General features: G+C 37.8%; 2 protein-coding genes across 2 annotated transcripts; both read left to right on the forward strand.

Moving 5' to 3' along the window:
• Positions 1–3,560: 3,560 nt before the first annotated feature.
• On the forward strand, positions 3,561–15,260 carry LOC124161265. The gene is made up of 7 exons (XM_046537553.1): positions 3,561–3,715; positions 8,863–8,964; positions 10,063–10,132; positions 11,060–11,195; positions 12,456–12,605; positions 13,503–13,654; positions 15,028–15,260. The coding sequence occupies exons 2-7, from the start codon at positions 8,883–8,885 to the stop codon at positions 15,218–15,220; spliced, it is 783 nt and encodes a 260-aa protein (XP_046393509.1). The 5' UTR covers positions 3,561–3,715; positions 8,863–8,882; the 3' UTR covers positions 15,221–15,260.
• Positions 15,261–29,353: 14,093 nt separating this feature from the next.
• LOC124161266 (mite allergen Der f 7-like) lies at positions 29,354–52,757 on the forward strand. The gene is made up of 7 exons (XM_046537554.1): positions 29,354–29,439; positions 38,488–38,610; positions 39,435–39,504; positions 40,507–40,642; positions 43,247–43,396; positions 47,090–47,241; positions 52,330–52,757. The coding sequence occupies exons 2-7, from the start codon at positions 38,508–38,510 to the stop codon at positions 52,511–52,513; spliced, it is 795 nt and encodes a 264-aa protein (XP_046393510.1). The 5' UTR covers positions 29,354–29,439; positions 38,488–38,507; the 3' UTR covers positions 52,514–52,757.
• The last annotated feature ends 13,418 nt before the right edge of the window (positions 52,758–66,175 follow it).

The following is a 66,175-nucleotide window of genomic DNA, read 5'->3' on the forward strand; positions in this document are numbered from 1 at the left end:
GGGGCCCGAGGGGGCCCGAGCCCCCCCAATAATCCATTACAGATGTGAGGAAAAAATGTGTCAGGCTATTCAATTTTCCCCAGAGTGTCCAGATATCGATATTCGAGTGATCAGGGTTCTAATATTGATCATATGACTCCTAAAATGCTTAAAAAACTTAAAATTCACTACTTATAAAATTTACCGGGGCAGGTCCCCGGTTTGGGCCCCCCCAATATTTTTTGTAAATCGGCACCCCTGCTAATGAGTAGTGGTCGTAAGGTTAAGACTGAATTAATTATATAAAATTTTAAATGCTCATGCTATTTTTATCTACCTTGCGTCCTTGCGACTCAATTAGTGGTTGTTAGGACTTCCTGAATCATTAGTAATGAATTATTCGCGAATGATGTGCCATCTAGTGTCTGAAGTGAAGTTTTCAATGCATATATTATTCAATCTTGCATATTTATTTAAACATTTATTTATTCGTTACATTAAGCCTAAAAATTAAGTCGCTAGTTACTGTATGGTCAAAGTTTCTTATTTTTCATTGTCTTTTTTACAGCCGATTTTTATAAGTCAGCAGTTAGTCACCATCAAAGGAAAACTTAAACTAAAAGATTTTATGAGATATCCGCAAGCGAGGTTGATCATTGAAAATAGGAGAGAATTGTCATGTGATCTCAAGGATAAAAATCAGCTGAAAATCATAAATACAAATCAATCGTCAAAAGAATTGATGCGATAGCACTGTGCAGAAAAATAGGGTCATATTCCACGACTTTTCTAAACAAAACGCCTAACGATTTTTCTAATTAAGGAAAGAGATGTTTTTTGACACATTCTTAAACCAAGAAAAGCCAAAGTAGTGGATGATTAAAGTTAAGCGCTGAAGAAATGCCAGCTATATTTTCCCAAATTGAAATTAAGGAGGGAAACATGAGAATCTGATCTTTTATCCTAGAGTTATCGCGTTTGGAGTCATCATAAATTTCTATTGTTTTGATGGTGATATATAGTTTTCATAGCTTATAGCTTGCATTTTTGTATGCATGCAGCAGCGTTAGAACTTGCGAATAGGTTAGTTGGCTTGTATGTTAGCCTAATAACTTACCTATTCCTTAATGCATTTTCCTGAATTTTCTTAGTATTTCTAACAGCATGTTTTGAGTGCTCTAGCTTTATTGGAAGATTTTCTTCGTGAGTAGTTGGCAAGTTTTGCCTTTGCATGGGCGTGGAAGTATAATTTGTTAGTACGCGTAATATTTTTATGTGCGTGTGGTGTGCATGTGGGAATCCTCTGGCATGCTACTACATTGCTGCTGCACCCCCTGCCTGTCACCCCTACCGTCAAACCATAGAGGGCACCTCCTGCCAAACCCTAGAGGTGGTTCGCAGGGTATTATGTGGATGCAAATGTGGTATACATTTCCAAATACATCGATAAATCTGGCATTGCATGAAAATTGGCATGGGATAGGGAGAAATGGAGGTCTGCAGTTTACGGATCATCGGATTGCAACACCATGTATTAATGGATGATTCAATTTTTGTCGGTATATTTTTCTTAGCCGATTGGCCTGGTAGTATTATCAGCACACAGATAAATTCGCTTCGGTGCATAAATTATCAATTCCGGTCTTAAATTGCTGAATTTTTGAAAGTACATTGAACTCCTTTTACCATGACTATCAATTCTCTTGATGAGGGTTTTTTTCTCCTTCTTGACACTACCGCTGACTGCTTATGCTGTATAAAACTGTTCCCTATAACTGTTTTACACAGGTCACGAAATTGTGCTTATTCAAATTGTTGGTTTTCTTTGCGTGAAATCCTTTTCTTGTTAGAGCAGGCACTTTGACCACATTGCCTCCATGTAGTTGCATGCATGTTCATTCAATTCAAGGCTCTAAACAATGAGTTTTTAAATGCACACTTGTGCAACTCGTGGTACAATTATGTGCCTAGTGAAAAATTGATCTGCATAAATAGGCCAAGAGACGGTTTTCAATTGAATCAGATGTTAATTATCTGTAAATAATCAGAATTGAGTTTAGCAAAAATAATTTCAATTACATCGCGGTCATGAGGTAATTGTAACCCGATTGCTTCCCAACCATTACCTACGTCCTTTCCCAAAATGTATAAGGATAATATCTAAAAATACTTGGCAGAAGAAAAAGAAGGCAGAAGAAAAAGAAAGGCAGAAGATCAGAGATCCCTTACGATACACAGGTTAAGAAGAGACTGGAAAATTAATGTCATCAAAGGAAAGGGAGAAAAAAAAAGACAGCTCATAAGAAAATGTAGACAAATGATCATAGAGTAAAAATGTCAAGAAAATCAAAGAGTTTCACACTAAACGACTACAAAAAGGGATAGCAAATGGAAAATATAGCTACAATTTTAGAAAAAAGTGACTTAATATACTAAAAAGGATAGTAATCAGAACTTGAGCCATTAAAATAATATAATAGCGATGAAAAATTGTATTCAGTAATTTAAAATTTATAATTACAAGACTCAAAGTTGGTTATATACTCATGTATCTAGAATATAATTACTTATTGATATCCATATTAATATGCTTGCTTGTATGTATATTTCACCTGTTAATGTAAAGAAATGCTTTTGCACCCTCAATTAATTATAATATGTATATAATTGACTGATGCAAGTCCGTCTCACTCTATCCCAGTGGGACACTTTTTAACAAAGAAAAAGTGAAGTATTTCTGCTACTGCATGTTATTTGCATTACTTGAGGAATTTTTTTATGAGTTTTAGAGTATACCCTCCAAGCAATTATACCAATATTTTCCATTTACCAAAATTCTGTTGGAAATAAAATTGATGTTAAAAGGAAACCATGTGCAAATTCAGTGAGTGAAAATATTTTATCTCCAATTTCAATCAAAAACTCTCAATGTCCTGAACTAAATCTACGTCACCTGAATTTGGGATTTTCAATTTTTATAAATATTTTTGAGGTTGTATCTTTTATTTTTAAAGCACATTTTGGATTTCAATCGGCATAGTAAACGTTAATATCAAGCTGTATACAATGCAATAAATATATCTCCTGCATTGGCAATAAATCGATAGGAAAAGTGGCGCCTTTCAAAATATATTTTTATCAAAAAGGGTGTCAATCTTTTCACAGTTACTGGCAGTCCTTTCCGAAGGAGCGCTGTTGCCTCTTCAGTCAATAAACGCTAGTCGTTATTTTTCAAACAAAGGGTCATATGTGAAGAAGTTTCGTTGACTGCATGCATACTACATAGCTCTTGAGTCGGTCAAGAATAACGCCTCTCTTACTTTTATCACCTCAAACTGGCTGCATGCATCGGATGTGTGTGAAGTCAATTTATCCGGTCCACATATGCGTTTTTTCCGATGTTTTGATGAAGAAATCACCAGCTGCTCAACATTTTCTCAGCTGTTCTAAAAGCGTGAGTATTTAAGGTGCGAAATCTTTCGCTTATCTCAATCAGCTATTTTTTTACTCAGATGTTTATTTCCAATTGTTATCGGAAGACTTGACGAATTTGGCAGGCTCAAATCCTTCGGATCATGATTGTTATCACTTGTGAGGTTTCAGATTTTTTCACGGAGGCTGCGTTTATATAAGTTCTTGATAAACTGGGGTAGGTCTCGACAGTGGGAAGACACAGCAGAAGTAGCAAGCAAATGGACTGAACGGTCGAGGGACTTGAATTTTTCATCTCAGTCAGGTATGTAAGAATGGAGGTTAAAGTGATATAAGATGGAAACGGGTAGATATAACCCAAACAGATGCCATTGCTGCATCTCCTGAAATCGCCCTGGAATGTTTTGCCTATAACACTTTTGGTACACACACCGCGAGTATTTTCGGGATTCCTGAAAAAACTAAAATCCCTCAAAGCGGGAGTGAACAGCCAATATCTCAACGGCTGCTATTGACTGCGTCGTGATACTGTTGCTGTAAGCTGCTTGTCTGTATTAACGACTTCACATAGTGACTCAAGGCTTGAATCATGTAGTGCAATCACGTGGTGCCAATTCACTATGATGGGCTCAGCGTCAATGTTGCAAAATTCTTGTTGGAATTATTATCACCAGCAAAAGTGGGATTAAACCTTTTAAGGAAGAAATTTCCTTAAAGGTTTAATTTCTGCTCGGAAAAGGGTAGATATAATCCGAAACAGATATTAATGTTGTATCTTTCGCAATCACCCTGGATGGATTTGCCAATAACATCTTTGGTACAACATGCAAGTGCAAGTACCGCGATTATTTTCGGGACTTTTCGAAATTATAAAATCCTTCAAAGCTGGAATAGACACCCAATTTCTCAATGAATGCTATTGATTGCGTCGCAATAATGTTGGCGTAAAGTGCACGACTCTACTTATGAGTTCACGTTTAGGTTTGATGTGATAATAATTTGTGCGACCAAAATGTGAAATGGCATACCTCCTCCTACGGAGTGGTTTTCCTCAATTACGAGACCAAATTAGAAATTAATTTCTTGATAACCTTACCGTCGGCGGGCGTCGGACCTTCAACTAATGTTTGATGGCAGTGAGAACGGGTTTATTTGAAGTCTTTACTCTTGGGGGAAGAGGGATGATTAATTTCTGATTCAGATTTGCTTCCATGGACGGTTTTGCCAACAACACTTTTTGTACAACTAATTGTGAGTATCGCGATTATTTTGGGACTCCTGCGAAGTCCTTCAAAACCCTTCAAAGCGGGGGTAGATAGCCTATTTCTCAACGGCTACTATTGACTGCGTAGTAATACTATTGCCGTAAACTGTATTACTCTATTAACTAAATCACATTGCGATTCAGTGCATGAATTTTGCCTCCGCCCCGCTACTATATGGTTCCAATTTATCTATGATGACCTCTGCTTCAATTTTTCGGAAATTATTTTTGGAATTAATACCATTGGAAAAAGTGGCATTTAACGCTGAAATGAAGAAATTCCTTTGTAAGATAAAACCAATGAAAGTGGATCAGTTGCATTTCAGCTTCTAACAAATAAACCCCGCCGTCCGGTAGCAACGGCTTTCCTCTCGCTGTTAGCTACCTGATTCCTAGTAGTATTAGTTTAGCCTCGTAGTTTTAAATTTTATTTAACTTTAAATGTTACACCTGACTGCCATGCCACTGATTCTCGAATCCTATATTTCCATATAACTAGTAATCTCATTTCAAGTAAATACTAAAAGAATCGCATGATATTGGATGATTGCGACAATTGCGTCCAAGGCAACATGAATTACAGATGTCTGCCGTTACGAAACCCATGATTTATTCCTATGAAATTGCAAGATTTTGCGAGAACACTTTCAGGTTAGCAACCGAGACAATTTTTTTGCTACAATGAGATTGTTACACGACATGCTGCGGCGACAATGCCATTGATGGCTGCTATTCATTCTGGGAGAGAAATAATTAATTTCTCAGCGTCTTTGAGTAAAATTCCAGTTATTTTGAAGCGATGGGTGGTTCGGAATAGCAACCAACTTTTCTATAAAAGCATTTGACACAGTTGATTATGTTAATGGATCCAATTTCCTCTGCATTAAAAATTTGTGATTTACGAAAAATTATGTGATCTGAATCTAATATTCAGTGAAAGCACGTGAATGATGTTGGAATGGAATAGTTAGGGTGAATGAAGACGCCCAGAATGAAGACGCCCAGAATGAAGACAGCATTTAAATTTCGTAGTTATTTTTGCGAACAGGCTTTTATATCTTAAAATTAATGAACCTATCGTTCTTAACCTGTTTTCTTATTGCACCACTCCTTTTTACTATACTCTTACGTAGGACATTTAATTGTCTCTTAAAAGATTTCCCACTTAAAAAAGTGTAAGGGTGTCAACATGCTGCTTGATTTAATTAATTTAAGCATACCGGGACTAGCGACCGGGACTAGGCGACAATATAGCTTTTGTAAATTCCCGTCAAGCATGTAGTTTGCCGTTTTGTTTACATAAAAATACAGATTTTGGCTAATTTTGGTTATATCATTAATACTTGAGTGAATATTTTACATTTTTAGCGTGACTATCAAAGGAAAATGGAAACATTCTACTCATTAGTAATAGCGCGCCTTCAATTTTTGTTTTCATGTTAATGGGATATAAGTATAAATAGGAATTCAGGTTTGAATTAGCTTCCTCGATGTAACATTAAGTTACATATATCATTTTTGTATGCTGGGCCGGGTAGTTACGGAAGGAGAATTAGGGCTTCATGGATTAAGATAAAGGGGAATAAAACGTATAAAGAGCCGACGACGAAAGCGCGCGAAAAGTTAATGCTTCAACAGCGGTGGAAGTAATTGGTTTTGAGACATTTCAATGAAAGCCTTCCTTCGCCTTTGTACGACTTTGAGTGAGAATTATTTTTCGTTTTGAAGTTTTCAGCTGCGGTAAATATCTGTGAACCCTTGGAAACTATTGCCTTTAGAATTATTCTGTTATTTTTATCTCTTATCTTTCGAAAATTTGTTCGGAATCTTAAATTTACAGCAAGGGATCCATCACTTAAACGTTAGAAGTTACTTGGTTTTCGATTTTCTGAAATTCATTCATTCCTCATTCGTAATGAACTAATGTTTATTGCTCATTATAAAAGTGGCATGCTTACATCCGAACAGTCATTTTTATCTCCAACGTAATCGATACACCCAATTTGAGAATGATGTAGTATGTAGAGCGCCATTGTACGAGTAAGCGATAGTATCTTTTATGGAATGTGCCGAAAATAACATTCAAGCTGTTCAAGCATTTTATTTAAATTTTCGTAAATTTTTTCAATCCTCAGTAAAATTTATGCTTTGAAATAAAATGTCACCGTTTGATTCTTCTTTGACATGTGCTCATTTGTGGTAGAATCAATCAGTTATTTCGTAAATGGAGAATAGCTTAAAATCTTTCTCCCAAAAAAAATTCGTCATGAACTTTGTGTTCCATTGTCATTGTCAAAGGGCTTAAGATAGCGGAATGTGTATACGTGACATTTTTTTTTCTCGACGTTTTTGCGCAGGTGATAGATTTTGTTTTCTTCTTCATAAAGACTTAATCCTTTACAGTCTGATAAAGGGATTAGTTAATCCCTCGGTACGCTGATACGGAATGGTAAGATAGATTACAAAGTGAAAACAACATGGAGAGACACCAAAAGGTGATTAGTATATGTAAGATATCATCTCATTCTGAGTTCTTATTCCGGCAAACTTAGATTATTGATGCTGAATATTGAGCATTAATTCAATTATGACTAGCTGGAGCATTGACTAATAAAGGAATAAATTATGGAACTAAGTTGTTTCCCTTTTAAATGGAAATTCCGATTAATATACATTGCAAATAAATGCTGTATATAAGCGAAATATCGTGCGCTTAAAACGACATCAGCTGTCTTTTTATCAGTCCTCATTTATGGTAGGCATAAAATAGCTGAATAAAGCCACCATTTATTTTTGACCATGAGCTCGCATTTCAAAGCAAATTATGCAAATTTCTGGGGAAATTTATGTTGAAACTTTTTTAATCTAAGACATATTCTTTACTTATTTGAAATGGAAGGCTTCAATTTTTGTTTTCAAGTTAATGGAATACAATTACTGTGTAATATGGATTCAGAATTAGCTTCTTCGATACAACATTAAGTTTTACTAGTTATATTTCATGTTCATGTTGCGCAGGGTAGTTTAGGGAAAAAGGAGAAGTTAAAAGTATACCGGGACTAGCCGCGGTGATAACTTTTACGGGAGTCACCCGCAATGCACAATCGTGCGAAAGATCCACAGAGATCCCGGTCAAGGCGAATGATTTTTTCTCTGTGGATCTTTCGCACGAAAAAGGAGAACTTTGGCTTCCCGGATCGAAAGAGAAATCGAAAGGCATTGAGGTAAAAGGCACGAAGAACTGAAGTACGAAAGCGTGTACGAAGTTGAATTTTTGGACAAAAAGTTGACACTATCCCTTTTGAGCTGAAACAATTGCTTCGTAAATCATTCAAGTTTTCCATTTAACCGTTATATCTGGAAAATTCGTATTATATTTTGAGTTATTAAGGCGGCATCGCCTGAAGTAAAGTGATGTACTCGGGTTACCTATTATGTACGCAAAAGTATCGAAAATAATATAAACCAAAGAAAACATAATTGGAAATGAAATATGACCGCAGTTCTGCACCTCAGCACAATGCAAACGTCAAAAATGATTTTTGATAGATATTTACAGTGGGCTACTTGACTAGTTTCAACACTGCTTCGAAACTTTGCACACTGAACTGTTGACGACATACCTTGACTAAAAATTCACAATATAAGTGGTAAATCCTAAATCTATGTATTTATTTATACACAAAATATATGTAAGACGTATGTATAAGCCAGGAAACTAAATATATTTGGGTAATTTAGGCGAAGTCGGTGTAGTGATTTTGGTTCTGCGGTGTTGGTACCAGAGATCCTGGCGGCCATGTAGTCAGTTTCTGGCGGTTAAAATATCTTTCTGATTTCATCTTATTGTTTCACATGCATGCATAAATTTGTCACAAAATTTTACGCCTAATGAATGCCGTCTCAACAACGCCTTGTTACAAACAGATTCGCTAGCTCAAAAAAACCGTTTTTCTCCATAAGAGCCCATGTTAAACTATCCTAATTTTACCGTCAAATATATCTCAAAAATGGCGCATGGAATCCCTTTTTCCTTTGGATCGTTGAAAGCGCGTCTTTTATAGAATATGTGGCCAAAGTTTCATCAAAGTCATGTTACTTTTACCCAGGCACTCTTAACTTCCTTATGACCTATCGAATGGTGTAGCAATTTTAATGAAGTTTTCGGGCGCATTCATTTCTTTCAGCTCCTCCGTTCCAGCGAAAAATGAGGGTCCTGTTGGTGATGGCTGCCCTATTGGGGGTGGCTCTTGCTGGGACGTACTATGAAGGCCCTTATTCGTTCGAAAGTAAGTGGTGGCACGTAGTTGGAATATGAAGTAAATGATATTATACTTTTATAAACTCCAAAGTGTGAATATTGCTGAATTTTTCGAGGATTCTGAGAATGATTCTTGTAGCGCCCTTTATTTTCCTTAAACGATTAGTGATTATGATATAAAATTAATATATGATTGTGTTCAAAATTTTGTGAGGCTATGGGAAATAATTTTTTGATCCCATTGTGTCATCATATTATTATGTAAATACACAAAAATGTTCAATATGAATTTCTACTATGTTATTTAAAAAAAAATAAGGCTTTCATACTTTTTAGAATCATTTAATGGCTTTTTCCAGTATTCCCAATCCTTGGGAAATTATTGCCTAATGCAATTCATGTAACCTCGTGCAATTAGCTTTTCCTTTGGAGCCAACAAGTTTGTTGATATAGATGTCGGCATAAAATCTTGCTAGCTAAAAATTTTAAATAAGCAGTGAGATTTTCCCACAATGCGTTAACATGACGGGATTAATAGTCTTAAGGCCGTTTAACACGGTACACGGAATTGCGCAGGTTAGAGCTGCATTAATTTCTAAAATGGCGTGGAATTGCGCGAATGCATGAACGAAATTAGAACAGGGGCTATTTTGCCGTCTCGCATCCACGCATTCTCGCATGTGTTCTAGCAATTCACCGCTTTACACGACGCAATTTTGATTGCGCCTTCACACGTACGTCAGACTGCGCAATTCCGTGTACCGTGTAAAACGGCCTTTAGAGATCTACCCTCGCAAATACGTATTTCAAGAACAGGGTATGGTGGGCTACTGTCAAAAGTGCACTTTTAAATGCGCTGCACGTCAGACAATCATTTACCCTGGATAAATTACAAAGAAATTTCAATTTGTGATTTTATGTCAACCTAGAAAATGGCCACTATTGTGGGGCATTGCTGGGCTTACCGTTAGAAATTCTTTTAAATGTTGGAAAGTGGAATTTGAGGTCGTCAGCTACCACTGTATCAAGTATCTGTGATAGGCTAGCATATTATGAGAGTTTTCGTTGCATCATTTCAAGTATGACATGATTAATGAAACTCCGTTGTGTGTCTGCTTTAACGCAGGGGACAACTCACCAATGGCTCGTTTGGCCCGTGATTACATGCCTCACATCAGGACCCGGGAACAGCTTAAGTAAGTGAATGGTTTATTTTTAAATTTGTGTAATATGAGTTAATTCTCTCATAAATAGTGTTACAATTTAAGAACTAGTGGCTACCTAAATGAGTGTCTTTCTCCCTGTCAGTGCAATGAGTACTTCCTTAATTTTTCGGACGTTGATATAATTGGAAACGTAGATTCTGTGACATAACGATCTAAATTTTAAAAGTCATCGAAATATCTTGATCCAAAGCCTGCCTCGTGTCCTTTTGGCTTTATGAGAGCACATACTTTGCAAATAATACATTGCTATATCCCAAAGAAAGAGTTAAAAGGGAACATTTGAAGGATTGTTTGTCATTGATTCCAAAGTTTTGACATTTCTCAGAGTTTCAAAAATTTATCAGAGTAATTTAAATGAATAAAACAAATAGAATTAAAATGTTTCGTGATGGTTAGGGCATGTTTTCTCCCTGCAATTTTCAGCGTATATTTTTACTAAAATTATCATCAACTACCATTACATTTTATAAGAGTTAATTAATAAACTAATTTAATTTATATTAATTATTTCCGATTTTGCACATGCAGACCTTTTAAACTGAGGTTATTGATCGCAAGATTTATTTTTAACCCCAGTTACACAAATAAGGGTATGCAACTGATTACTGCAGTAATTTCACAATTTTATCCCGTATTGTTTGCAGTTTTGATTTATAACATTCAGCTGTATCACCCCATATTTTAATCCATGTCCTATTATTGATTCGACCGACGCAAAGCTTATTAACATCTTGGTATTGGCAGGAACGAGTGCTCTAATTTTGTGAATCTGTTAGCAAACACATTAAAACTAGTAGTTGGGATGTAACATGATTAATTAACTAGGGTTGGTATTCAAGGCTAGTTTCCTCTAAACTTTGCCTTAATTACACAAAGTTTCTTCTTTGCACTTGATAGACAATTGGAAGCGGACATGAAGGCAAACATGAACCAGTATGTCGATCGCTTGTTGGGAAACGCCAAGTCATTCTTCCTCGAAAATGAGATGGACCCGATGCCGCTGCCGGATTACATCCGCACGTTCAGCAAAAAGGTAATTAAGATCCGCATAAATTACCCCCATGACAGTTGATCTACTGATCGCTGATCAGTGACCAGTCTAGTTTTTTTTCGGAAAGCGTTTTCAGCCCCGTTCACTGCAGCTTAATATAATTTAACTTGCCATATTGTGGCCTTGGCCAGAAGCTGAAAATTGCAACCAAGAACAGCCGAGGTTGCGCTTATTACGATTTGATGCTATTTTCCATAGATCTCTTAGATAGATGCTCTTTCCATAGATCATAGAGGCTTTGGGGCTGCGCATTGCGCTTCGCCAAGCGCAATACGCAGGGTAATCGGATTTGCATGTTTTTTTTTAATATCACTAATGAATCTCGCTGCGAAAGCCTACATTTAAAACTTTCCTAAATATTTTAACGCTATAGTTACGCTAAGTTTACGGTTCGAGCAACGTTAGACGGAAAATATAACGCATGTATTGATTCCTTCTCTTCTTCACTCGATGTGCTATATCAAGGCTGCATACCACCTTCCTCTTTCCATTTACAAGCCCTACTTTCTCTCACCGCTTTCTGTGATTTTACCTGATAATTCCTAACTCAGCCTGTGTACGAGTCTTTATTTAATTTTAATTCTGGCTCTCAGTGCAAGGCAAGGGACCACAAACATTAAAGAACGTTAAACAGTGGTTAAACAGTGTAGAACGATTCATAGTCCTTATTTTTTTAATTAGCGATCGTATTTTATGTACCTTCTATCAGCCCTCGTCGCGAGTGCATTCAACTCCTGCTCATTTTGTATTTATGTTTTCGATTTACACCATAGAATTCTGCCTTCCATGGAAGAATCATTTCCATTCGTATACCACTATCTCAATCAACAGTCTTGAACTATAATACTTTAATACTGTGTGGATAATGAAAACATGACCAAATTCCCAATGCTTTCAGTGTATTGTACTATTTTGAAATATACTGTCTTGATATACATATGTTTTCATACACCATCTCAATATATGCATGGCCAATTATTAATTTTTTCACTCGCTTGTCTCATATAAAGACCATTTCGTGTTGGTATCTAGAGCGGGTATTTAATCTTTTACTTTTGTTTAAAGGGGTAGTTTTATAGAGTCATGGGATTTTTAGCATAAAGTGCGAAAAAGCAACCGGGTCAGAATAGTCATTTGGTTCGATGTTTTCGAAATTTACTTGCACTTGCGGTTAAATCTATAAAGGCTAACTGCAGTTGCTTCCTCGAATAATTGCATGCAAAATTTTTTATTTTTTTCCAGATTTTGTGGATCACATGGCACGGTGAACTCGTTGTCAACAATGGACGTCTTCAAGATCTCACCACCATATTCCGCAGTGGAGATGTGACATTGGACTATCAAGATAAAATCCTTCTCTTGGACGCAAGCATAGGATTTAAAGATTTGCAGGTGAATTTCTGGAAATGTCCGAAATCGGTTCGCCAATGGAAACATCCTTTATTATCAACAGAAAATTGTAATTGTTAGTAAAATTAGCTTTAGATGCTCATTGAGTCATTCCATGGTGGTAGTTTTACCTGGCTAAACCTGTTTTTATAATACCGGCAGATTCGTATACAAAAGACAAGAAATCAAGGAAGATAAACGTAGATGTTATCGCTTATGGAATTGGATTCAATACATTTTTGCAAATATTACCTGACATTTTAAGAAAACAAAAAGCCATTAATCGTTCAGAATCCATACAAATTCTCTTTGTTACAGAGAAGTAGAAATGTATGGAAAAATATGTCTATGAGGTGACCTTATTGGCTAAGACGTGTTCGAATGCGTAGAGTATCTTTTACTGAATGTCATGGGATGGGATTAGTTGCTGTTAAAATTGACCCTTCAAACGATAGATATGGATGTATCTACATCTAAATGGTGTAAAAACCTCTCAAAAAAGCAATGCTATGGGGTGGTTGATTAGGAGTGCGTTTTTATCCAATGTTCACTAGGTTCACTATTACGCTGTTTTATAGTGCAACATAATGTGGAGTCATGATTCAATGATAAAGAAATAATTGAGATAGTCATGAATGATGTCCATATATTGCTAGTTACATTATTTGGTTATTTATAGTGACTTGAGGTTGCGATTAACATTAAACATAATGATTTGTTTCTTTTCACTACCCTGTAAAGTGTTTGTTTGTAAGCAACTCTGAAATTTTCTATTTTCAGGGACTGATGATGAGTTTATATTTTTCAAGTTTTTGTGGGGATTGATTGAAAGGAAATTAAATTAAGAAGGAAATGAATATTGCAATCTTACGATCTTAATTTTTTATACTTTTTTTACAGTTTGGTTACGACTTCAGTGCAAAGTTCATGGGCATTGGACCCAAGGGATATATTTCGGGCAGAGGTGATGGCGTCAAGATACGTTTCAAGATCCACGTTGACTTAGATAAGCGGGTTGCAGGTCTTGATCTCTTTGACATTGAAGATATCAAGTAAGTTGGCTACCTGTGTCTTCACCTCTAATGATCCGAGTGTTTTTACCTTATCCTTTATACTATTTACAGAAAATGGTAATTCCTTACAAAATTAGCATTACATGGTCTTAGACTTTTACCAAGGAAATAATTTAATGTCCGGATAATGAATGGATAAACCAATTGTTTTAAATATAATCGGATTGGTTTACAAACGACAGGAAAGTATGGAAGATTGGGGTAGATAATGAATTATCACGTATGGAATCGTATTTAATATATTATTGCAAATATTATCTGATTAAAAATCCAGTTAAAGGAGAGAAATTTCTATTCTTTCTATGAAAAATAGTATTACTATTACGTAGCTAGTGGCTAATTAAATAAATGAGCATCGTTCTCCTAGTTAAAGCAACGACTAATCCTATAATTTTTCGGAAGTTGGTTGCTCTAAAACGTAGATTCAGCAATGTAACCATTTAAATTTTAAATTTCATGTATGTCCAATACCTTATCATTATCCTAATAATTTTAAAGGGACCCACTGTTGACTTGATAGAGTGAAAGTAAATAATCTTTCACTCGCAGAATCAGTTCAAGGCACCACTTTCGTCTATGACCATTCGTTTTGAAATGAAAGCGAAAGTGAAAGACTGAAAAATCCTCACTCAAACTCTGAAATCCAAAATCCTTTCTAGATTTCTATATTTGGATACGATTTAAATATACATCTTGTGATAAATAACTATATTCATGCGTAAGATAGAGATAGAAATTTATATAATTTTTATTAAAACATTTGCGGGTTGTGTAACTGGTGCAAAATAGTTAATTTTAGGGCTTCGATAATAGAACTAGCCTCGTTTTTTTGACAGGAAACCCAAAATAATCTTTTGCAGAAATGTAAAATTTATAATTTTATGTTGGAAGAATATTCGAATATAATTTTGGTCGCACATCAGATAGCGAAATGACGTGTCCCGTGTGAAACGGTCTTAATAACGGCAAATACATGAAGTAACATGACTTTATAGTTAATATTAGATGGAAACAACACTGAATAACATAATGTAACATATAAAACGAAGTACAGACATAATTACATACTCTTTAAATAGCCATGGCATAAAGTAAAAATAAATAATTCGATTAACGATGTAGCCAAAATCTGTTACATTTTTTTCTTAAAAAATTCCACATTCGCACAAGTTTTTATGTAGCTGTGAATTTTATTCCATACTATAGTGGATCTGACAACGAACGAGTAATGGTAAATCGTAGTTCTATGGGACGGTGAGTAAGGGTTAGACGGTTCGCTGCGGGATATCACGGTTCTGGCTGCAATGGGACAATACATGATAGAAATAAGACTTTGTTTCTTTTATTTTCAGCCAACTCACCGCTCACCTGAATGGGCTCGGCGTCGTCTTGGACTGGCTCTTTGACACGTTGGCTGATTTGGTGCTCATCATTTTCAAGGGACCCATTGTTGACTTGATCGAATCGGAGGTCGGGAAAGTTCTTGGCAACGTCATCGCCAAGCTTGACATAGCGTCATTCCTTCCTCAGATCTATTATCTGTAATAAAAATATTTTCATTCAATAAAATTTAAACAATTTTGAATTAGGGTAACTATTCATTATTAAAGAGTATATGTGTGACATGTTTCTTCCATATTTTTTATTTTGTAATTAATTTAATGGAAATTTTACTCTTATCAGCCATTTTACATCATTATATAGCCCGTTATAACCCAATGATGCTTCTGAGCTACATCAAAAATGTATAAATTTTCAGCTCTATTCAGGAAATATTTTAGCTACGCGTTCTTTTGCACCACAAAGTTTTATGTCGAAATACTATGTAGCTGCCACAATAACTATGATTGAGTAGGAAATTAATTTCACATTATTAAAATGTAGCATTGAAATTTTATTTCCCTGAAGCAGTTCTGGGTTAGAAAGGGTTAGAACGTTAAATAATCAAGGCTAAGTGTAATCGGGCATAAATATTATTTTCGATTAGGTTGGATTGGCCTATATTTATAGCAAAATGGAATATTTATGGAAGCCTGTGTTTTTATCCTTGGTGAGAAGATTCATGATAGCTGGAAATTTCAATTCCGTTTTTTTCCTCGTTCTAACGAAATAATGCTGTGAAATCTTCGAGTAAAAGTACAAAAATGCTTAGAGACCGCCAGTGTTCTCCAGACTTGGCGGAAATATTCATGGAGAAACTAGAAGTAATGACCCTGAGAACAGTCCCTGTTCGAAGCTTTTGTATGAATGCATTAAAGACACTTTATCTTGTCTCCAAATGGAGTGAAAGCGATCCACCAGTTTCTGCTCCATTATCTATGTACTACAAAACCCACTTCCGAAAACTGACTTTTACAAATGTTTGGGGTGAACGAGACAAGATAGGTCAAAAAGTCATAGAATCGACCCCCTTTAAACTCGTCTGAAACCCTAGGAGATATTATCGAAGCACTAAATTCTCTATCTGTTAGTGTTTCCAACTGCCCATATACCTCTACCGTTCGGGGGCATTTGGGAGCAAAAAAATCGATGGCAATGAGGAATTTAAACATCGCGGAGAAGATAATCGCACCAAAGTCATTATGGCAACCATTATTTCACACCTTGTGACATTCAGAAAGCCTGTAAGCCAAGAAAATTTTTGGTTTTCCTACTACATATTCAACTTAAGTAGGTTAGATATCACCGAAAAAACGACTCTTAAGGAACAAACAGGAGACAAAAATTGTGAGAACGTGGAAAGTGACCAGACCTTTTCCGGAGGGAGTGGTGGGGGTAGATAGAGCCCCACCAGCGAGGAAAAGAGAGTCCCAGCATAACCTTCACACTGGAAGTGGAAAGTAACCACCGTCTCCCATTCCTTGGAACCCTGTAAACAGGCAGCTGAACGGCAGACTCGGCCACAACCGTGCGAACTAGTAGTCTATTTGACTAGTCGTAGTTTATTAGACTATTAGTAATCTATACTTAGATTTCTGATGCAGTTTTTCGCGGCGTTCAGGTTCGCAGTTGGGTAGATTTCCGGGTTCCTTATGCGATGTCATTTCCTTCCTTCAGTTTGGCTTGAGGACACCTAGGCCCGTATCATAAAAGTCCCCTCGAAGCCGGCCTCCACCTCATTGTCGTCAGGAGGAGGAGATGCGATATCATAAAACCGACCTCAACCTCAAAAACGTCGAATTTTGAAGCCAGCCTCGACTCAAACTTTGAGGTTAGATTGTTGTCGGCTCAAAGCGTTTGAGGTGTCTTCCGCCATTGTGAGAAGATGGATGCTTTCCCGAATGTGAAGGATTAATACGATCTGGAAGAGTTTTTGGGTCATATTGAGGAAGATGCCTTCGTATATGCACCCAGAATCCGTCTAGCGGATGGAGACAATCCACTAGATTGGTACACGAACGAGGAATTCTTCGTCAGGTACAGGTTTCAAAAAGTAAATATAACCGACGTGTTACTTCCGATGCTACGGCCGGGATAACGCCGACTTGAGAGGCGTTCCTGACCCAAGGTTATTATAATTGCTTGCTTTCCTAAGGTTTTATTCCACGGACAGTTTTCAGGTGAGTGATTTAAATACTTTTCCTAACATATTTGTAGTGGTGTAGTAGTGCATTGATATTTTTTGTTACGTACATCATTGCTTTTATTCTTCTCGCGGTCACTGTATAACTAATAATCATGAAACACCAGGCGCAAATTATATTAGTTGACGAAAGCATTTATATATTAACTTATTATAAGCTAAAGGTGTTACATACGTGCAACTCTCTACGAATTTCAGATAAATGTTTACATAGTATATCATTTATATTCTTCGAAACGCCATAGATAATTATCATGTGTTTCTGTCATTGTTGTAGATAGTCTCTGGCGATTTCCACGAACTGGCTCAGTCGACAATGTCGAAGTTAATTAAGGCATGCGGTTTTGTTTATTTAAGCTCAATCATGGGCGTACCCAGCGAGGGGCAGCTTCCCCCCCCCCCCCAGAAGAAAAAATCGCAAGTCTTTAAACAAAATCTATTCTGAATTTAAACGAAAGCATTCAACAAATTTTATTTAAACCGGTGAAAAATTATACGCACAATACATGTAACTAAAGTAAAACTATTTTTTCATGGAAATAATCTCATACACTAATATTACATCTTGGTTCCCCCCCATTTAGACCATGGCTTGCCCCCCTAGTCATTATCCTGGGTACGCCCTTGTGCACAAATCTGAATCATCTCTCTACATTTATCTTTTGCCTTGGTCAAAGAGAACAATAGAGTTGGAAACCTAATTAAATTTAACTTGTGTTACTACGTCGTAAATGTAATGATTAATACTTCTTTAAAAATATACAATACATTGGTTTTTATGATTTGACCCAATTAAATTGCAGGTTATTAGTACAGAAATTACTGGGAAGCTGCCAAAGGTAGTGAAGATTCTTCAATCACACGAGGAATTAGCCACTGCAAGAAGACTTTTGTATCGAGTGGCACACTTTCCTGGGGTTGATTTGATATGATTATTTACCTTAGTATTAGAACAAATACAAGTGATATTTGCTTTGCTCTGCATGTAACAGGTGGTTGCTGGTCCCAGGCTGGAGATTTTGGATATTGTTTGTCGATGGCCTGGGTCTACACACGATGCTGGGATCTTCCACAACAGCTGACTGTGTCTCCGCTTCAACAGAGATGAAGTCAATGGCTTATTGCTGGGAGATAGCATAGCTAAGATACCTTTACACACCAGTGCGCAACCCAGCCACACCAGCTGAGCATAGGTTGGTTAGAGGAAAAAATAAATTGTCTAACTTTTATTGAAAAGGGTGATGTGCAGTGACAAAATGATTTCATGGAAATGATAGCGGTTGTATACATATTATTTATTTTTTTCAGGTACAATGCATCACACATTGCAACCAGATCTGCAGTGGAGAGGGCATTTGGGATATGGAAGAGGCGTTTTCCCTGCCTCTCAATGAAAATGAGAACAGCCACTCAAACATCAGCTAAAATAATACTGGCTTGAGCTGTGCTCCACAACGTGGCCATCAGCCAGAGGGAGCCAGTTCCAGAGCACATACAATTGCAAGATCCCCATGCTGATGTTCCAATACCTGCCGTGCAAAATAGAAATCTCAGTGCCATAGTTGAAAGAAGGGCTTTCACTAATCGCTACTTTACCTTCATCCAAGGATAACTGCATGCTGTAAGGTGAAAGAGGGAGGTGGGGAAACTTCTCACAACATGATTGAAAATAGGAGAATGGGATGTCTGGGCTCTGAATAGGAAATGAAATTGTCAGGAGGGTAATGAAGCAATGCAATGTATGCAAGACATCAAGAGACCGCAAAAGCATAGCATAGAGTGCACAATGTCACGCCATGATCATTTTGTTACATATATACATGAAAACAGAGATAAATCAGGTTTTAAATTATGACAAATAATGGTTGGCTGATGATAGTGGTAAATGATATTTTTGAGGGGTTAAACAATATTAGCATGTCTATATTGTGGTGCATGTAAACTTTTGAGATCCAGTTTCAAATTAAATTGGCTTTTGGTAGCATAATCCCTGATATACTATATCATGTTCCACAAAACCTTATAATAGTCTGACCTAGGTTTCGACTTGGTACAATATGTCATTCTCAAAAGATAAAATACATGTTTTATGTTCTTATACTGTTTTGGAAAGGTGAAGGGGGGTAAAGACAAGTCATTTGAAGGTATAAGATCAAACAGTATAAGGTATAAGAAAACAGTATAAGATCACCAAACATGTATTTTAACTTTTGAGAATGACATATTGTACCAAGTCGAAACCTAGGTCAGATTATTAAAAGGTTTTGTGGAACATGAAATAGTGTATCAGTGATTATGTTTCAGCTGTCACACACCTCCACCACCCACCAATATCACCACCCACCCTTGGATTGGAAATTGGTTTTTACTTAAAATACTCCCAAGTACAGTGTTTGTTTAAATAAATGTTGTGACTAATGACAGCTTTTCTTATTATAACTAGGTGATGCTGCCTTTGACATTAGTGGACATGCTGCACCGTCTGCTCCTTGGCTCATAATAATTATCACTGGATATTAACTGATTAGATTATGCAATTATTTTAACAAAAGAAAATTCTCTAAAATCATATGCTTTCCTACTACCTGTAACTGTGTATTACATCATATTACATTATTTTCTTTTCCAGATAATATGTTATTGTTAACTTGTTATACCTGCTAAAGTATATGATTACTGAGGTTTCTGCCAAAATTTATGTATTTTATCTCTGCTCTTGCAATTATTAAAAAAATATCAAGCAACTGATGCCTTTTTTTTCTAATATATTATTGAATAAAATCTTAGGTGATTACTTTCCAGATAAATTTAAATTCTAACCAAAAAATAATTTTATTACTAACTATATTGTAAAAATCAAAGAGTGCAGATAGTGATGCAAGCAATGATTTAGTTAGATAATGATTCAAAATTTCCCATTTAGCTTTGCATGAAAATGTATATTTTTTCCAAGGTCACTACTTGACAATGTTTACTGTGGTTTTTACCAACTAATGACAAATTAATTGATTGAATGACCCAGAGGAAAATTCTGCAAATTCCATACCCCTGAAATTAATAACTTTCTTAAATAAATACAGTTAAAAGAAGCAACACCAATTGACCAGCATGCATATTAAGGGATAAACAGGCATTGTAAAGAAAACAATTTCATGCCATATCAGATAAATATATTTCAGGCCATGCAGGCAGAAGCAGATTATTTTGTGCAATTTGGTAGTACAAGGACATAATTGAGTGTATGCAGTCCGTCATAAGCAATGCAAGATGTTGGCAGAAATAATCATGGACATGCAGCAATTGAGGAAGGCGTTGGAGTGAGGAAAAGGGTGCTTGGAGCGAAAGCAAGCGACAAGCACCACCCAGAGCTATAGGCACATGGAGTGAATCACAGCAGTGGAGGTAAACCAACAGCACCAACGGCACTCAGGAGAGATGGATGCAAGGTTGTAGCACTCGAGGAATTGCAAGTAGAATATAAGCAGCACCTTTCACTTACTATATTGTTGCTAGAAAGAAAAGAAAATTAACAATTAATCATCTAAAATTCCAAGGCACTCTTCCACTATGCCCCTGCAAGTACAAATTGTCATTATTAAATGTAACTAAAAATACAGCCTGTTATTTATATTATTCAAGTATTATCATGAATTTGTGTAGGTACATGAATGCCATTTTATGAATTATAAGTTACTCAGGAATCAGTCAAATCCACATGGAAGACAGGAGAGATAAAAAACATACTATTATTTAAATGATGCAAGTAAGATATAAAAACAATAAGCATACATTAACATAAGAGTTCCTAAAGTGACTAAGTTATATAAGGATCTACAAACAGAGATACCATACCCGCTTATGTTCTACTTCCATTGCATGCAATGTTCTTTGATGCTCCAATTCCTCGAGTGCTGCCTGAATCCTTATCTGCCGCAGAAGAGCTTCATCCTCTGCGGCAGCCTGCCTCATCTTCGCTTCATCATCTGAGGCAGTATGGATTCTGGCTAACCTTGCATCCAACTCCCTTTGATGAGCTTCAGCTCTTGTAAGAGCCCTTGGTGCTGTGGTGTTTCTGGTTCCCCCCACACAGTCTGTTGGCTGCTGTGGAGAGGGACCAGGTCCCATAGGGGACTGTAGGGTATCCACAGCCTGCCTTGGCTCCGAAGCAGAGCCAGAGACAACAGCTGTGGATCCCACAGCTTCCACTATGGGTGTCTCCTCCAACTGGTGGGGTTCACTCCATGACCCAGCGGCATCTTCATTTTGAAAAATAAAATGGATAAACGAATTTAATTTTTAGTGGTGAATACTTCTGATGAATATTTCTCGGGCTTGCAACCAGGTTAAATCTTGAAATTGGACTTCCATTAAATAACACAGCCTTGAGGATGGGAGACAAATAGTCTTCCGAAACGTTGGCTTGCATAAAAGCTTTAACCTGGTTGCAAACATGAGAAATAATTGTCATAAAATGGATACTTTCAGATATGACTACATGGAATTATTACTTATGAAAGTTATGTTACAAGTTTCATAGTATCATGGAAAATCTTTGAAAATCAATAACTGATTATTTTAAAGGCCATTGCACAGCACAACACCCAAGATCCCCAGCAAAAATATCCGTTGACCTAGGCAGTGGCAGCCTGTGACTTAGCCAGTGATTCTTGATTTTAAAACAAATCACTGGTCATGTTCAAATAAGGCGAGATAAACTATTCTTAAATTGACTGATTTGTTCAATTTTTGACTTAATATATCTATGTTTTAACTTAAAATATCAATTACATATTGATCACTGTCAAGCCCACTGGCCCAATGTCACTGGGCAAATCACGGTCTCACTGAGTAGTCACTGAATTCACTGTGTACATCACTGAAAAGTCACTGTATATTTTTGCCAGGGATAAGAAAAATAGTGCATGGGTATTTAGGTATCCTTGAACATTACTTCCACTCATTAGTGCAATCTAATTATGTCTTGATAAACTTTGAGGTGTACAGTTGACAGAATTTTGTTCGACAAAAATATTAAATAAGTAATCAACATTATTAATGAATACATTTCAATGACCCGTTGAACTTACCTTCTCCTCCGAGGTCTCCATCAATGATAACAAAGTCTTCAGGGCCGCTGGGTGCTTCCATCAATCGATCACTATCCCCAACTGACAACAGATGGTGATCGATCGATGGAATTGCCACTTCCAACTCTGGGATGGTGCTGTCTTTCGACGTGGATGGGCAAGGTCCTCCGCCTGTACCCATCCGACGTCGTGCTTCCTCTGCTAGCACCCTTTTCCTCCTCATTTTTATATTATCCCACGCCTTCCTCAGTTGTCTACAGTTTCGCTAAATAAATGGAAAACAAAGAAACATTTCGTGAAAGATATAACGGCTAAGTAATAACAAATTATAAGTTACACGAATAAAATAAAACCGAAATACATCATAAGATAAGCACAGTTGAACTGATTTACATATATATTCCAGAACCGATCTCGAAAGCGTTATATATCAAAAACTATTTGATTATTAGATCATTCTATATGATGTCGACTTACCTGTCTTACACATCCGTGATTATTAAATTCTTCAGTTAATTTCTGCCAACATCTTGCCTTGCTCAAAACGGACTCCGCATCCGTGCGCTTGCACTCAATTACGTCCTTGTACTTGACCACCAAATTGCACAAAATTTCCTGCTCCTGCCTGGCCATCCGCTCCGACTTAGCCATTTCTGTTTATATTGTTGATATTGGCGGGTATATCCCCGGTCGCATTCGGTGTATCGCTACTGCGCATGTCTGCGAAATTACGATTCGAAAAATTTAACGTGGAACAATACTGGAAGACTGTCAACTCTGAAACCCGAAACATCGTCGACAACAATGCGTCATTTCCGCTGGCTCAAACCCCTCCTCCTATGAACCGAGCTGGAGGAGGGTTTTATGATATGATGCGATCGAGGGATCTCCTCGTCGAGCTAGGCCGGCTTCAAACGAGGCCCTCCTCAGCTCAAACTTCGAGGGGACTTTTATGATACGGGCCCTACACTTGGGAAGAGTTTCCAGGGCGGACTCGCGGGGTTACACTCACGAGGCTTTTCATCTCTGCACCACGAAGGGGGAGGACATGGAAGGAGAGAGGAAGGAGGCGCCGCCGCGATGGGAGCCCGACGACGCCTCCGAGGAGTGGAAGGGAATGGATGAGGAACTCCGCACCGTCACAGAGACGGGCGGACTACTAGCGAAACTCCTCCCTACTACTAGCGAAACCATTACTTACTGTTCCTACAGAAAAGAAAAGATTCCTAATGAAGTAGGAAATTTCTACAATTTTCGGTAGATTGAGGATGCCTACAGCACAGTAGTCGTCGCCATCGAAATGGCAACGCGGACGCAACCCTTAGATCTACCCTACTGCGAATCAATAGTTACGTATTGCCCGCCGAGAATATCTAGAATGCTTAATAGGGGATATGCCGTCCCTACATATTGCCTAATTGACACGACATGTCACGATACTATGACGATCTTGTTGCCACCAAAATGATACGTGCGCGTGCATGGCTTGGATTAGCTTTGGCCAAATATGCAAAAAATGCACCATTCATTCCGCCAGCATAGTATGCAAGCTGTAGTTGACCTTCTGTGGTGGAAGACAGAGGTGATCGCCCTGATTCTGTGTGGGTGTGTTTTAGAGTACTTAATCATCTGGTAACACTATGGTCTTACGGAAAACGCCGCTTCGTTTTGATGCTAGTTGAATTATTTACTGCTCGCCTCTTTTCTAGAGTACTCTTTGTTTCCTTAATTTGATTCACGACCTTCCTCCTTCTTTATTAATAAAATTAATTCTCTTCCTTTGTAACTTTCGTAAGATCCTTCCCTCGGACATCAAGGTCCTTGGTGTCATGGAATGAGTCGAGTGAACTGCTCTTATCTCCCTATGAAATTCGCCCTAAAATTTACTATCCTTCCCATCTTGTCCATGACCACTTTGTTTTTCTCCTGTATATGAAACTCACCTTCCTCGTTCTCTTCAGAAAAGCTTATAGTTCATTTTTATCGTCCTTGCTCTGAAACTAATGAGGTAGTCATAGTTCTGAAGGGAAGTACAAGCGCAGAGAAGAAGATAAAATCGTACTCATAATGAAGGTGATCCTCAATAACAGAAGGGTGATGATACTTAATGTATGGTTGATAATTAAACATTGGCTTGTTGAGTAATACGGTGTGGAGTAATCTATTTTGGGTCCTAAAAAATGAAAAAAAAAACAGGAATTTCTGTTTTGTATTGAGCTTTTGCTAGGGGATATAGAAATTAGTGTGCGCAAAGTGGATGAAGAATTGACAGGAAATAAAGACAAAATTATCACTATTTAGATGGCAGCTTTAAGGGAAACGGTCTGTCATTTCTTTGGCGAAGATAAGAGTCAGTAAGAGGGATTGTGGAAATGTGAGCATATAGAATGTAAAAGATCGCATTTTTAATTCGCTGTTGTGAAATTTACTAGGGATTTAAGTTTATTCCCCGATTTCACCTATTTTCTTAGCCATAATTCATAGTATTCCGGAAAAGTTGCCATTCCGTGCTCGATTGCAGACTTTTATGAAGAGAAGAAATCATGGGCGTACCCAACGAGGAAAGGAGGGGGCAGCTGCCCCCTCTAGAAACAAAAATCGCAAATGTCTTTAAGGAAAATAATATTTTTTCAAGCAAATAATATTCTAAAACTAATGAAGAGCTGTTACAGTTTCCGTAGAATGTTGGTTTCATTCACCTTTTCCATGCTTACACCTTACCTATAACTTGAAAAACCATGGCTTGTACCCCGTGGCCCCCCCTAGTTTTGATCCTGGGTACGCCCTTGGAAGAAATCAAGAATAAAGTAGAAATGGGGAAACAAAGACTGGAAGAACTGATTGAATTCTGCTACATAAGAGGCAGAATATCTTGCGATGGAAGAAGCAATAAAGATATCATCAAAAGAATGGCCTAGACGAGGAGAAAATACCACAGGAAGACAGGACAGGAGAGTTCTATTTACATCGGGAAATTCAAGCATGGAAGAAAGGACACAAATTATAAAAAAATCATATTTAGTACACTTTTCTACGAAAGTGATGTTTGGATAGTGACAGCAGTGGAGAAATCAAGGGTGGAGGCTTTCGAAATGTAGTGCTGCAGGAAATGATGCTGATCAAGTGGATTGACCGATTAAGTAAGAAGGAAGTCCTGAGAAGAGTAGGATAGAAGAGAAGCCTCGCGAAAATCTTGATAAGAAAACGAATTCTTATCGGCCATTTCTTGAGACATGATGGCCTGATGGAGACAATCGTCGAGGTTGTCGACAATAGTTGTTAAGACCAGGGCTGGCAATAAAAACTAAACGATAGTAAATACCAGCAAAATTTCAATTGGTTTGTATCTGGGTGCGAAATATGGAAACTAAACGAAATGGATTTAAACCCAGGGAGCTAAAATCAGGGTCGAAATAAAAAGGAGTCAAAAGTACTGCGGGTCGAAACTAAACTAAAACTCTGAGACGAAATGAAACGCAGAGTATGTTTCGCACCGGAGGGACCACGCGCTTCACCTTCGAACAGTATAATGTCAACCCACTCACCGAGTACGAGGTATGGTTGGATGAAGTAGAGGTTAATACTACCGCCATTAGATGCATGGGGCACTCATATTTTTACCACTAAAAGGAGAACGGTGAACGCAAACTGGCCATTCGATTTTTAAGCTCAATGTTTTAACCCCTCTATATTCTGTCATGAAATGGGTCGAAACTATTCCATCTTATCCCTCTCCACTCAACTTCTGGAGTTTATGAGCAACAAAAACATCAGGAAAGACCTCAAACTATGTCCAGTTCTAACTTATCTAAAATCGCACTTGTCAAAATTCGAAAAATCTTTCGCTGCTACTAAAAATCCATTATTAGAAAATCTCTGGGACTACGAAATACGACTCGTACCTGTTAAACCAAAATACCTTTATCCCAAATCTGCCCTAAACCCTACCCACATTCCCAATCCCTAACTCCCCCAATTAACTATGCCATGACTCATGTAAAAATTTAAAAAGTGATTGTCTTTAGCTGCAAGAAACAGCAAGAAAAGAGAAACACCCAGGAGACAGCCGGATTGGCTGGGAACTGCGGACTAAACAATGAGAGAGATACTTGCGAGGACTCAACTTATGCAATCGAAACTTAACTATGAGCAGCGTAGTTTCCATTAATTTAGTTGGTGATTTTAATTTCGCGTAGGAACGTAACTAAACCTAGGCCTCGTAATTTCATTTCCTGCCGGGTCGCAACGAAACATTTTCGTTTTGTTTCACGTACCATCCCTGGGTAATAACGGAAAAGGAAGACCTCAAAAAAAATAGTGAGCAGGTAAATAAGGATGTGTAAGGGAACTACTACGAAGATCACGTACTACTTTACCCAGGACTAACCTTACGCTGTATTACCATGTTTCTTGATGCACAAAGGTTAAGAAAACACTTAGCTGTTTCACAAAATAAAATATATTGCGACCGGTTTCGATACAGCGTATCATCATCTGGCAATTACAAGTCTCAGTACACAGAATTTATACCCTTGAAGGCGTTAGAGGGGAGGTAGAGTGGAGGTGGAGAAAGGGGGGGAACTTCGGAGTACCCATTATTGGATGCAATTAGTTTGATTGTGTTAAGCTCCTTCATCCTGTTGTAATTCGACAATGGAATCAATCATAATCTGTGAAGCATACAATGTATTGCTGATAGTTTGTGAGAGAAGTGGTGTCTTGAATTGCGGTGTATTATTTGGTGGAGGGGGTAAGGGAAGGGAAGGTAGGTTTGGGAAGTACGTCGCTGATGGGTCACTGCACGGTGTAGCCGAGGGTTGGTGTATGATGACGAAATACCGGGAGGGGTGTTATGGAGTGGTGAGTGTCATCCGTAATGGTTTCTCAGAAAAAACATTGAAAAGTGGTGAATGGTGAGAATACAACTGCTCGTTAACTAATGTTATGTTGGGTGAGGTTTGGCCCACTAAAATTTCCAACTGCTCGAGTGCGTCAAGCCTTGGGCCGTTGTTTTCTTTATGTAGGATTATCGGTTCGAAATCGCTTGTGTGGTCGGAATCCAAGAGGTGTTTGGCAAAGTGTGAGGTTTCTTTGTTGTTAATAAAACATGAACGATGTTCCTTGGCCCGGATGTTGAAATTCCGTCCAGTCTTTCCTATGTAACAGGAATTGCAGTCATTGCAACGGAGTTTATATACTCCGCTGTGTTCTCCGGCACTAATTTTGTCCTTGGCACTGCCCAACAGTTTGCCCAGTGTATTTCTACTGTAGAAGGCAGCCTTCACTTGATCTTTAGGTAGTAATTTTCCAGTTTTGTTGGATATACGACCGAGATAGGGGATTCTACGCCATTTCGTGTCATCATCTTTCCCTCTATCTGTGTAAGTAAGGTTGAGTGCGAGTCGTTTTTGTTTTTGGTGGTACAGTTTGTCAATGAGAACTTCGGAGTACCCATTGTTGGATGCAATTAGTTTGATTGTGTTTAGCTCCTTCATCCTGTTGTAATTCGACAATGGAATCATACATAGTCTGTGAAGCATACAATGTATTGCTGATAATTTGTGAGAGAAGTGGTGTCGTGAATTGCGGTGTATTATTTGGTCAGTGTAACAATTTTTTCTGAAAATCGAGTATTCACATTTTTGGTTTACATTTTGAATGGTTAAATCTAAGTAATTCAACCTTCCTTCACATTCAACTTCACTAGTGATTTTGATGTTTTTGTCCAAAGAATTTAAAACTAACGCCTCAAGGGTATAAATTCTGTGTACTGAGACTTGTAATTGCCAGATGATGATACGCTGTATCGAAACCGGTCGCAATATATTTTATTTTGTGAAACAGCTAAGTGTTTTCTTAACCTTTGTGCATCATGAAGGAGTTTCACCATGTTACGCCAACCACCATCGCATTTACCATGTTTCTTGTTTATAGGGCCAAAAGTGTACAACTTATTACCCGTATCATGTCTGAAAGCAAAAAAATAATAACGTAATTATGAAAAATATTCAGTCTTGGCTGTTTAGAATGCAAAGTGTGGAGGATTTTTTTTCTATGATGTAATACCACGTAATATATGTACTTACTTGTTTCAATTCAAATGTTGTGCTTGCTTCAATTCAAATGTTTTTATGTCAGCATGGCCCTATGCAAATGATGGTAGCCAAAAAACAGGTTGTCCTTAATGGCTACCTAAAGTTACTCCGTTTTATGTCATTAATTCTATTCTGTACTTTAATTTTTTGGAGTAATAAACAATTATTATTATATTACTAATGCGTTGGTCTGAAATGATTAACTGACGGGAGAATTGGGTGGAGAGTTGCGTCAAACCAATCTTAAGGCCGTTTTACATGGGGCACGGAATTGCTCAGGTTAAAGCTGCATTAATTTCTAAAATGGAGTGGAATTGCGCGAATGCATGAACGAAATTAGGACAGGCGCTATTTTGCCGTCTCGCATCCACGCATTCTCACATGTGTTCTAGCAATTCACCGCTTTACACGACGCAATTTTGATTGCGCCTTCGCACGTACATCAGGTCGCGCAATTCCGTGTACCGTGTAAAACGACCTTTAGGATTGTTGACCAGTGAGAATTAGTCCTGTCCTTATCTTGAAATTTAAATGTCCACGAGCTAAATTGGCCTCAAATATCCGAAGTTGTAGACCATTATGTACATTTATAATTAGCTAATGTTGTAACCGTGGAATCCATCAATTCAGCCTTTGATTTTTATGCAAATCATCAACGGAGCCTGTAAGTGAATACATGAGGAAGAAAGAAAGCCATTGATTAATATCTATATATGCGTTCGGTCTTCTTCCGTGCCATGATTGCGGACGAAATGTTGCGTTCATACTATTACTTAGGTAGCATGAAATTTCTCCGACGCAATTATTAGTTTGAAGTGTTATCGTGTGTCGTAAACGTCAGTATCAGATTAAAATCCCTTCTCATAGATAGCTATCAGGTCAAAGGCCTCTTTTTAGTTTCCTCCACGATTATTTCCATAAAGTAATATCTTCGGCTTCGCAATACTAGAAACCTGCTGGCAACCGAAGTGAACGGTCGAGGGACTTGAATTTCGTCAGGTTGGTGGATCAAACCTCTATCTTTTTTTTCCTAAAATCTCTCCTGGATATTTTTGTTTATTGTTTATCTTGCTACTTTTAGCCCAGGAATTTTTGCGTTAAGTTTTTCACATTTTTTATTGACCTCTGGGCCTTTACATTATATCTATCAGGGATGTCGAAAAATGTAATCAGTTTCATTCACACACTGATAAATGCAGTCTGCACACTACAAAAAACTTCTTCACAGAAATGTCGAAAATTGGAATATATTTCGGCCATATAAAATTCCGTTCCGATTTTTTAAGCATTTTTTATTGCTAAAAAAATAAAACTACTATTTACGGACTTTCTTGCCTGGATAATAAAGGGAATACAGGTAAAGAAAAAATAGTTTTAAAAAAACGAGTGAAAAAATGGTGTTTAGATAAGCGATTGCCTGTCAGTTTTTTACAGCTGTATGGGTTTATACCTAAGATTTTATCTAAATAAATAACAGGTGTATTTTAATGCCATACTGGTGTTAAATATAAAGTATTCGTTATGCTTAGTAGTGTAAGATGCAGCGTGCCAAATCATAGAGCTCGTCCAACTCGAAGAAGCTCAATCCAAACGTTTTTGACGAACCCGGATCATCATTTTATCATTAGCGTGCAAACTCATCGGTATGGCTGACATGTCAGGCTTAGAAGTAAACAATGAAAATAGTACCTGTTGAACTCTTTATTACTTGCAATGCAATTGTTTTGGCTTTTCGTTTTCCATTTCGATTACTATGGCGTTTATGAAAAAATGGAATTTTGAGTAAATGTGCCCTGTTCATGAAGGTGCCAAGTCAATATACGAAATTTATCAAGGATTTAAGGCGATGAATAAATAAAACATCGATTTTTTTAAATTAGCAACTATATGGCAGAACATAGTGGAGAGCTGGGTGAGTCTGTCTAATTTTCAAAATAAATTATGTCAATTAAATAATCATTTGCCTATGTTTTTCTTGGAAGGTATTGCTCTGAAGAAATTATATACAATCCCCCCTTTAGCTGAAGCACCAGGGAGATATTTTGGTTTTAAGGTTTCCACAGCGATTGGATGTACTATTACAATCCATTTTCGGGTGTACGTCTGCGTGCTAAGGGCGGAGAATATGTCTTCAAAAATTTTACTAAATTTACATACAAAAATAATTTACATTAGCCTTGAAATTATTATACATAAATAATACAAACCAATCAAGATTTATCAATGCATTTATTATTTTATATGGGTTTCTTAAATTTGGAAAATTTTAATGGGATAGTTATTCAATCCATTGTGCCTGTCAGTTCATCTTGCTTCTATGCCTTTTGAGGCATTTCCGACCTGGGGCCGTATTCTTTATTTCGTCGGTGCCGCACCGGTCGGTTTCTCTTTCAAGCCCACCGACTGGACATCATTCCGTACCGACAACGGTTTCCATACCGACGACGGCACTTTCAGCGATTCTGTAAGGTCGTCGGTTTCAAACCAGTCGGTACGGTTCCCCTTACTTCCCAAACAGGGAAAATCCGAATATATCCGAAGTTAGAAGTCATCTAACGTGTTACCACCAATGAAAGAAGGGTAAAAACAAGTGAAGACTCATTGGCACAGTTTGTTGTCGTCATTCTCAATATTTTTATTTGCGGAAATTACGACTTATTGCTAGATTAAGATAAACGATATTGGATAAGTTGTTAACAATGCTTATATAATGTGTGGTAGTAATGCTGTACCTACAGAATCGAAGGAAACAATATTACAACATCACAATAAAGTTTGTATGTGATGGAGATTGTTGCTGCTGGAATGAATTATTGAAACTATCCTTGAGATCGTAGTTTCTTTTTTTAAATATTAGTTCCGTATATTGCTATTTATTCATGATTTGGTAATATAGTTGTCATTTAGTAAGTTCCGTCTAAATGTTTTCAACGGAAGGTTATGCCATTGGCACCGTAGCAGACGAAAATAACATACCATGGAACGTGAACGTAGGATTCAAAAGCAAATGTAAATGTCATATTAGAGGAACAAGTTAGGAAATTGTTATAAAAATATGGAGCTGGGTGTAATTAAAAGAAGTGTAATGACGAGGAAGTAAAGAAATTGTGATTGGGTGAAATACATATGTTTAAGTTGCGCATTCCAAGTGAGAGAAAATGATAATATTACGGCAAACCTCATACTTATTAACAAATATCTTCTTTTATCGTCAGGGAATCAATTGCTGACGATAAAATGAAATATAGTTGCCTGTTACAAATGAAAGAAACTGATACCATTGTGGCAAACTTCATACTTAAATAAAAAGATCGTATTTCTATGCCGAGAGAAACGCCAAATGATGATTGAGTGACATAATAGTCGCCTATTCAGAGTGAGATGAAGTGATAACATTGCGGCAAAACTCATATTTAATCAAAAATATCTTTTTTATGTCAAAGGAGCAAATAAATGATGATAGAGAGAAATAAAGCCTATTACAAGCGAGTGAAAGTGGTAACATAAATGAGAGAAAGTCATTATATGTTAGCAAACCTCATGTTTATTAACCAATATCTTATATTTCTGTCAAGGTAATCAATATAGATGATGACACAGTGAATTATAGAGGCGTATTCGAAGGGGCAGAAAAAGATAACATTGCAGAAAACCTCATTATTTACTCGGTGATAAGGTAAAAACAAAATAAAACGTACAATGCGCACCGGGGAGTTCATGATACCCACTAGTCGGTGGCCGTGCCGATACCTTTTTGCTGTCGGTACGGCTGCCGACTATCTCTCGTCCTCACGTCGGTGCCGCACCGATCGGGTGCGTACAGAATCGCACCACTGCTTGCCGGGAGTCGGTGTGACGTCGCACCCGACAAATCGGTGCCGCACCGATCGGTTTGGAGTTACAGAATACGGCCCCAGAGCGTTGCTTTCGCGGATGAATTATCATGAAGCGATCAAATTCCTTGGCCGAAATTCGGAACTGGTCCCTTATCCCAGTCATCTGTGAAGCGTTTTCAGATCATCTCCGTTAACGGATTTCCGTGACGGCTTTTACGGTGTTATCTCCTCCTCTTGTTTTCGGCGCTCTTTTATTTACTATCTGCACTCTCAGAGATTCAAATGGATTGGCTGTCTCACTGGTATCTTTATCGTAGGTTTCCTCATTTGATTGTACCTCTTATGTAAAGGAAGTTGTCCTGACTGACTAATTTACTCACTCATCAACGTACAGCCTAAACGACTGAAAGTGGAGCCATGAAGTTTGCAGGGTATAATACTTACGTCGCGTACAGGTTCAACAAATGAGGATTTTCCTGAGTAAATATTTATTTTGGTTGTTTTTAACCGATTAATCTTAACTTAGGGGCTCCCATATGAAAAGTATTGAATTTGGGTGGAGATAATTATTTATTTTTTAATTTTCTTGCACCAAGTTATTGGTTGATTATTTGCATCGCTGTACGGAAAAAGGATTTTTGTAAGTATATTTTTTCCTCAATTATTTAATATTAATTCTTAACTTCGGATAATCCAGGAGTGAATCGAAAATTATCCATTAATCTACGTGTTCACCACTGGTGACCAAATCTCAAGGCTTGATTTAGATATTTATCTCATAAATGTGTCCATTGGAGACAAGTCTACGAGAGGTCTCCGAGACACGAGACTCGGATATTTATCTCTAAAATATGTCCACCGAAGGAAAACTACTGAAATTGACCCCTCTATTAGTATTAAGAGACCAGAGTCCAGTCCTAGAAGATATAAATGGCTTCTAATTCTAAGAATTTGTCTAAAGAGTTGGGAATTGTGCGTGTCCACTGAAAACAATTATTGAAGTTTCCGAGACTTATCGCACGTTGTCTCCGTGAGTGGTCTCAGTCCCATCTCCGCTTGTGACTCGACTCCCGAGACTTTTAGTCGCCAGTGGACGCATAGATTGTCACCAAAATAATCTATTTGCTTCTACCAGGCGTAAGAATGCATTCAAAAGCAGGAATAATTCTCAGATTTTTCTCATGTTTCACTTTTTTGGGTCTCAACCTTTTTGGTTCAAGGTCCCAAACTCTAAATGACTACGTCTGCCATCGTCTTCAGGGGTAGAATATAAGAACTTAAAATCTACATGCACTCAAAACTTGTACAGAAGCGAACATTTTACCTTTAGGTTTAGAAACCAGATGAATATGAAATCAATGCTTCAATGACTGTAAACCCATATTTTAGACCTCACCACCTGTTAAAATTCAACAGATGAAATTTATTTGCCAATGTATACTTAATATTACTTTGCTTCTTAATTTGTGATCATCTTATTTCATGGAGCATTGTAAATTTTCATGCCACTTTTGACGGCAAGCATTTTTGTAATTATGCCGTTACGTTCTAAGAATTGAAGTATCATTTCGTATTTTTAATTACGACGAACACGTTGTTTAGGAAAATCGTGGATAGGTAGTGGGTGGCTCTTACATTATAAGGTTACTGGCGCCTGCGTTTCTTTGATTGTCATTCGCTTTCCTCGCACGCTGCTTGAATATTCATTAATTTTCTTTCGAGATGGAGCAAAAAATTGAGCTACCCTCACTTAAAAAATCTCATTGTTTACCTTGTCATCACAGAAAGGTCATCCCTAATGGTGAATGGGTTCCACATGTTTGATTTGTTGAAATTTCTTGAAGTTTTTGTTGGCATCGAATGCGGGATTGGTACATTAGGAACTCCCCATTACCCTGACCTGAAGAATGAAGGTCGATCATTGTGTCCCCTGAAGAGATCTATCGCCATCGTTGTCTTTGTTAGCGCATTTACAAAATATGCTCTCAAATGCCAAAAAATTAATCAGCAGGTCCGAATTTGTTATTTCTTTTCCCTTGCACTACCAAGATGTTACGCAAAGTCCATATTTTCAATTCGCATTGGCAAAAGAGTTTGTTCCTCTAGTTACCTAGCTAATTTGGTTGGGAAAAACTCCCCTAGGAAAGAGCTAATGATGGACTCGTTATCTGATTCGGCTTAGAGACGGATGATAATGAGACTAATCATGAGTGTAGCGCTGTACGGCGCGTAATCGTGGGCACTAAGGAAGGACGACCGCTGGCGCTCGATGCATGGGCATTGCTAGTCTTCGGGAGTAATCTTTTAACAGCAATCAGAAACGTTTAGGCTTCAAAGTGTCTTTAGGTTTATTTAATCACGTATTACACAAATAGCGTATATGCAACATTCATAACCCATAAAAAGAAGAACCCCTTCCTGTGACAACTAACAATCTACAGAGCGGATATCATCTCGTGTAACAGATATGAAGGAGGTTAGAGCAAGTAGAGTGGATGCAGAGGAGGAGAGACAAAATAGTGCAGGACATGGTGGGCGTGGAAAGGAAAAAGACAAGGGGATTTAAATGTAGTGAAAACTAAATGGGGAGCAATCGTTATGAGCCTTGGTAGAGGGTGCTACGTTATAGAGGAAAGGGGAGGAAGAGAAAAGGATTCATGGGTACACTTACAGGGAAAGGGCTTATGCTTATACAGAATTGGTACTGTCATCAATCGCGAAATTAGTGATCACCCTGACTTTGAAATTATATCATCGGATTTAAGGAACGTTCATGAGTGGAGCCAAGAGTAAGGGTCTCGAACGTAATCTAAGCAAATGCAAGGCGTTAAATTTCTTGCGGTGGTCGTCCAACTATTCCCATGTATAGGCATAGGTACTGTGGGTGGCAGTGGCGTAACTAGGAATGTGCTTTGGGGAGGGGGGGGGGGGAGGATTAGAGGGGATGGGGAAGGGCGACCTCCTTTTAGGAAAAATTTGGAAGAATGAAATGCCTGCAAATACATTTTACATTCTTTAAGCGCTAACAAATTTGGGTTTCATTAAAAGATTACGTTAAAATTTCCTAAAAGACAAAACTAGACAATAGTTTTGAATATTATTTTTATTTCTCTGAGGCTTTGGGGGGGGGGGGGGTACATCCCCCTCATCCCCCCTCATAGTTACGCCACTGGTGGGTGGTGTTAACATAAAGTCGACAGATGAAGTGAAGCATCTGGTAGTTGCGATAACTTCCAACCAATGGTGGGCAACGCATATAAGAAATATTTTTGGCAGAGCTAGAATTCTTCAGGCGTATTGTGGGAAGATTTCCGGATGAAAATGTGAAAGGGAGGTGCTATTTCTCACTCGTCCGACAAACCTTGAATATGCAGTGAGCAAATGGGATGCAGTACAGAATGCTTAAATCCGTGAACTTGATAAAATACAAGGGAAAGCTTTGCGATTCATGAAACCTGCTACGAGCGTACAGAAAGCGTTAAACAGATGTTAAACTAATTAGGGTGGGAGCCGCTAGAAACACGGAGGCTGCGCGCAAGCCTTAGATTTTTTGAGCAATGAAGAATAGATATCTTTCTGAGCGACACGGAGGACATCATATTAGAACCGTACCATATTTCCAGGGGCGACAGAAACGATAAGTTGAGTAAGATATTTTGCCGAAAGAGTAAGTATTGGAATTTTATAAACTGCGGTGGCCTAATGGCTTAAACGTGCTGCTGTGACGGTAAAGGTTGTTAGATCGAGTCCCCGCCCAGGAAAATTTTCTTCGTAAAAATTTGGCCGGCCTTGATGGCGGCGGGTAAAGTTCTCGCCTAACAAACAGGTGGTCGTGGGTTCGAGTCCCGCCTAGGTAAGTTACCCATATCCAGGGCATGGTTGTTTGTGTCCCTTAAATAAAATGTTAATGATCCTGATGCAAGAGGCTGTAGAGAGCTTTTTACGGTGGTATGGAAATAAATAAATATTAATAAAATAAATGAATTCGTTTTCTCCCAAACAATAAAGGGATTTAACATAAATTAGGAAAACTTCGTCAGATCATTTCCTTTTTATTTTCTAACGGCTGGTGTAACCCCTGCCACACGCCTATTGAGACGACTTGCGGAGTCGTATGTAGATGTAGATGAAATGGAGAGTTTTATTTGGGGTGGGATCGTGGGGACCCTCTAGGTGATTCGCGAAATGCCCCATCTAAAAAAATGCTTAACCGTTAAATGCCTTTTCCAACAATGGGGGTCACTCTACACTTTCTTCAAATTTTCCCTTCGGATAAAAAGGTCGCGTGCATCATGATTTCCACACCACACTAAAATGTGCTTTATTGCCACAGGGATCCTCTATCATCCGTCTGAGTGCGGGAATGAGTTTTTACCAGTGAAAAAGAACGATTGTTGGCATATCATATCGCCACAACCTATCCCATCCATACCAAAGCGGTAATCTTATTTTCGCCGATTATCTCTAGCAGAAGGTTTCCATGTTGAAACATCACTCCGCATTTCACTTAGCTCATTCCATTATATGCTAATCCATGTCTTTTTCCTCTTTTTAAGGCCTCTCGTTGTCGCACTGTGGTAATGTTTCTCAGTAAAACGGAGTCTTTTGCAAAATGCAGGTAGTTTGGAGCCTCTTTTGCTACCTTATCTGCTTTTTGTGTTCCAAAACTCCGATTAGGCCTGGGATCCAGACAAAATGGATATACAATCCTTTTCGTATATATGAGATGAGAGAGCTAAGCGGTCTATCCCTAGAAAGGAAGGTATCTTTCCACGACTAGTCCAGTTGTATTCAATTACTCAACGGTGTAAACGTAGGGATACTTAAGTCCTCTGGCACATTTACTGTGTTCAGTCTATTTTGCCTCATTTGGAAGGAGGCAATTTCGCGTCGGCGCGATCCAAAACAAATGATTTCCATGAGTGCAATAACACGTACGGCTTTCTCACACTAGACGACATATGTGAAGGAAAAAAAGGCAAAATAAGATGAAACAAGGAAGAATGTGAATGGGCCAATCCTTATATTTTTAAGATAATGCTTTTCCAGAAATTTCAGCGGGCCATTGCGCCATTTTATGAAGAAAACATGTCTTCTCTTCCATTAATGAATTCATTTGTTAATAACCTATTGATGCTAGTGATGAAACTTTTTTGTATTGATTCATGAGGCATAAAAATATCAAATAAGTTTTTGTCGAAGCGGGGTTTATTTATTAGCGTAAATCAACATTTTCTTTTATTTTTAGACAGACAATGCTATGAGAACGCGTGTACGTTTGTAAAATTTCAACAGGATTTTCCAGAACACATAGCCCATAACCCTAATTGAGTATTTTTCACAATGTATAAATTACGAAATAGTTACTTCTCAATAAGCCCATTCATCTCAGGAAGACACTATGATTCAGATAAAGTTTAGGGTAGTGACAGATTGCCTTCTTATCTCTACCAACCGCACATTTACTACTAACTAACCCTTTATTTCAAATTTCTCGGAGTTTTTTTTCACTTTTCATCGTAGGAAAACAGACAATTTCCGTCTAGTTGGTAGCAGTTCTTATAAAATTGCTAATACTATGATTGTTCCTGTGTTTCTTGCTTATTTGAGTAAGGTGACTCGTGAATGAGACTTGAGAGTGACCAATTGTGTCGATGACGAGCTGGCCTTTTCAGCTTGTATGCGTAATGAGTGCCTATTTTTTTCGTATCATTTCCGTTTCTGCTTCCTCATTTCCTACTGGTCTGCAACGCTCTCTACGTATCTGTATCATCTATCTCTCCTACACAGCGGGTAAAATCTTTGTGGAATGAAATATTTTATATAAGCAAATTTTCACGTGCTAAGATTTTGTTTAGTTATCTCGTTACCGTCTCGGTCATAAATGTTAGGTTAAAAAAAGCATTTCCAAATTTTTGTCGATAAATTGCTCTCGCACACTCCGCAGGTCGACGAAGACAAGGTTATTTTCCTTGAGTTATGAATCCGTGGAACTTTTTAATACCTCTCTGTACCAGATGAAGTTCATAGTGACCAATAATAATTTATAGTACTAGAGGTAAGAGAGAATTTAGTTTCATGGGCACGTAATGGTTATTCACAGCTAATATTTATTCCTTGATTCGTTTCGCTCTATATACTGCTATTTTTGGTAAATATATGTTTATCCCAATTCACAGAACTTCATCGTTTTCCCCTGTTATGATTTCAGCTCCTCCGTTCCAGACTTCAATGAGGGTGATAATATTTCTTGCTGCCCTATTAGGGGTGGCTAGAGGATTTGTGATACATGAAGAAGGCCATGTGATTTATGAAGACAGCTATGTGATTGAAAGTGAGTATCTTTCTGCATTAATTTGGCGCTTTTTAATTGTATGTTACTTTTATTCTTCGAAGTTTTTTAATGACATCTGCTTTGGATGCTATGAGCGAGAAATGTTAATATCAATAAAATGTAGCACCTCTGAAAAACAACTTCTGTGATGTCAATTTTTGTTTTTTCAGGATGTTTTTTTACTTACGCCTTGAGTATTAAAGGTTAATCATGTAATTTATCTTGATACTTTATTCAAACGTTTAGCTGCCGCATAATTATTTATTTGAACCATAGCCTATCGACAAAGCCTACGTATCGGCCAAGTGAACTAAGACGGTTATTTTCGCTCCAGCCGCAAGTTCGCATTAACAGATGATCTGTTTCAGGGTTATCGCATTCAACTCCGTGAGTAAATGATTCAAAGTGTATTTAAGTCTTTTAAGGCGGGATTCGTGCGTTGTTTGAATTGTCCGTACGCCATTTCAATTGTTAACTTATTTCTGATAAAGTTTCTACCATGCACAAAGTAATGGATTAATTGCTTCCTTAATTTACACTCTATTCCAATTCTAAGTTCTAAAAGCTTCAACGGTAGTCATTTAAAGTTATATCCCGATAAAGATTATCTGTGCTTAATTATCGCTGAAGATCCAATTTCCCTAGCCTCACAGAAGCGTGTTTAATCTCGTTACGTAAAGATTGGTATGATACAGTGATGAATATGTGAACTATCATCAATGAATATTTATAAAATGAAAATTTTTCTCGAGGAATTTCCCAGTTTTATGCATTACTTTTACCTATAAATAGCTATAATTTTTAAAACTTTCTTTACATTTCAGATGATAACTGCCCTATGGCTCGTCTGGCTCGTGACTACATGCCTCACATCAAAACGCAGGAGCAGCTGAGGTGAATATAATACCTTTTTCATTGCTTTTAGATGATATAATTTAGAGAATATTTTGAGAGAAAGTGAATATAATCAAAATAATTAAATATTGGGTCTGATCACGTTGCTTCAACTTCTCCCATTTTTTTACATTCTCCCATTTACCTAAACGGATGCAGAATTCATATCGTAGGCTGAGATAGAACAAGAATTAGATTCCGGGAGTTATTTTAATCGCTTAAGGTTACTCTAAAGTTGCTTCCGTTGCTAATGTTGTAATTTGTGATCTATAAATATTTTACCCCTTAAAATTGAACACCAAATTGTACTATATATACATATAGGTTTATCATCTCCGAGGTAAATTCATTGCTTAGATGCTGTATTGCTTAGAAAATATCATGGGTCAGTCAGAAGAATGACACGATCTTTATTGGAAGTAATACTCTTATTTTCAATATCAGAAAAAAACTCAGAAAATACGATTAAGATATGTAAAAGGTATTGTGTGGCTCTCGCAGTAACGTAAAGTGTCCATTTTTTGGAATCTTCTACTATTAAGCTACGGGGTCGACTCCTGAATATATACCACCATTCATAGCACACATGAGTTGTTTGAAGTATATTATTAAGGAGACTAAAAATACAGTCCTACCATATCCGGCCAGATACAGAAATAAACTTCTAATATTAAATCATTTGCGACACTTATATAAACTTAGCAAATCATTAAATAGTCTTAATAACTGAATTGATACTTCCAGTGAATTTCTGTTGCGGAACATACTTACATTTGTGCCAAGCCCCTGAAAACATATTTGACCTCTTTCCTTTAGGCAGTCATGTAAAAACTCATGAATCCATATGGATTTAATGAACATTTTAGCATGTTAATTCCACATTTTTAATTTATGTACACATGGTTTCAGCAACAGGTATCTGGATATTTTAATGGGCAAGGTGCAAATCCAATTTGATTGAAATTTATTAACCTGCAGATGTTGCTTTTAACTCATTCACAGAAATATGGAAATCCAGCTAAGAGCAAATATGAATCAGTATGTGGATCATTTGTTGGTAAATGCAAGAACTTATTTCCTTGAAAGTGGCCTTGATCCAATGACGCTGCCAGATTATATTCGCTCATTTCAGAAAAAGGTAACATTGAAACATATTGCTTTATTTTATAACAACTGTCATCAGTGGCATCATGATTTTTTTGTGTGTGAGCCCAGGTTTGGAAGTGTGAAAATTTTTTTGCATTTCTGTACGAATTTCATTGAAATTATTTTACTGATTTATGAAGCCGTTCAACACATGAGAGGAAAACGGATACAGCAGGAAGGACATCAGGAAGATAATTGAGTAAATAAAGGAGGCATTCATGAACAGGAAGGAGCTTATGAGGGGATCATCACGTAAGAGTTAAAGAAAAGGTTGGTGAAGAGTTAGAACTGGGGTGTAGTGCTCTACGGTGCGGAAACGTGGACAATTAGGAAGGAGGATCAGAGAAGATTGAAGGCTTTCGAGATATGGGTGTGGTGAAGAATGGAGAAGGTGAAGTGGACGAGGAGGGGGAATGATGAAGTGCTGGATATGGTGGGTGAGGAGAGGCAGCTATTAGATGAGATATGGAGGAGACCGAAGGTATGGATGGAAGGAGTACTTAGAGGGGAGGGGATGTTGAAAAATGTGTTAGAGGGTAGAATGTTTGGTAAATGAGGGAGAAGAAGGTCGAGAATAGGATTTTCAGATAAAATGAAGGGGAGTAGGCCTTACTGTGAATTGAAGAGGGGAATATATGACAAAAGGGGAGGCTGCAAGAATGCTTATTGTAACGTCTGATTTTTTGAAGTTGTTATTTTGGTTGTGAAGGGTTTGTTTGGGTGAGGGGATTGTTGAGAGGGATGTGAAAAGGAGAGGGTTTTGTGGAGTATTGTGGAGAGAATTGAAGTAAATAAAAAAGGTTATGAAAATTAATCGTCTTACGTTACATTATGAAGTATTATAGAGTGATAATCAGTAACAATTGAATGACCCATATTGAGCTTCATAGTTTTCTCAAATGGCCCATCTCATGATGCCCCAGTAGGCAGATCAGGTCTTTTATGGCCTTAGGGTTATAAGTACCTCGCAGTTTATGGCCTTTGGTTGAGATAAGAATTGATTGAGGCCATTCACCTGGCTTAAGCCATAATTATGGTCAATTTTGGCATATCACCTGACTATACTGTAATGGGAATATCCCTACTGGAGTGTTGAAAATTAGTTTTTGTTCATTAAGTGGCCTCCTGGTTTTAAACTCTCTAAAGCATTGAGCAGCTGGAGCTAGGTCAATAAATATAGTGCATGCATTTGAACATTTTCATGTCCCTTGACCTCTGGAGATGTTCTTTTAGTAACTGGGGAATTAGAAAATTTTTCTTATGATTTTTGCATATTCATTATGATTGCTTTTTTCAAGTATTTTCCTTATATCTTGACTAGCTCATGGATGAGAAATCTCTCAATGATTGTAACGCATGTGAATTCACTCATGCTTAACAAGAGTATACATATAGTATTATCATTTAGCATTTATGTTTTCACATTCTTTCAACCCTCTTTGTTCCACTAGCTGAAATATTGGCTATGGGGTCGTCAATTGTTTAGAGGTATAATTATGCTGTGGCTAAACTCTAGAAGAAAAAAATTGTATTAATTATGAAGTGAAAAAATAATATAAATAGAGTGAAATGTAAAAAACAGCATGTTGATGTACCAAAGGAATGATATAACAGAAATTTTTTCTTGAGAATGTTACATATAAGTTAAATACCTTTGGCATTTCTCACCAGTGCCATTCCAAGTAGGTGACATCATAGGAGGATTTAGGGGAGCACGTACCTTCCCGGTCCCTTAAAAAAAGGCAATATTGATAGGCAAATGATTTCTTTTACAAATGAAATTCTTTCGAACATGAAAAGTGTTAAAATTAGTTTAAAACCCCCTACTTAGTACCCTGTTTTAAAAAAAATTTCCACTCTGCTTTTGGACCCCCCCCGAAACAAATTCCTAGCTATGCAATTATACTATGCACACATTAATATTCCATCACTACTCTTGCTCTCATTTGAAAGACTAGCCCCTGCTTGAAGAGCAGAAGTGTCTGTACATGATTTATTAGAAAATTCTCTCTCCAGGAATGACAGTACTACATAGTTGATAGTAGAATTTTTTGTTTGTTTTTTTGTTATTTTCTGAAGCATTAATTCATTAAGATAATGGACCTAATGGAATAATTCCACATTAAAGAGTAATGTGAGAGATTCTTTGCCACGCAGACAATTGGTTCATATTGATACATTTTGCTAAACTTCAAATGCCATTGCTCGACAGTCCTCATATGCAGTGCTGCAGTTGGGTACTCATCAAAAATCACTTAAGGAGGCTCCAGATGGACCTGAGTGGAATTCGTTCTGTGGGTCAGATTTTCGACCTGCTGTTTCTTCAGTTGATCTTCTTCCTGATCTGAGTCAAGACTGCGCATAAATTTATGCCAATCACGCACATTAAAAAAAATTTAAAACTGTTAGGCTTATAACGAGTTTGGATTGTAGGGGGTACGCCATACCAGCCCGACTACAGCACTGCTAATATGATATATATGTTTGTCCAAATTAAATCTTTTGGCAACTACATAGCTAGAAATGAGTAGGTACTAGAGTCTGGTGAAATGCTAAATTATTCTGCTTTTTTATAACAAATATGCTGTCCTGGCAGGTTCTTGGAATCACGTGGAATGGACAACTAGGAATCAACAATGGCCACCTTCAAGACCTGGCCACAATATATCGAAGTGGAGATGTAAATTTGGATTATAAGAACAAAATACTGCTTGTAGATGCTAACTTGGGCTTCAAGGATTTGCAGGTAAAGGACTGGCACTCTGGTAATTATTTAGTGTATGTATGGGCTATTGGTAGGTAACTTGATAACAATATCCATCAAGCACATGAATTTTATTGCTAATTGATGCTTATACTTTTAACACTATACTTAATTATTGCTAAGTGATGATTGATGCTGGGAATCAGTGGTCTAGCAAGTATGGGATTTTGGGAGATAAACCCCCCCCTCCCCAGAGCTCACAGAAATTTTTAAGTTTTATCCATTTTGCTTGATTAGAGTCATATTACTTACAGAATAGTGTAAAGATGAATAAAATATCTCTCTGAAAGCCGTAAAACTCACCATTTTTAACCATTTATCATAAAAATTTCCTGGGGAAGGGCCTTAGCCTAGTGGTTATTCAATACTCTCCAGACCTCCCAGTCTAACAAGGGGAGACCACGAAACTTGCTCCGCATTTTTCAATGTCATTTTTTTTATGGCCTTCGGAATGGTGAACACATCCCTGAACTAGTAGCGGTTCCGTTGAATGGGCCTTAGTTTGGGTGTAATTAATTAATTTACATGAGGTACTTTTCACAAGCCGCGTATAGTTTCATAATATCGCACCAGTCAGCAGATGGGTCACGTGGGGTAGTGGTAATGTTTAAGGCTACCACCCAGGGGACCAGGGTTTGGGGCTTTGTGACGACTATATATTTTGTTGTCTTCATTGTGATCATACTGCGTCAACTTTTTCATTAATTTTAATTGCAACAAGCATAGACATGAGACTTTTTTTTTATCATCATAATGGCGTTTAGGTATTTAAGCAGTGCCATTTCCAACGTGGAGAAGTGAAGGCTCCACTTGCTACTCTCCTCAAAAACATACCGAGAGGTTAACGGGGCTTTAACAGTGGCTTTTTTTTTTTTTTTCGAAGAAATGACATTTGTTGGTGAGCCTGGTCCCCTGGGTGGTAGCCTGAAATGCTACCACTATCCTACCTGACCCAGCTACTGACTGTTGCGATATTATGAAACTATACGTGGCTTGTGAAAAGTACCTCATGTTAATTAATTAATTAAAGCCAAACTAAGGCCCATTCAACGGAACCACTACTAGTTCAGGGATGTGTTCACCATTCCGAAGGCCATAAAAAATACGGCATTGAAAAAGGCGGAGCAAGTTTCGTGGTCTCCCCTTATTAGTTGCATCCAAAACCCCCCTAAGCCTTAATTCCTAGCTGCACCCCTGCTGGGAATCAGTGGCGGATCCAGTATGGGGGCAAGGGGAGGGCTAAGTATGGGGTTAACTCCCAGAAGTATTGCGGGTCCAAACAAAAATAAGCATTCTAGGTAGTGTAAATTGGATGTCCAAGGGGGAGGCTATAGCCCTCTTAGCCCCCTCCCCCCCCCCAAAGATCCGCCACTGCTGGGAATCATATGGTAGGCAAAAAAGAAAGTATGTACAATGCAATTCCTATAATTGGTGTGCTCATTCTTTCGCAAAACCCTTGTGTCACTTTTGTGGCTCATCTCTAGACAGCAATGTGCATAATTTTACATTGACTTTTAAACGTAGATTGAGAATTTGGCAGACCCACTAGAGGAATTAAGCTAACAATAAGAAGTGGGAGTGGAAGAATAGGATTCAGTAGAGATTTGAATCCTAAAGTGAAATCTGGTTGCTTCCATTTGGCATGTGGGAAAGTGGCTCCTAAATGTTGATAATTTGACCATGGATTGATTAGTAGTACGTAATAGAGAAGTCTGCATCACGGAGAAGTGCATGGACAAGAAATAATACTCTGACAAGCAGTGGCTGCTGCTGCTTGTGTGCTGTAGCACATAAAATATTTGAAAATTCAGCAAATTGAATCCTTTATGAATGCAACTGGAGTTATTTTTCTGTGCTCATCCGTAGTACTTGTGCCTAGTCTTTAGAATTTCCCCCTGGTGGAGGGGCAGTATGCTGTTTACCGCTGTATTTAAAAGCAAGTTCTCAAGACTATGTAGAGATTCTTATCATCTGGTATAAAAGATTTTGCTCTTAGGCATGCTACCTGAATTCTGTGGTTCAGGCAGTGCTACCTCATAAGCTAGAGGTGTTTCTCACCACTAAAGTGGATTTAGACCTTCCAATACCATGCCACGAGAATGACTGAATGTGCTGGCAATATAATCCATTCAGAAGAAGACTGTGTCCTCTACACAGGGCCTCTATGAGAGAGTGATTGAATAAAGTCAGTGGCAAGAAGTTGTATACTCTTTGTTTTCAGCAATGAGTGAGTAAATTTTATTTAAAAGTTTGATACAACTTGCCGTATTTTAAAATATTTAATAAGCTACAGCACTTCAGTGCACAAGCACCAGCTACCACTGCTGCATATAGTGTCAGGTTATTATTATTTATTATCCATGCCCATCCGCATGATGTAGAAGCCCATATTCTACCAATCATTTCATGCTCAAATGATTAAAATTTAGGAACCACTTAAATGCCGATGAGAAGAAATCATTTGGCCATCAATTTATAAGAACTGCAATGGCAAAATTTAAAAAAAAACATTAACTGAGGTGTGGAGAATGAGAAGGGTACAATTGATCTAGCCATTGGTGTATTCTACCTCCACACTGTTTTGGGCAGTTAATCACTTTCTGTTGTGCCTTCGTGGCATCCAATACACCTCTGCCACAATATGTCTGAGAACTGATGTCTGTGAACTTAAGTGACTTTTAGGTATTCATCTATCCTTTTTAACCCTTCCATGACTGTACCTTGAAAACTTACGCAAACGGCTGTATGGGGTGTCACAAGTAGGTGCCCCATCTATAATTCATAAATTATATGTTGTATTTTAGTCTTTCCTGAAATTCAACACCATGACTGTTTTTTAAAATGATATTATATCTTGTTTTGTATAATCTATAAATACATTGTAGGCTACGTTTAGGATTTTACATTGATTTTGTGCAAAGTGGCAGTAAACTTTCATATTTTGTGTGCACGGACAAACATGCTATGAAAAAACAAGTGCAAAAGGTGCCTTCATGTAGAATGTTGGCATTATTGAAGTTATAATACAATAAAATTTGGAAAGGTTAATCATCTTTTTTTAAGCACATATAGCCCTTTTTTCAATTTTTCCCGAAATTATTGAGGGGCAGCCATATATGGCTTAATCTACCAGTGCTATAACTGTGTCTTTGAGTTACATACTTTGTAATGACTTAATCTCTTATGTCCGAAATCACTTCCTAAATATGTCTACAGCAAACACCTCGTTGATCAAATCCTCTTTTTAGAGTCAGCACAACAGAACACTATGAACAAGCTTGAATACCAATGTTAAAAATCAGCTTCTAGATGGTTCAAAGTCATGCCAGAAAGTTTTAGGTACCACCTGTTAAAGAAATCACCAAATGCTGGTGACTATGTGTGAAAATCTGTGTGTGATTTTCATTACCATGTAATTAAGTTTTAGTGAATTAAGTCAATATTTTATCCTACCAGCCATTAAAAATTAAATTTTTTAGACCATGTCCCATGCAAAGTCATTGAAATATCTGTTTGCTTTAGAATGATCATCAAATATTTATATTAAGTAAAAATATTTCTTCAGAAAAATCATGAAGATTGGTGCTTTTAACTTGTCAATGCGCAATACTTGGTATTAATGAATCCTCTAGTTTATGTACCAGCACAAATTAATGGAGCATAATTTATTCACAGTTCAGTTATGACTTCAAAGCAAAGTTTATGGCCCTAGGACCAAAAGGATATGTCGTTGGCCGAGGAAATGATATCAATATACAGTTCAAAGTACATCTTGACTTAGACAAGGGAGTTGCTGGACTTGATCTCTTTGATATCAAAAGCATAAGGTTAGTGGAATATTTTATAGTTTTCTTCCTGTATTAACTTATTTCATATGATATAGAAACTGGAATTCACATTATTTTCCTAATTCTGAGGAAGCCACATCCTGATGAGGGATTATACTTTCATCGTCATTTTAGTTTCACTGGAAAATAATTGATGGCCCAGTGAAATGATAGGTAGTCCCTTGTAAAATATTGGTAAAAATATTTTTAAATATTTGTGAATTAAAATATTTTATGATCAGAATATTTATTTTTTTTTCATTGGCTTCCCAGTTGGTGAAAGATATTTTCAATCCAGTTTACATCGAGTTTTTTTTTTTCATCGCTGGTATGTCATTGGCCATATGTACCTGTAATGACTTTTGTCCGGCCAACTACGAAAAAAAATTGTGTTAATTGCACAAAATTGGACAAAAATTAACTACTTTTATTTTTTTACGAAAGTTATTCAGAAGTTTGGTATATTTACCTAGAAAACTGTGACACAATTTTGAAGATCCTTACCTACTTTTTTGCGCATATACTTGAATAGAGTTCCAGCAGAGTTTATTTTAGCACTGTACTGCTGGAAATTGCCTTACTCTCCCGTTTAGCTGCCTGCATTTCACAATTTCTCTGCCATCTATCTTTAATTATGCTTGGATATGAGGAATAATTGAGAAGGTGAGATTGGCAGAAAGTAAGAGGAACAGGGAGGTTCTGAGCATTGAAGGTGAAGAAAGGAAGCCGTAAGATTTTATAAGAAAACAGAGCTTAGAACGCAGTAGCAGATACAGAAAAAACTCGAGGTGGGGGGAGCGCAAAAGTTACCTTTACTTTTATCCTAATGAAAAATAATAAAGTCACATGCAGAGTTTAAGAAAATTTTAATTAAATTTATTACACATACATACAAGAAAATTTCATCTTATGATATAAAAGAGTTATAATTGTGGTTCTGCAATGTTTGGCAAGATGGGCGGGCTCGTGAGGAGGGGAGGGGGGGCCTCCCCATCAGTATCCGTTACTGGTAGAATGAGGGAGACCATGAGAGAGGGAAGGATATTGAGTGTTGAGATTGCAATTTCATGTTTCAGCTGTTTCTATAAATAACACGTTCATTGTTGTTGTTTTGCTTCTGAGTTACTTGACTGAATAAAATGGAAAGCTCGATACTTAAATCGGTAGGAAGTTCTTTTTGATCCTGAAGTCCATAAAATCTACGTTGAGTAAGCGATGAAGGAAATAGGGTTTTTTATGAGAATGAAATGTGACTGTCGTAATGCCTGACGGAAGGAGATTTTTGGGCGAAAGGGGACAAAACAGTGTGATTTTTCTGCGCAAACCCAACGAATGCCCTAATCTTCAAGAACCACTCATCTGTGGCTGCGCGATGATGGAGTGCGTGATCACCATCCAATTTGCTTAGAGGGTGCTCCATAAAACTGGCTTCCAAGCACCGCGGACGAAACGGGAAGGCGTATAAACCCTGATTTCCAAAAATCACGTGCGACGCGACGGTGTAATCGAGTGCCGGTTGTGTTAACGGGATCTCCGTGGTGCTGGTTTCTGAGGAGAGAGGGCGGGATCGCGTAGCGTGATCACGTAACCGCGTCCCACAGCAGCTACCTCACGGGCGACATGTGCGCGACGCGACTGCATGGCGTGGTTTTTGGCGCTGTTGTCTCCGTCGTCGCGTACTGGTTTCACACACTTTCAATTCACTTTCCCGGATACTTGATCACGCCGCGGCGAATCAAACGAGTGGTTCTTGAAAAGCAGAGCTGGGAGCTCTGTGCTACTGGTTTCGCGAGCATCGCGGACGGAGCTGAGACGCGGTAACGCAGCGTGATAATCACGAAGTCGCGCACCGCAATCCGTGGCGGATACAGACCGGGGGGGGGGGGGGGGAGGGAGTGGGGGGCCCTTGCGTGTCCGCCCGTTTTGCCGAACATTGCAATGCCACAATTGTAACTTTTTTTATATCATATGATGGCATTGTCTTTTACATGTTTCCAACGATTTGATCGCTAGGTTTTTCTCTTTAATAGGAAAATCTTCCAAAATCGTTGGCACATTAATGAATGGCTGGTGCCGGGTTTCGCTAGTCAGTGGGACCTTTCCGCTTCTATAGCGGTAAGGTGTTTTACCCTGTCCCATCTCTTCCAAACCTATCCCTACCCCTAAGAGGCGTCGACGGGCTCCTATCGCGGCGGCGCCTCTTTCCTTGTTCCTTCCCATCCAAACCCTCCCTGGGAGCGCGGGCGTATAAGTCTCTGACTTGGTTCCCGGCCCCGGTGTGTTGTATCCTTCAGAGGAACCACCTAGGAGTCCTGACCTCTTGTCTTTTACGTGTGTTTCATCACTTTCAGTAAAATTTTCTTATTCTCAGCCTGTGACTTGATCATTTTTTATTTCGACAAAAATAAAGCCAACTCAAGATATACTTCCCCCCCCCCCCCCCCTTGAGTTTTTTCTGTATCCGCTACTGACCGCAATAGGCTCCTTCCGAGCAACGTGTGTGCGACAGAACTGCATGGCGCGGTGTCTGATAATGTACTTCTAGATGCCACGCAATGTTTTTACGTATCATTGCGAATCACTTTCCCTGACCCCTGATCACATCCCTAAGTATTGCGTATCATGCAGCCATGGATACGTTGGTAAACAGCGCTAAAAGCATTAGAAAATACAGCAGAATGGACATAATCTTATCTCTGGTCAAAAACCTAAATTGGTTTGACGCTGCTATCTGCTCAATCCTCCTATTATTTCACTCCTACATATTTCATGCCATGATGTAAAAATGAGCCGCGTAGCTGCGACTCCTCGGGATAATAGGTAATGCGGTGGTTTCCCGTTGCCTTCTACATCGCAGTATTACAACCGTAAAAGTAAAAGTCACCTCGTTCGTAGTGAAATGTTTGCCGCTGTACCGACCCAGATGACCACCGCCTTCACATATATGAAGAATATCTACTCTCCTACACCCCGGGTGATGAGAGGCATAATTGTGGGCGTCCTTTAGTCGCCAAGTCATGACGAGCCTATCTCCCGGCTAACCTCTATATCTAGAGGTCGACCCATCATCCGCAAACCGGTGGACGCACTCGGTGGCTTTAAGCTCAGCCGCGAGAGGAAGGACATGAGGCAGAGAATCTCTTTGGCAAAATATGCGTTCATGAACAGGAAGAAGGTTTTGAGAGATTCGTTTCGTAAAACTGTAAATGAAATGCTAGCGAAAAGTTTGATCTGAAGTGTTGGGCATTATGGTACGGAGAAGTGGACGTTGAGGAAAGAGGACTAGAAGAGACTAGAAACGTTCAAAATGTGGGAGTGGAGAAAAATGGTGAAGAATATGTGGACGGATTGGAAGAGGAATGGCGAGATGCTAGGCATGGCAGGCTAGGAGTGAAATAAGTATTAAAAGAATAAAGAGATGGCACTTTTCCATAGGTTTATTTAAGGTACAACACGTTTCGAACGTTATGTCATTATCAAGAACAATGAAGACTAGTTGGTCACGGAGCTGTATTTATACAAATCGGATGGGTGGCAGGTGGAAGGGTATACGTCATTGGGTTGTGCGCTTTGGGAAAGGTATGGCAAGGAGTGGGGAACGTACAAAAAATATTTGTTCGTTCATAAGATAAATGCCTCCTTTTTGCACAATTTCAAGTTTTTCTGAAGTGTCCAGTCTTAGACCTTTCCTCTCCACGTGGACGATCTTCTCATTGTACTTGATAATGACCTATCGGTCGAAACACATCGTACTCTAAATAAACCTGTGGAAAAGTGCCATCTCTCTTTTCTTTTAATAATTACAGGATGTCATTCCGCTATATTTCGCCTGCTTCTGTTACTTTTTAGGAGAGAAATATTTTACGTCCACGTATAACTCCGCAAGCTACCTCAATAGGCGTGTGGTGGGGGATGTCAGGTCACTACTTATAAAAAGGAAATGCTCCAACGAAATTACGCCTAGTATTTTCTTAAATCCTTTATTGAGCGGGGTTTAAACGAGTTCCGATACCTACCCTTTTAGCATAATATCTCTTAATTTATCGTTTATGTCGGGCCTGGAAAGCAGTGGGGTTCGGAAATGATGTTCTCCGCGTTGCTCTTAAAGATATACGTTCTCATGATATAATTTTTGGTTTGATCTCAGAATTGGCAGTGCCGGAACGCATTTACCTTAACTTTTTTTAAGAAGTGAAATATTACTCTGTGTTGTTTTTCATTACAAGTCACTATTTAAATTTTAGTACTAAATTTTTTGTTTTGTTTACGAAAGTATATATTAGAAATTTTGAGGCAACAAAATCGATAAAAGTGCTATTTGGCTATTATGTCTTTTGTTAACCAGTGCCGGAACGGCGTTAAGGAGAGTTCCGGCACCATGGCAACTCTGTTTGATCCATGGTAGAGTTGATCCATTCTCGATTGTTCAAACAATCTAAGCCTCGCGCGCAGCCTACGAGTCTCGAGATAAGTTAAAGAGGAAAACAAAGGGTTTGGAATAAGCGGATTCCAGCTCGGAGGGAATATTTAAAGCTGTATTAGAGGGAAGAAAGGAAAGAAGAAAGGTGAGGAGAAAAATAGGATTCATCGGTAGAATGAAAGAAGATAGACCTTAATGGGAACTGAAGGCAGTGGCGCCGACTCCATGGGAACTGAAGGGGCCCGAGCCCCCTCAAAAATTTGTTATGAGTGTGTGGAAAAATGTGTCCGGCTTGTCGATTTTCCCCGGAGTGTCCAGATATCGAGATTCGAGTTATCGGGGTTCTAATGTTGATCATATGACTCTTCCAAAATGCTTAAAAAACTTAAAACTCACTACTTATGAAATTTCTCGAGGCAAAATCCGTGGTTTGGGCCCCCCCAATATTTTTTGTATCTCGGCACCCCTGAATGAAGGGGCAGATCCATGATGGAAGGGAGATTTCCAGAGTAATTCTCAAATGCTTCGTGCTAACCTGGATTAATCAGTAGAATACCAAAGTAATGACGAACAGTTTGGAATCTCTTATAGATATTTGGAGTGGTATATGGTAATCTCTTCATTTGCACTATGTCGTGGCATTTATGAGACAATTGTTTGTTTTTCAGGTCGCTCACGGCGAAGCTACAAGGACTTGGTGTCATCGTCGACTGGCTAATTGACTTTTTGGCGAATATGGTGCTGGTGATTTTCAAAGGACCAATTGTTGTCCTCATCGAGCATAAAGTTGGAGACGCTCTATCACATGTGATTGCCAACATTGATATCAGCTCATTTATTCCACGAGGATGAGTTAAGAATTTCGTTTTTAATTAGTTCACTGCGAGGAAATCATAACAACATTGGCATCGTAATGTCGAATTTATTTTCTCCGTGAATGGTCATAGTTCGTAAAATTTCGCCAATACTAAATGCTCACTATATTTATCTGATTCGTGGATTATGAACTCTATAGGTATATATTTTACTCTGTAACAATCCATATAGCCTGTGAATATTTTTCAATTCCAAATAAACCTGATTGGATGATATGAAATTTATCTACTCATTTATAAAACGTCATTATCATTTATGTAACTATTCATATAGTCTGTGATTATTTTTTCTTCAAAATAAACCTGCGTGGGTGACATGAAATTGATTCTCGAAACTTCATTTTCATGCTGGAATCCCTGACCACATTAATGTTTCCCGCATAAATAGTCCGAATAAAGGGGAATCTCGAAAGAAAAATCAATGGAATTAAATTCTTAGACACATGGATTTAGATTGGAGAGGTACTGAACCAATGGTTTGAGCTGCTACCCAACGAAGTGTTTGACCATTCTGAAGTGTATAATCATAATTAAAACCTATGGCGCAATGGGAAGTTACCTAACTGCACTGGTCGTGGTTAAGATTCACCCCTTGTAGATAGCAGGCATGTAGCGAGAAATTCGATTTGGGAGGAGCTTCGGTGGTTAGTGAATTGCCTAACCTGGTATATTACCCAGACAGCACACTGGTAACGGTTTACATATACCGTAAGTATACCAGGTGTATACTGTTTCCTTGAGATTCTGTATACATGTTTTAGATTCTAAGTATACATAAACGGTATCCTGAAGCGTATACGTATACAGTATACGAAAGGTATCTGTATACCTTTCATATACTGTTTCGATATGTAATCTCAGTGGAGGATGCATATGGGAGGCGCGCCCCCCAACCCTTTCCTGGCCGCCCGCATAACCAAACATTGCAGGACTACAATTTTAACTTTTTTATGTCATAAGATGGCTTTGTATTTCATGTGCGTATAATCAGTTCAAATAACACTTTCTTAAACTTTGCATGTGACTTGATTATTTTTTTAGGATAAAAGTAAAGGTTGGTCAAGATATCTTTTGCGCCCCCCTCTAGAGTTTTTTTTTCTGTATCCGCTACTGTGTAGCCATTAGTAAACAATTAGTGTCCTTTAAAGGTTACTCTGTCCGTATACTATTCCCATATGTAGCCTTCAGTATACACAGCGTCCTTTCCAATGGGCTAAAACCTTTCCGTTAATTGCGTGCTCCTATGACCCCAAGAGCTACACTGACAGGAATAAATCTAAATTACCTCAGGAAGGGCCAATCACGCTAAATATGTGGAAGGGTAGGAGCCAGACGAATGGTAGTCCATATTTTCCATTCGCACGAACCGGAATAGCATATATTCAATGAAATCAATCATGCATTTAGTTTGCATAGCGCTGAAAGTTAAATTCATAATCGGTTCTGCATAAATCAAGTGACTTTCTACGCAAATAGTATAAGGGTTCAGGGCGAACCCTTCGAGGATACAACGCACCGGGGCCGGGAACGAAGCACGTGGCTTATACGCCCGATCACCCGGGGAGGGGGAGGAGAGGAAGGGAAAAGGAAAGAGGCGCCGCCACGATAGGAGCCCGACGACGCCTCTGGGAGAGGATAGGAACGGAAGGAACGGGACAGGGAAAAACAACTCAACGCTATAGAAGCGAAGAGGGCCCTACTATAAGCGAAACCAGGCAAGCATTTAATGTTCTAACGATCTTGGAGGATTATTCTATGAGGAAGAATAATCCAACGATCAGATCGTTAGATTTTTATATTTATATTTATTTAATATATTTCAGCTAGCCGATATTCGAACCCAGATCTTCCATTGCTGGTCAGGTGTGTTAGCCATTTACACCAACAGGCGATTTTCTCAGAGCGAACTTTGGGATGGGTATTGCAGAGCAAGGTGTTGGCGTTACAGTCCATGTGGTGGAGGCAGGGATGGCAATAGGAACTAAACGGAAGTAAAAACCAGTAAAATTTCAATAGGTTCGTTCCCGGTAGCGAAATAAACACACGCGTGTATGTATCGCGGGTAATGACCTCCATGGAAAGAAATTCGGGGATGCTTGAAGGCCCTGAAGGCCTTCCCCTCCGGCTACGTGTCTGAACCTAAGCTGTCTGTCGCCTCCGCCAAATTTCAAGCTGAAGATGTGACATGATCGCATCTACCACAGCAGCCTATTGTGGCTTGCAGCGAGGCATTGTGGTTATTTTTCGCCTCAATGATTAAGTTACGTGTCCATCTTAGAGTAAGACTCAGTGGCGTGAAGTCCATGCTCATTTATTTGCCGTATCCTACGTGTCACCTCCTGTGCTCACGAAAGGGTAAGGGGACTGACGTCAGAAATTTGATGGAAAAAGTCCACCAAGGTTATGGCGAGTCATCGCTGTCAATTCAATCACCATGGATTTTGCGATTTCCTGTCTTGAAAAAAACATTTTCTGTTGAATCACGACGCGAGGCTACCCGAGGAAAGAGACACAAGCCAATCTCTCGTGTTGAAGCATTTGAGTAGGTTCGTAAATCGCGTGAAAGAGCAAATGAGATCTGGATCTTTATTCAACTTTAAATTTATCTGTAAATGCAGAAATAAAGCTTTGCTCTGCGTTGCGTTTTCTATCTTATTGGCTCAATCTGCTCCGGCATCTTTTACTTAACTCCATTTTGACTAGAAGCTATCATGAAGTGAAGACTCGGCTAGGGAAAACTGAAAAAAGTAAGTAAGGCAAATCTATAATAGATTTGCCTTAAATAATCTAAGAAAAAGCGATTGACCTGTTGTAAAAAATTCTTCAACCATTTTATGTAAACTGGTAAAACTTGGAATAGATATTTAAGTTGGACAATGGGTGGGTGAATGGTGGACTGAAGTTTGCCAAAGGTCCCGTAAAAGTAAAAGAAAAAATAATTGTTGCTCATTTCACTTATAGTGAAAACATAAGCCCAGTGTCTCTCCCAGAGGCTCTCGCTACTGTACACGGTGCGAGAGGTTTTGTGTGCTCAATGGGTGCGTGTGATTAATTTGTCAGCAGATTTTTTGTCATTTAGTGAACTTATGTAAACATATCCGCAAAATATACGTTTATCTCTTTGTTGATTTTGAATTTTCCAATAAGCTGTAAAACATTGAGGAATTTCAAGTTGAAGTTTCAGTTTCAAATTGTAGTTTCCCCTGCTTGCACCTAATTGTTTCCATTCTCTAGTAGGCACTATGAATCACCTGTAATTTCAGTTGGCTTTTCAAAGACATCTAGTGAAGTTTGGGAATCAAAGGATTGACTACGAAAGAAAATGATCCCAGAGAGTGAAAAATCATTCCGAACGTTGCAAAGCAGGCTTTCTGGCGAAAAAACTTACGAAGAATCTCCTAATACTCTCTCAGTTCTACAGTACTTGTTTTTGTCTTCTCTTGAAGATAAATTTCTGCTGTAGAAATTTGAGGATGTGGTAAAAAATAAAACCTGTTCCTCTACAAAAAATGTAGATATTTTTTTTGATAAAAGTTAATTCGCTTATCTTTTAATTTTGCATTCGTATATGGCCACCCAAAAATTCTATGAAAAACCAAATTCTATGATAATTGAAGAAAAAAAACGTTTTTTTCAGCTTTTTCACGAATCTTTCTTTTGAGTACTGTTGAGTTACGGGAACATTGGGTTTACGCTCTTCAAACCTTACAGTTATTTTAACTTGTTGACGCCTTATCACAGCTAACAGAATCCTTTCCTTTGTCCTTCAATCCGTAATCTAACGTATTTTTTTTATTTCACATCGATCCTCAAGATCAAATGAGTAGTCACATTACTCGTTGGATCTCTGTGCTATAGCTTCTATTTAAGTCTACTAGTACCTGTTGTTATAAGCGTCACCAGCATTGAGTCGACGGGAAACTGAAAAATAATCAAGTGAGTAGTCACACGCCAGTGGAAGGCTGCAACAGTATGTATACAGTACCCATGACAGTGAAAACACTGCTCATATTTTGATTTGAGCTGGGTACACATTTGAGTCTCGCAGCAAGGCCATTGGCCTTAGAATAACATTTCCGTTTTACCCTTAAAGCGTATATATTTACTTCAAAGCATGAAATAATACACACTGTCTTAATTTTTAATATTTACACAAGTAAAGCAATACATTATTTACAATAAGACATGATATTTACAAGTGTTATGAGCTATCATCAATGAATAGCGAGAAAAAACTCACAATTTTCGCTATCCACACTGGTGCATGCATTTTTATGCTAATTGCGCATACATATTCATGTGTATTCTTTTATTTACATAAAATATTTAATTATAACGGTAGGTGAGTATTCATCGTTCTTTATACATTTGATGTCGACAATTTTCCAAATGATATGATTTCCTGTGGTTAAATTTCAAGTATACGCCTTACTAATTAATATATCAGCTTATGGTAAACTTATTGTTAGTGTATCCGTAGAAACAGCAAAAGCTTTAGTTTTTTATGATTAAGGTCCATCACTTAATAAATTGGTTCTTAATATTTCTTTGGGGTAAATTCTTTCTAGGATCCATTTTCGGGGCAAGGCACTTTGAATTCAGGGAACATGTCATCGTATGCCCACCGATCGTGTATACTTTGGATTACAGGTCGAAATATCCTGGATAGTTCGTGATTGATACTTGGTCCCAACAGGATAAGTACCTCGGCGTCAAACTGGTTCAGCAGACTCAGAGTTGATCTTGCTGCATAGGAAGTAAAATTCATCAGAAAATTATAGACATGATTAATTTTTTTTAATCTGTAAAATTACAACTGAGGGGAAGGGAAGGCAAAGGCTACAAATGATTTTTTTTCAAGCAGTGTTTGGTTCAGAGATTAAGGAAAGAAAGCGAACGAGGTGAACTAGTTATTTAGTGATGCATTTGAGTTTCTACATTGATGTCAGTGGCGCCGACTCCATGGGGCCTGAGGGGGCCCGAGCCCCCTCAAAGATTCGTTTGGGGGGGCTGAGCCCCCTCAATAATTGAAGAAAATAATTACGTAATATAATGCTTTGTGAAATCACAAAAATATATTGGTGATTTTTATTTCCCATGTTTGACAATGGTTACCTTTTAAAATAAATTCAACAACGTGTGCTGAAACAAATAATTATAAGGTTAAGCAGGTTAACCCATTACAACCCAATGTTTCTTCAAAGCAACGTCAAAAATGTATAAATTTTCAACTCTATTTAGGAAATATCTAAACTACGTATTATTTTGGGGTGTAAATTTTGATGACGAAATATTGATCGGCCTCGATAATTATGATCGAGTGCAAAATTATCATCTATTCAGAATAAAAATTCTTGAAATTTGATTTCTACCTTAAGCAGCTCTGGGTTATAAAGGGTTAACTGAATCAAGTGGTGTGAATCATGGTAGTGTTTCGGTGCTGCGACACACTTTGAATTTAACCTCTTCCCGGGGCAAGACCTCCGATATGGGCCCCCCCAATATTTTTCATAAGTCGGCGCCCCTGATTGATGTCAGCACAGAACACATACTCACTCGCACCCATTGGCTACTATAAGGTCTAGCAGGTTAAGATGGTGAAAAGTGCCCCCAGATATTTTGAAAAATAAAAAAATATACACTTTAAATGCATCAAAAATTATGTTTCCCCAAAATTTCAGGCCTAGAAAATGGAAATTTTGGAGATTTTTCGTTTTTTAACCATATCTCCAGTTTTCATTTTTGCATAATCGTTTTATTGATTTTAAAATGTATATACTATTACTTGCTTCAATCCTGACTTTTTCAAAACTCTGACCGAAAACTTAACTTTTACATAGGCTTGACATTTCAAAATTAGATTAAAAATTTTAGGAAATAATAGACACGCCGAAAAAAAAGTATGCTGTTACCCCTACACCAGAGTGTGATCCTAATTTTTCTTCAGAGTTTTAAATTTGGGTGAACACGGTCAAAAACACGAATAACTGCTTTGCGCCATTTGCATCTATGTATTCCAGGAGGATATTTGATTTGATATTTGTGAGCAACGATTGTTGATCAGTTTTTAATGTTATTCATTAAGAATAAATATTGACATAAATAATGCCTATGAAACTTAGATTAACTTAGATTGTTGTTTATAGCCATACTGATGGTCTTCAAGCTTCAAGAAATGCAACGTATGCCGAAAATGATTTTCTTTTCATATCTCCTTTATCTTATTAACCATGAAGTTATTCTTAGCATTTGAGCCAATTTCCTAATAGTGCGAGAATGAGACAAAATATAGCATTTAGAGGCTAGATATGATGCGAAATTTCAATTGGAAAAATTTCAAACTAAGGAAAATAAAATTGTTTCCTACGATCAGGGAAGATGAATTAAGTTCCAATGAACGTTTAAAAAGCAATTACATTGATTCTAAAGTTTCCAGCTCTACTTCGTGGACATTATCACGGCAATTACAAGACCTTGGTAAAATTCCACATTTTTAACCCGATAAGTTTCGGCTTGGCTGGATCGGCTTGGTACTTTGCCATTATCAAAGGCGAACTCCTTGATAGCGCAGGAAATTTATGAGTGTTTTTAAAAATTAAGATTATAAGGTGTTTAGAATGATTAATAACCAGGGGTGGATTCAGCATGAAATTCTGGAGGGGTAATGACATCGGTACTGGGAGTATGGAATACCCACCGGGAGAGAGGGTCTCCCGTGTAAATTTATTTAAATACTCATTTTATAACGCATTTTGGAGCCTAAAAATTCATTCTAATTCTTAAAAAAAGGCGAAATCGAATAATTTTAATCATTTATGGATAAATAAAACTCTTAAACGATAAAATTTAAGATAAAAAATTATTGGTTTAAGAGTTTTTATTAGTTTTTTTTATTTTTGATAAAATTTAGGGGGGACATGAACCCTGTGTCTCCCCCCTAAATCCGCCACTGTTAATCACACTTTACTACAATTAAAGGCTTCGCTATTGATATATAGGTATTGTTCCGAGTGATAGAAACAGGGAAACAACTTATTAATTCTCGCCACTAAGCCAAGCCTCAGTATGTCTAGGTTTGCCCACTGTTTGATAATTATAACATAAGTTCAATAAACTTATGAAAACAGGTTCATCATTCGTTTAATATATATGACGTTAGCTGTTTCAGTAGTGCGTGTCGAGGATTTTGATAAAATGTCTTTTTCTGCCATTTGTAGGCAGTGAGTACTTATCTATTCGAAAAAACTTCTTTCTATTTAGAAGACAATATGGGGAAATTCTATCGGTGCACTATACTCAAAATAAACAGACATTAGTGCTATTTTATTTTAATTTTCATTGCTTGAAAAGGAAAACTCTTCCCAAAAGTATCCCGCCATAAATTTCAACTTTACTTACCCATATCTCTGTCTCCTCCGTAAAGGTTTGAGTATTGGGACTTCATTTCTCGGGGATGTACTTCGACAGTGAGGTCAGTAATTTTGAAGAACTGATGGCATCCTTTTTTGATGAGATTTCCTCGGTAAAATAACCTTACTCCGACGTTAACTGTAAACAAAAGTGGGAAGAAGGAGAAATTGTATTTTACTTTTGAATAAAGTGGTAATCGTGAGTATGAAAATAAAATAGTAACTTTTTCTTTGAGCTCATCTGTCGCATTTTTGTCCACATTCAGTGGCGTAGGGATGCGGGAGGTCCGGGGGGTCAGGAATCCCCCCGAAATGTAAAAACACAATTTATATCCTTCATAAAAGAAAGCAAAATATTGAAAAAATCATGACTTTACCAAAGATTAATTGAAAAATGAGTTTTTTAAATATGAAAAGTGTTAAAATTAATTTAAAATCCTTTACTTAGAACCTTGTTTTTCAAAAAATTTCCCGCCTGGTTTTGGACCCTCCGAACGAAAATCCTGCTTACTCCACTGTCCCAATTTCACTTGAAATTAAGATTTTTTGATTGGAAAATTCTTTGCAGATAAAATATATTACAAAGCTCTGAACTTTTCATATTTTCTGTAAATTGTGACGTGAAAGTAAAAAAAAATATTTTCATATGCCGCTAACTTTAGGTGAGAGGTTTATCATTTAAGCCGCCAAGTCCATTGGATGCTGCATTATCATCGATTTACTTTTTTTGGTTCAAGAAAAGCAAAATTACATTCAGGCTCACATATGAACGGAAAATTCCTCCTGTGGCTTTGAAAACAACTGCACGTGGTAAAAAAATAATGCTATAATCGATATGTGCAATCTCTGCGCATCGTTTCTGCGCCAAAAATTCGTCGAATTCATTTAACGTGCAAAGCAGACGCTTCAAACGATCATTCGAATGATCTGCTATGGTGTAACACGGCCATTAAAAATGGAAGATGAAATTGAAACATCGATTTACGTATTCATAAAATTAAACTGTTGAAAGCAAAACTGTGAATGCAAAAGCACAATAGGGTAGTTTCCTTCATCAAAGAAAACGAAAGGCATTGGTTGCGATTCGTTACCCACTATTACTGTACCCATAATATACAAATTATTTGGTTTTAGAAATCTCAGTGTAGACGACTGTTAACTGTCAAATTTATCCTCATTTAAAAAGGCCAGATTGGCGCCCATGCGATGCCACTCCACGTGAAGTCACAAGGACCTAGTTTCTATACGAGTAGATAGGAGTTTTACATCGTCTGGGGTTACCAATGCATGCATGAGCCACAGAGCTCAGGGAAACATCTCTTAATAATCACCTATTAAAACTGGCTAAGGTCGGAAAGTTTTCTTCGTTTGATAAGGTGTTAATAATCCTTATTTAAGCCAAGCGCTACCAGCTAGCATGGTACTCAGCTACCTGCTAGCATCCTGCGTCGTATCAGCGCACAGAGGAACTACGTGTTCTTTTGTACTGTAAAGTTTAATGGTGAAATATTTACCCTCCAGAATAATAATGATTGAGAAGAAAATTTTCACATTTTTAAAATCCGCTGTCTGTCTTGAAACTTGATTTCTCCCAGAAGCGCCGCTGGGTTAGAAAGGACTAAAAACATCCGTATCGATAATTCGACCAATTGCGACGAAAAATGGACTTGTATCATGTATATAACTTAAATACTAATTCTAAGATTAAGACTATTTATGGGCGTCGAGAAAAGCGATACGGCGAATATCAGAAATTCACTCTAATCGCATGTACACCGCTAACCCATTGACCGGATGTACGACGACCTTCCTAATGTTTGCCCTATAATGTGATTGGACTCCCACCCCCCTCCCGTTGCCTCGAGTACTTCCGCTGTCTTGAATTTGTGGGCGACAGACCCCTTTCGTCACTTCCGTTCTCACACGCTAGTTCAGGGACTTCCTTTTAAAGCTTTTGAACTCATGTTCGTTGCCTTTATCTCTTGAGATGATGCGAGTGATACGAAGTCTACCGAGTAAAGAGATAAATTGCTGAATCATAATTTGATGCTTTCCCGGCGAATAATGTGGATAAACCCTTATCGGCATTCCCATCGGGTTAGTTTATCCATGGTGAAAAATTTATAGTATTAATAAATTATTAATAGTTAAATTTTAAGTAAATAAATTATTAGTATATAAATAATATTATTTAATAACATCTATAATGGGTAAATTAACACGGTGGGAATCCCGAGAAGAGTTTGACCAGATTAATAACTGTTCCAATGTTCATTTAATTGCGTTGGAAGTGGAAAGAGTAATTTTAAACTCTTGACTGAAGGTCACGTGATTTCCACATTTGCGGTCTCTTCAATTTGCTTTGGGCATTTTTTGTCTTTCATTTCAATATGGCTTTTTTCTCTCATTTGAAATCATGTAATAAAGGTAATAACGTATCACATATAATCACACAATTTTCTCTCCTTTGAAATCACGTACATAAACACTTCAGTAGGTTTTAGGAGGTTTTTCATAGCCCCTTGTTGTGTGGGAATTTTCCTGCAGTGTTTCTTTTGCAATAAGGGCGAAAGTCAATATCCTTAGGTTTTTCCCACGTTTGATCACATTTTTTTTTACACTTGGTAAATGGTGACCTTGTTCACTTTGAATTTTGTTTTTCGATTCTTAAAAGCGTACTTCTATGTCTCTTTTGCCATAGTTGTCTACATGTAATTTCAAGAGTACCTCACTTGACAATGGATTAAACTGCAAATATTATGTGCATGACGAGGGGTTAGATGGAAGATGGGATTTTCTATCCCCAATCTCGCCAATAAAGTTGAATTATTATTATTATACATATTGCAAGTCCTATTTCCTGTCCTAATGTAACCCTTTCATATATTCTCGTGAAATCGAAAGATACTGAGATACCTTATTCAGTTTGCGTCCACAAGGGAGAATGGAAATTCTTACCCAACTTAACAGAGCATTTTCCCTTCCCTTCAGTTGGTGTGCCGATGAAATCACCGAACATCTCATAGTCTCCCGTCAGAGCCAATTCATGCAAGGTCCCGGTGAATTCAAATGTGTGTTCTTTGGGAGAAAACCTGTTGGAAAATAGACAAAGGAAAAGAATTAAATATTTTAATGATTCAACTGCTGAAATTCTTGAGGATTCTAGACAAAAATGTGAGACTGTTTTCCTTGCTGAGCTTAGCAAAAGAATGTATAAGGCGAGGGAAAAGTTTTCGTTACAAGGTCAATATCACCATATATCCTATCGTCATTATTTAGCCAGTAAAGTTTACTGAGAATCATAAAAATTATAATGATCAGGATAAAGTGAAGATTAGGCATTATTGCTTATAAGGGTTTCGCGGCTTGGATCAGTACAAGTCCCGCTTAAGGAAATTTTAGTATCATAGAAGAAAAAGCAATGCAAACCCACTAAAAAGGGATTTTGTCATATTAATAAAGCAATTCTATTTACTCTCTTAATTAGTCAGTAAAATTACTGAGAACAGGTGGAGAAATATTGGTAGGTATTTCAATTTTTTTTTACGAGGGCCATTTTTTTCCCCCTCCGACCGCTCAGCAAAAACACGATAGAAGTGACAGACGGATATTGCGCAGGTAGAGCAACTGCCCGTTCTCCTCACTACACGTTCAAGTCATTTCTGAGCGTAAGTTGTCAGTTTCAGGTGAGTGGCAATCTCATTTAGTATACTGCCTCAATTGATTCTACCGCAAAGTGTGCACTACGGAGAGATAGCCAGAAAACTCGCCGAATGGCTTCTGCATTGACATGTCTTGACTATGCCGATAAAAGATAATTTTTCTCTAATGCACTGTGAAACAGTGCATAACATTACGTCCATTCTCATTCAAAACAAAGGAAGAGACATGCTGACTTCTGGAAGTGTTGTGATCCATTACAACGCCCGTCATCTCAGCGCTGATGCAGCCCAACTGCTCCTTGAGCAATTTAAATGGGACGTTTTCGATCACCCGCCGTGCAATGCCGACCTAGTGCCGGATGAATTCCATCTTAACGCTGAAATGAAGATGTGGTAAGGAGGAAAGCGTTTTAAAACGGTCGGTGAGCTTCAGGACAAAGACGAAATTCATTGGAAGCCATTAGCGGCAACATTCTATGAAGAAATTATGGCAAAGCTTGTCCGCAGGCAAGACAAATTCCTCGTTGGATGAGGCGATTATTTCGAAGGACACCACAAGTTTGCGCAATATTTAGCTATGAAATAATGTTTATCAATCACTTCGCCTACTGTTCATGACCCATCGGAGACTGAAAAAAAACCACCCTCGTAAATTCTCTTATCTCCTCGATCGTTGAATCTAACGTTTTCCATAAAATTTGAATGAGTCGTGTTCTAGGATCTGTTTGAGATTTGTAGACTCAATGGAAACATGTTTTAAGATTTTGAATTGTTGGATGTAGAGGGACATCGACATCATTAGGTATACTGGCTTGCTGAGTACCACTACGCCAATTTCTAGGGGATATGTATGGTCGATTGTTTAAAGTTACGCTAACTTTTATCTAGCTGCCAAAATTGCATTATTTCCTGTACTCGTATTGTGAAGTGATATTCTGCTGTACCTAAAAATTCGTACCTGCCGCAAGCAATATTTTGGAGATTGGATTTTTTAAAATTTATGTCGAAGAACTAAATCTGTGGCAAGAAATTATTGATGAAAATTTTTATCCATCTTACGAACATTGGGATATTGGTGTTTGACGTTGCCGCTGCTTGGACATACGTGGAACAAGTAAGGAATCTATGACTCTAATTAAGATGAGTTCATAAGCTTAGTAGGGAGTTTTTGGGAATCGCCAGCTTCCAGTTTGTGTTTGATGAAAACATTGGTGCAATGCAATTGAAAATAATTCATAGAATTACTCAGATACCAGAAAAGTTTTCATTAAAAGTTTCATGCAAGCAGTACTTAATAACCTAATCTCGTAATAGGACCCATACAGTTGCCTAATAGTCACACGAATCATAATAATCGAAGTATAATGGAAATTAACCATTGGCGGTCATTAAATATCCGCGGCTTGGATGCTCTTCGACGAATGCACTTACTTACTTGACGGAATGAACATGCATGTCACTAATTCCAGCTGCTTGTCCATCGGTGATTTTCACTCTGAACATATTCGGACCGGATCCATGTGTGATTTCCATTTTAGGAACCATCAATGGATCTATAGGTGGGATGCCAAAGTATTTATCTCCTGTGAATGCAATGAATAGTTAATTAGTATATTAAAGGATTATTTTCGGTCTGTATGATTATGAGTGGCAAAAAATATTGAGTTCATTAGCCTCCACTTGAAGTTGGCGAAAATTATTTGCGTCATAACCCGTATTCAAAATAAAGACATGTTGTCACACTAGTCTTATCTGCAATAATTACTTTAGAGCAGGTTAAATCAACGTATTAACCAATAGCGATAATGGTTTAGAGAAAATACATAACGAATTTGGGACTATACTATGAACAGTTTATGTAATTAATCAAGTAAGTTGTGAGATGGTCACAAAAGTAAAAGATTACGGTTTAGTATTATTTATTATTTTTATTACCCTTTGAAGAAGAAAAGATAATTGTTTTTTAAATACTCGTAAATATGTAAATCATGTATTTCATTATTGTTACTCCCGATGTTGACCCAATTCGTTAACTCGAAATTAGAAACTATGAATCACCAGAATATCTCTGAGTAGAGATTGGTCGTTGTGTTTCTATTGATTTAAGTTGAGTGTTTTCCTGTTCAGCATTATATTACAGGATAACTGTATAATCTCATCGAATCATTCTAGCAAGAATAAATTATTTTGAAGCTAAACCTTCTGAATTCAAAAGAAAACCACGAAAAAGGTCCGAGTTTTTTGAAGTCGTGCTCACCAAAATTTCGGGACTTCACCGCGTTAGGTCCTTTTTTAATACTACTTTGGAGTTTTGAATACTAGTCTGGAGGAGTAAAGCGCAATCTCGGCAATGTCTGAGAAAAAAAAAGTTTAAAACAAAGGCTGCTCTCTTGTTATTGCCATATGCTATCGTTTTTGGTTTATCACTAAATAATTATAATTGAAGGCAATCAATGTGAGAATTTGAGATGATGATTGCACTATTTTTGGTCCGGTTTTCCTGCTTTTATTGTGTCAACGAAAAGAACTCACATCATAGGCTGGAGGATTAGAAAGACTTGTCAAGAA

The sequence above is a fragment of the Ischnura elegans genome, chromosome 6 (genome assembly GCF_921293095.1).
Source record: "Ischnura elegans chromosome 6, ioIscEleg1.1, whole genome shotgun sequence".
In the NCBI taxonomy this organism is placed as follows: domain Eukaryota; kingdom Metazoa; phylum Arthropoda; class Insecta; order Odonata; family Coenagrionidae; genus Ischnura; species Ischnura elegans.

Bases quoted from the DNA above. Each gene is read 5' to 3' on its own strand.
- LOC124161265 (XM_046537553.1), top strand. From the start codon at position 8,883: ATGAGGGTCCTGTTGGTGATGGCTGCCCTATTGGGGGTGGCTCTTGCT. The intron at 12,606-13,502 runs GTGAATTTCTGG...CTTTTTTTACAG, and splicing joins TAGGATTTAAAGATTTGCAG to TTTGGTTACGACTTCAGTGC. The intron at 13,655-15,027 runs GTAAGTTGGCTA...TTTTATTTTCAG, and splicing joins TTTGACATTGAAGATATCAA to CCAACTCACCGCTCACCTGA.
- LOC124161266 (XM_046537554.1), top strand. From the start codon at position 38,508: ATGAGGGTGATAATATTTCTTGCTGCCCTATTAGGGGTGGCTAGAGGA. The intron at 39,505-40,506 runs GTGAATATAATA...ACTCATTCACAG, and splicing joins AAAACGCAGGAGCAGCTGAG to AAATATGGAAATCCAGCTAA. The intron at 43,397-47,089 runs GTAAAGGACTGG...ATTTATTCACAG, and splicing joins TGGGCTTCAAGGATTTGCAG to TTCAGTTATGACTTCAAAGC.